We start from the raw sequence: 71,729 nt of genomic DNA, 5'->3' as shown, positions 1-71,729 counted from the left end.
AATCAATTCATGTAGTTTTTGATGATAAGAAGATTCAAGGACTGTCAGATGAAGGATTTCATGATAATCTCAGATTTGAGAATGAAGGTGAAGGTGATCTGTATGATAGTGATGATGATTGTGATGACACTATTCAGAATGCTGGAATTAATCCTGGAATTAATGTTCCAACTGATGATTCTCTGGTGCAAGAAACAACTGCTATTGAAAATTCAACTGAAGCATCAGTTGAAACTACACTGGACGAGGGATCAGTTGAAACACCTCAAGGATCATCAGTTGAAAGAATGTCTCAAAATTTCAATCAGTCTAGAAATAATGAGATGTCAAATTTAGGGGGAGCTTTCCAACATGGAAACCTGAACTTCAACAATGAAGCCACATCATCAAGGCAATCACTTCCACCACAAAGAAAATGGACAAGGGATCATCCTTTTGCGCTAATTATTGGAGATGCAAATGCATCTGTACAAACAAGTAGAGCAACTCAAGATGAGTGTTTGTATAGTGCATTCCTTTCACAGGATGAACCTAAAGTCATAGAAGATGCTCTTAAAGATGCTGATTGGGTCCTTGCTATGCAAGAAGAATTAAATCAATTTGAGAGAAACAATGTATGGAAGCTGGTACCCAAACCTAAAAACAGAACAATTGTAGGCACAAGGTGGGTATTCAGAAACAAGGTGGATGAGAATGGAGTTGTCACCAGAAACAAAGCAAGGCTTGTTGCTAAAGGATACTCTCAATCTGAAGGAATTGATTTTGATGAGACTTTTGCACCAGTTGCAAGATTGGAAGCAATAAGAATCTTCTTGGCCTATGCTGCTCATGCAAACTTTAAAGTTTATCAAATGGATGTCAAGAGTGCTTTTCTAAATGGTGAACTGGAAGAGGAGGTATATGTCAGTCAGCCTCCTGGTTTTGAAGATCCAGAATTTCCAGACTATGTTTACTTTTTATTAAAAGCACTTTATGGACTAAAGCAAGCACCAAGGGCATGGTATGACACTCTATCTCAATTCTTGTTAGATAATCATTTTTCCAGAGGAAAAGTGGATAAAACACTATTTTACAGAAATGTAAATGGTGCATTTATTCTGGTTCAAATTTATGTAGATGATATAATTTTTGGTTCTACAGATGAGAAACTTTGCAAGAAGTTTGCTAATTTTATGAAAAGTCAGTATGAAATGAGCATGATGGGAGAGCTCGCCTACTTTCTTGGTTTACAAGTTAAACAAGTAAAGGAAGGTACATTCATAAATCAAACAAAGTACATCTATGATTTACTTAAAAAGTTTGATTTAATGGATTGCAAAGAAGCTAAGACTCCCATGCCAACAGCCACCAAATTAGAGTTAAGTCCTAATGAGAAATCTGTGGACATCTCTAATTATAGAGGCATGGTTGGTTCTCTTTTATATCTGACAGCTAGTAGACCAGATATTATGTTTTCTACATGCCTTTGTGCTAGATTTCAATCTGATCCTAAAGAATCACATCTTATTGCTATAAAAAGAATATTCAGATATCTTAAGGGAACACCAAATCTTGGTATTTGGTACCCTAAAGACTCTGGATTTGATCTAATTGGATATTCAGATGCTGATTTTGCAAGATGCAAAATTGATAGAAAAAGTACAACAGGTACATGTCAATTTCTTGGTGATAGGCTGATTTCTTGGTTTAGCAAAAAGCAACACTCTGTATCAACCTCTACAGCTGAGGCTGAATACATTGCAGCTGGAAGCTGTTGTGCACAAATATTGTGGATGAGAAATCAATTACTTGATTATGGTTTAAATCTCTCAAAAATCCCAATATTTTGTGACAACACCAGTGCTATTGCTATAACTGAAAATCCAGTACAACACTCAAGAACCAAGCATATTGACATCAAATACCACTTCATAAGAGAACATGTGATGGCTGGTACTGTTGAAATGCATTTTGTTCCTAGTGAAGAATAAATTGCAGATATTTTCACAAAGCCTCTTGATGAATCCACATTCACAAGGTTGGTAAGTAAGTTAGGTGTGTTAAATTACTCCTAATTTATAGTGAAGTTTTCTGTAATTTGGCAGCCAGAATTTAATTAATTTTGATTTATCAAAATTAAGTGAGTTATAATTCTGGATAAAGTCTGTAATATTTCAACTGATGAACTAGTGAAATTGTTTAGACTGATGTTTGAAACAATATCCTCTTGTTTTGTTTTTCATTCAACTGATGACACTAGTTGAAAACACTTTCAACTGATCATCATCAGTTGAACAGGAAGTTTAAAAGGGGCGCTTATTTCATCCGTTGAAAATATTATTGGATCTGAGCCGTTGAAATTTCTTTTGTCTCTCTCCTGCTTTATACACACAATCGTGTGTGTAATTTGTAGAGTTCAATAAGAGTAATTTCTTCTCAACAGTAATTTCTCAGCCAATCACAGCAATTTTCTGAGAAAGTATTTAAGTGTTTTAATTTATTTTCATTTCTTTTCATCTCACTCTTTCGAATTCACAAACCCTCTACTCTCTCTCTGTGCAAACACAAGTTTTCTCTCTTCAAGCTTTTTCTGTAAACTGCAATGGCGCCAATGAAGAAATATACTGCACCAAGTGGGTTCATCTATGAGAAGAACAACTTCGCTTCTTTTGTGGACACAAAAGCTGTGAAAGAGACAGAGTTTCACAGGATGATGGAGTTCATCAAAGTCAGCCAACTCTCTCATGCTATGCTTGCAACTCCTACTATCTATCATGAAGTAGTGGAGGAAATGTGGACTTCTGCAGAGTTCAATAGTGAGGATGAAACTTTAACCTTCTCTATTAAAAATAATATTCATACTGTTAATTCTGATGTTATGAAAGCATGTTTTAGCATTCCTGATGACACTGTTTCTTCTTTGCCTAGTGACATTCAGTTGATTAACTTACTCTATGCCATGAATTATGTTCTACCAACTGATGCCTTAGGTAAAATAGAAAGGAGAGGTCTTAGGAGAGAATGGAGTTATCTTTGTGATGCTTTTATTAAGTCATTCTCTGGTAAAATCAGTAATTTTAATGCTATTACTTCTCAGATTTTACAAATGCTTTACATGTTCTTGACTAATGAATATTTTAATTTTTGTGGTTTGATGATCCAAGAGATTGGGGAGAAACTAGGTGATAAAACTGATAGACCTAGGAATATATATTATGTTAGATTTCTCATGATGCTAGCTAATCATCTTGATGAGAAGCTAGTTATCACTAACCAGGAAGCCAAGCTTCCCAGTTTTGCGCAGGAGAAGAGAGTCTTTAAAGACCTCTTAAGGATGAATCTCTATCCCTCCTTGGAGGTGGTTTATCTGCCAATCATGGAGCCTGAAAAAGAAAAGGAGGTACATGGCTATCCTACTACTCTCTCTCAACCATCATCTTCTTTACTTTCTGCCATCAGGGCTGTTGAAGAGGCTCATCAACAGTCCACACAAGTGGCACAACCCTCTAAATCCAAGTCTACTACACCAACCTCAGGTGCCTCCCAAAAGGCATCTGTTGTAAAATCCAAGAAACAAAAACCAGAGGGGAGTGTGATCGGAGAAGGTGAGGGGGAGGGAAAGGGTGAAAATCAAAGAAGCCCTAAGGATAAAGATGGTGAGAAGAGTGATGCCCTGCCTAAGCCACTCTGCAGTCTCCCAAAAGATTGCAGAGCTTAAAAAGGATTCAAGCTCATCCCTAGCAGCATCCTCCCAAAAGGATGTTGCTATTGAAAACAGTCCCCATCCAGGGACACAGCTAAAAAGGGGGAGGGACACCACTTCTTCACCAATTAAGGCCTATGGGAGAAAGAAGCTGAGAAGTGACAAGGTAAAGCACATTGCACACACTTCTTCTCAAAGTCAGATTGATGTGACTCCAATAAATGTGGAGTCACAGCCCCCTTCTTCCTATCAACAAATTACACATATACATGATCTTACTATATCTACCATTTAAACACAATCCCCAACCTCCTCTGTGGATGTGGAATTAATCCACACCACACTTGTAAATTCTCCATCTTTAGATTTCTTGGAGAAGCCCCATTCTGAGATTGATCATCATCATTTTGATGATTTGTTGGATCAATCTCATCAAATTTATTCTTCTGTGACAATGTGTTCTGTGGACTTACATGCAAAATCAATCACCACAGACTCAACTGTCACAGCCTCTAAACCTATTTCTTCATTTTCTTCAACTGATCTCCTTCATCAGTTTAATAGTGTTTGTCCTTCAACTGATCTGCTTAACAGCTCTCATCGGTTGAATGTATCCACTGCTCATGTTTCAACTGATGTCCCTCATCAGTTGACAACTGCTGCTATTTCAACTACTCTACCTTTCTCTACAGCAGTTGATCACATGGTGGCACAAACACTTTTAGGACTGAGTGAAGTGAGTTCTGGAGTGGAGAGGCAGCCTAGGGAGCTGGCAAAAGGAGAGGGAGTGGAGAGTCTGGCTATTTCTTCAAGCCAGGAAAAAGGAGAGGAAAAGAGTGGCCCTTTAGTAAGGGTAAGTGAGGGAGAGGTAAGGTGTGTGGTGAGCCAAGGGGAGCCCTTGATGCAAGAACAGAGAGAAAATGAGAGAAATGCAGGTGTCAATAAAGGGTTTAGTGAACAAGAATTTCAAGCAGAATACAGATCCATATTGGATAGTGTTTCAATAGACCCTGAGACTTTTACTCATGGGATGTCTTCTATCCAAGCTTTTGCAAGGATGGATAATCAAGCAGCTGAGAGGAGTCTAAATCTGATTCACACTTCATCATCTATGCTTAGAGCTAAGGAGGCACTTACAACTCTGCCTGCCAATGCTGGAGATGATTTTCACTATGATGACAGTGATGAAGACCTCAATGATCCACTTGAGGAATTTCTTGGTGAACAACCTACAACTTCTCTTCCCTCTTGGCTCTCCATTCAGTCTGCCAATGCAGCTGCAGTCAGCATGGAGCTACAAAGGCAAGTCTCCTCCATTCTCCAACCTCAAGCTGGGTCCTCTTCTCCATCCATCTCAGCCACTATTGCCAGTCAGGCTCTGGACAATCTCAAACTGCACAAGTATCAATATCTCCACTTTCAGAAGGAGGTAGAGCATCTCAACTCTCTCATCACTTCTGTCAAGACTGATCTCACCAAACAGATTGATAAAAGACTCCTGCTCAAGTCAAGTCTGCAATATCTGCAACTGAGAAAAAGCAAGTTTAGTTGGAAAAGCAAGTGGAGGCTCTGGAAGAAAATGTCCACATTTTAAATTCTAGGATGGAAGAGATGCTCCAGCATCAAAGAGTGCAAACTGGACTTCTCCAACATCTTCTTCTGTCTTCTGGTATTTCTCTTTCCAGTCCTTCCACTACACTTGCTGCTAACAAAAAGGGGGAGAAAGAACCCTTGCCTACTCCTGCAGAGTTAGTAAGCAGAATTCCTCCTCCTTTCCATACTGAGAAAGAAATGAAAAGACTTGAAAGACTTGCAGTTCTGGATTCTATTGAGAGGAGAGTAGCTCTATTGGGAAAGAACACTTCTGCAACCTCTCAATCTTCATCTGCAGCCACCACTGTTCCAACCACTTTTCCCACAACAACTACAATTCTCAGGGTGATCACACCTGAAATTGTTATTTCTTCCAAGAAAGAAAAGGGTGAGCCATCATTTATGAATGAGTTCAAGGCCATCCTATTCCCAAACAGTTGTGGCAACTCCAGGCCTGGAAAAGACTCAAGCTTAATCTACTTTCCACTAGCCAGGCCTGACAAGAATGAATACAAGCTTTTGGGCCAAGAAATTAAGTCCTACAAAGATTCTACAGATATGGCCCTGAAATCTCACTTTGCCATCATCTACAGAGAAGGCCAAAAGCTGTTTATTGGAACTGGTCATCCTCACTACTCATTTGCAAAAGCTGAAGAGGTGGCCAGAGAATGTGAAAGAAAGGAGTATGAATCTCAACTCTTCTTGAATCAAGAAATAGAGGTTGATGAAAGGTATGCTATTGAGCTAGAAGAGGAGTTGCAGCTGAGCTTCAAACTGAGAAAAGATTGACTCTTGAATCTTCTCCAAAGAAAAAGAGGGTCAAGTCTAGATCAAAGATGCTTGAGGCTGCCAAGAGAAGAGAAGAAGTGCCTGAAAAGCCTATCTCAAAACCTTCTTCTCCAATCAAGGACACCACAGTGGTACATCCAGATGTCAACTTCCATGATAAGCCAATAATGCCAAAGGAGGAGCCAATTGTCTTGGAAGATATCCCAATTCCAGCTTTTCTTGTTCAAGAAACTTCCAAGCCAAAGAAAAAAGGCAAGTCTGTGGCTAAGAGGATGGCTAACCCTCCTAAACCTCCAAAAGAACCTGAAAATCCAGATGACTATCTTGTCATTGCCAATATTGAAGAAATCTTTGAGTTGGAGCTGGGGCTGTATGATCTTCAAGAAGTAAGAGGAATAGAAGCAACTTCCAAATTACCTAAAAGATTGGTATTCTCTTACAAAAACAAGGGTGATGTCATCTGGCCTCTTCACAGAGTTCTGAATTCTGAGGGATTCAGCTCTTTAACAAAGATATATGCTTCCATGAAGAGGACAGGAGGATTTACACCACCTGCAAAGCAAATGGTACTAAAGAGAATCCTTGAAATCAGGAAGGAATGGTCCTCAGATGCTAGTCTGCAAAGAAGGCTGAAAATCCCCTACACTGGAAAGAAAATTCACCATGGACCTACTCGAATCATGGAATTTAGGGACAGTCAAGGTGCTAGGAGATTTTTCAGACCTAAAGATCAACTCAAGGTTGCTAGCTTGAATACTCTGAAGACTCTCCAATCCAAGCTCAACAGGCAAGACAGTGATGAAGAATGGTTCTACAGGATCTTTCAGAAACAGATTGATATTCTTGAAGAAAAAACTTAAGTCCAGAAGAAGATCTTTTAGGAACAAGTAACTGCTCAGTCTAGAGGAGCATAATCATCTGTAAACTTTTCTAACTCTTGTATTTAATTTCTGTATTTTATTTTATTAATGTTTTGTTATCATCAAGTGTAGAATTTATGTTTGCATCTTCTCCAGTCACAAATTGGGGGAGATTGTTAGGAATCAATAATTTTTGATGATAACATAAACATTTTGTAACATGTCTTACTTAGTATCTTTATCAAATTTCAGTTGTAATTGTTATTTTTCTTGTCTTTGGGAATTGTCAACGGATGGGTAGAATAGGATGGCTAATTATAAATATCAAATGCCATGTAATTTTATCTAAGTGAAGGACATTCAACTGATGAGATGTAACTATTCAACTGATGAAGACTGAACTATGTTTCAACTGATGAAAACCAAGCATTCAACTGAAGACAAAGTATTCAACTGATGATGCAAGGGAATTCAACTGATGAGATTGGAACAGCATTCAACTAATGAAGCTTGTAATTCTTTCAACTGATGAAACAAAGAGCAGTTGAAAGCGACCAGAGCTCAAGTCTGACAAATCACATGGATTGAAAATCACATGGATCGAATTACACTAAAATAGACATGGAAGCCTAATTAGGAAAATAAAGAAGAAGTAGAAACATACTTATCTCATGCAATGCAATCTGGATCAAATCAAGATGATGGTCAAAGATGAAGACATCTCAGAAAGCATGCATAAGACAAAGATGTGCAGCATTGTTTTTAGATTAGAGTGCATTTTGTAATCTAGCTAAAAGCTTTGTAAAACTTGATGTATATAACCAAGTTAGAAGCATCAGTTGAACTCGTCTAAATTACTTGAGAGAAAATCTGAGAGTTAGACCTTGTTTTTGAGTGATGAACCAGCAGCTGTGCGAATTGTAAACAATCCACAGATTCTTCTATATAAAATCTCACGGGTGGATCATTCAATCCACCCGTATTTTTAATACTTGGTGTTTTTCTGTTTACTGTATTCTTAGTGTATTGTTCTTGGATCTTTTAAATTTGTAAACGATTGTATTCAACCCCCCCTTCTACAATCTTTCTTATAGTCAGTGTAAAATAACAGTTTGTTTGGATCGTAAAGTTTCTATTATGATGAATAAACGAATTATATGTTCTGGTACATTACAAGACAATTTGTATATAATTAATCCTAGTCAACCTGCACTGCAACTACAACATAGGGTATTGAACAACACATCTTCTACCTCTAATAAAAGAAAGAACCCATCTAGTTTGAACCAAAAATATATTTGGCACTTGAGATTGGGTCATATTAACTTGAGGAAGATTCAAAGACTGGTAGTAGACGGGCCTTTAAGCTCATTGGTAGTGGAGCCATTTCCAGTTTGTGAATCCTGCTTGGAAGGTAAAATGACCAATAGGCCTTTCAAGGCAAAGGGGAATAGAGCCAAAGAAATGTTAGGATTAGTTCACTCTAATTTATGTGAACCCATGAATATCCAAGCAAGAGGTGGTTATGAGTATTTCGTCACTTTCATTGACGATTATTCTAGATATGGGTACGTTTATTTGTTGCGCCGTAAGTCTGAGTGCTTTGATAAGTTCAAAGAGTACAAAGCTAAAACGGAGAAGCGACATAATAAAAGTATCAAGTCACTATGATCTGATCGTGGTGGCGAATACTTGCTTGGGGAATTCAAGGAATATTTATCAGAGAATGGGATAGAATCCCAATTGACTACACCAGGCACACCCCAGCAGAACGGTGTAGCAGAGAGAAGGAACCGGACTCTTTTAGAGAGTGTTAGATCGATGATGAGTTATTCGGATTTACCCAAGTCGTTTTGGGGACATGCCTTAGAAACAGCAGCTTATCTTCTGAACTTTGTATCTTCTAAGTCGGTTCCTAAAACCCCTTTAGAATTGTGGACCGGGGACAAACCGAGTCTAAGACATATTCGGATATGGGGTTGTCCAGCACATGTGCTGAACAAGAACGCGACTAAGCTAGAATCTCGTACTGAAGTAAAGTTGTTTGTAGGCTACTCCATGAGAACAAAAGGTTATTTATTTTATAGTCCTAAGGATCGGGATGTTACTGTTAGCACCAATGCAAGATTCTTAGAGGAAGACTATATAATGAATCACAAACCCATGAGTAGTATCGTTTTAGAGGAACTAGTGGGAGGGATGAATAATGAACCTGTAGTACAAGTTAAACAACCACAGCAGATTGTGCAACCGGTCACTAATACCGCACCAGTTCCTCGTCGTAGTGGGAGGGTTGTTCGACAGCCCGACAGATTCATGTTTTTGGAAGAGTCTTCGGACTTGGTCTCTGGTGAACATGATGATGATCCCCGGACATACGAAGAGGCAATAAAAGACAAAGATGCAAGTCTTTGGCAAAAGGCAATGGATTCTGAGATGGAATCAATGTATTCTAATCAGGTCTGGGAGCTCGTGAAACCACCCAAAGGTGTAAAACCTATTGGATGTAAGTGGGTCTACAAGAAAAAGAGGGGATCAGATAAAAAGGTGAAAGCCTGGAAAGCAAGACTTGTTGCAAAAGGGTATACTCAGAAAGAAGGTATCGATTATGAGGAAACCTTTTCGCCGGTAGTCATGCTTAAGTCAATCCGTATTCTTTTATCTATAGCAGCTCATCTCGATTATGAGATTTGGCAAATGGATGTTAAGACAGCTTTCCCTAATGAAAATCTTGAGGAAACCATCTATATGCAGCAACCAGAGGGATTCATTAAAGAAGGCCAAGAGCATCTTGTATGTAAGCTGAAGAGGTCTATTTATGGACTTAAACAAGCTTCTAGGTATTGGAACATTCGCTTTGATCAGGCAGTCCAGTCGTATGGATTTGATCAATGTCCAAGCGAAGCATGCGTGTATAAGAGATGTGAGGGAAATGCAGTGGTTTTTCTAGTGCTTTATGTTGATGACATTTTACTCATTGGAAACAATGTTAAGATGTTGTCTTCAATAAAGGCATGGTTGTTCTAACAATTTGAAATGAAGGACTTAGGTGAAGCAGCATACATCCTTGGGATCAAACTTATAAGGGATCGCAAGAAAATGATGTTGGCTTTATCTCAGGAGCCCTACATAGATGACGTATTAGCTCGTTTTAACATGCAGGACTCCAAGAAGGGTAATTTACCCTTCAGACATGGAGTTACTCTATCAAAGAGCCAGTGTCCTTCGACACCTAAGGAGATAGAGAACATGAAGGCAGTTCCTTATGCTTCGGCATGTGGAAGCCTAATGTATGCAATGTTATGTACGAGGCCTGATATCTGCTTTGCCGTGGGCATGGTTAGCAGATACCAGTCAAACCCATGACAGGAACATTGGAGTGCTGTAAAAGCAATACTCAAGTACCTGCGAAGGACTAAGGAGTATATGTTGGTTTACAAGTCCTCTGATTTATTTCCTGTGGGATATACCGATTCGGATTTCCAGACAGATAAGGATAAGAGAAAGTCCACCTCGGGATGTGTTTTTACTTTGGGAGGTGGAGCCGTAATATGGAGGAGTGTTAAGCAGAATTGCATCGCAGACTCAACCATGGAAGCCGAATATGTGGCAGCCTCTGAGGCAGCCAAAGAAGCTATATGGTTCCGAAAATTCCTGCTGGATTTGGATGTGGTTCCTAATCTGCCACAACAAATCACGATTTATTGTGATAACACTGGTGCTGTGGCAAATACCAAGGAACCACGGGCCCATAAGGCAGCGAAACACATAGAGCGTAAGTATCACCTCATACGACAATTCGGAAAGCAAGGAGATATCATTGTGGCTGATATAGCATCGAAGGATAACCGGGCAGATCCTTTCACGAAGAGCTTACCAGCTAAGGCTTTTCAGGAACACGTGGAAGCGATAGGAGTCAGATACTTGGTCACATAGTTGTTATAGTTGGTAGTGGATTGCTTGTAATAAACACTGATATACTCAAAGAATATCTTGAGTATAAGTGGGAGATTGTTAGGGTTATACTGAAATATTCGTTTGAAGTATATAACAATTATTTGAGAATCTTGAATGCATGTTTTCACATTGTCTGTATATTATATATTGTAGACAATCTAGTATCAAATGGGATAGCGTCGAACTCCTTATATAATATAATAAAGGTTCACAGTCTAAATGGTGTTAGACAAACCATTGGAACGACTGAAGTATTATTTGGAAATAGTTTATCTTGACTATTGAATAATACTTATATACTTTGTGTATATTGCCGAATTAAATAATTAATTTACGGAATTAGGAAAGGTAGTGCAAATATTAATACTTTAGTGGATTGAATTAATATTTAATGACATTGGGCCTGGCCCGGAATGTCATTGGAAGGCCTGACCTAATGGTCCATGATCCCTATTGTAGCATATATATATTCTCGTTCTCCTAAAGCTGAAAGATACACCAAAAACGAATTCATCCTAGAGTTTGAGAGAGGCGGACGTTTTTCTCAAGGAGACAGCTAGGGTTTTGGGTTTTCGGAGCTTTAAGGAGAGGCACACCTTGGGAGATCGAAGGCCACACTTCGTCCAAGGAGAATCAGGGAATACAGTAGAAGACGTGGATTTGAATCGCTTGCGCCGTAGCGATTAAGGTTAATATTCTGTTCGAACTTTTAATTAGTATCATAAAACGCAGGGCCAAGGTCCGATTGTTCCTACAACTCAAACCCGAAACCCGAAAGTTCGGGTTCGGTAAAACCCAAACGGGTCGGTACAGGTTGGATATCCATCGGATCGGGTTGAATTGCCATTGCTACATATGAGCATGCAACCTCATATGCAACTAAATGCAACTGAAAACTGTATGTTACAACTGATGTATGGGTGCCCTTGGCGGGGCCATTAGATTGCAATAGAATCAACTGAATGCAACCTCATATGCAACTAAATGCAACATCATATGCAACTAAATGCAACTGAAAATTGTAAGTTACAACAGATGTATGGTGTGCCCCTGACGGGGTCATTAGATTGCAATAGAATCAACTGAATGCAACCATATGCAACTGAATACAACCATATGCAACCATATATGCAACTGAATTCCTGATTTCAAGTTTCAGTTTTCAAATGTCATTTTCGACCTCATCTTTGGACTCCAAATATGAGGTCGAAAATGACATTTGAAAATTGGAACTTGAATCAGGAATTGTAGTTGCATATATGGTTGCATATGCAACCACCGTATTTTTGGAAAATATTTTCAAAAAGGTAGTATTTTTAAAAATATTTTAGAGAATGTAGTATTTTTGAAAATAAGATTTGAGAAGGTAGTATTTTTGAAAATAAGATTAAAAAAACAGTATACAAAATAATTCCCCTTAATTGTATTATGTATATGTGTACAAGTACTGTGTGTTTGAAAATTTGTACTCCCTCTGTCCCTCTCATTTCTTTACAGTTACTATTTTGGGATGTCCCTCTCATTTCTTTACGTTACTATAAATGGTAAGTTTTTTCAATCATTACACCCACTATCTTCCCCCACTATCTCATATTTAACAATAAAAACTACTATTACACCCACTATCTTCCTCCACTATCTCAAATCTATTATTAAATATTGATGGGTCCCACCACTTTACCCACTTTTCATCTAACTTTACTCATTTTTCATACATTGTCTTGGTCTCCGTGTCCCCCTCCAATGTAAACAATTGAGGGGGACGGAGGGAGTAACTCTTTAAAAATTTTGAGGTCCTGTAACGAGTGGTTTTTTGCACATGCTATTCACGGTAGGTTATATATGAATGGGTTGAGTTAATAATGAGGCGGGTTGAAAACCAACCGGTCGAGCGCAACGTGACAGACAGAATGCGAAAGTTAACGTTTTCACGTTAAAGTCAAATATAACTTAACTAGCACAAAAAGTTGATTAAAGATTAATATCATGAAGGTGAGTTTTTAAATGTTTAATTATTAAATTGAAAGACTTTTTCAGGTCAATTGAAAGTTGTTACTAATGATATAGGCACACTGTGAGTGCTTTAATAGATGCATTATATAAAAATTTAACGAATTTAGCCTTGCCGCCATGGTTGAGTCACGGGTCTTTGGTAGAAGTGGTACTAGTTGGGCACTTGGACTCCTCTTCGCTTTATTTCAGTTTTTTGATTGTGCATTTCTTATCATAAATTTATATATTTTACCATTAATCAACTCAAATTATTTTGGTCAAATGAAAATTTCGTCTCTAAAATTTATATATTTTACTCATTAATCAACTCAAACCATTTTTGGTTAAATGAAGATTTTGTCTCTAAAGAGCGAATTTTTTGTTTGTGTGTTTTTGCCCCCGCTTAACTAAATTCCTAAATTAAAATTTATAAATTTTACTCATTAATCAACACAAACATTTTTGGTTGAATGAAAATTTTGTCTCTACCGAGCGAATCTTTTTTTTTTTTTGCGTGTTTTTTATCCCCGCTTAACTAAATTTCTAGATCCGTCCCTAGTTTTGATCAGGTACAGTGATAAAATAAACCATTAACTCAGATTACAAATTTACATAGATACAGTGAAATCATGTTATTCCGTTTATTTGTAATATCCTCTTACAACAAGAGATACAGGAAACCGGAAACATCCTTACATATTATAAATAAATAACATAGTAGCTCAAAAAAATACCGACCATAACATAAAATAGTTCAAGATGAAAGAAAATCCCCAGGAGAAGCTCATATGTCACTGACACGAGGTAATGACAATTTGGGACAAGCCGTTTTGAGTGAATTAGGTGGATCGGACAATTCTCCCGTAGAAATCTTGTTAAAAGTAATTTGATCAGCTGCCTGAGTGTAGGTCTGGCCTTCGTAGTTTATGTACTCTGCAGGATTTGGGCAGGGTCCGACTGTTCTTTGAGTCCCGTTGACCGTTATTGTTGACCCGCACAAGCTGAATTCTCCATAATTATATCTTCCTCCAAATCCACAACATGTTTCTAGTGGATGTGTGAATCCTGCACCATTTAGTTGATTAGTAACATGAACACTAGTAAAATAACGGTTACGCTAACTTTTATTCCGCCGTCCCATTTTATATGACTCTTTCGACATGACGTGTATAGGGACCCCTACTTTTGCATCTTAGAGTACTTGATGGAGTAAGGGGATCTCCAATCACTACATCAAACTCTATATTTCTTCACTTTCAATTTTATAAATGAAGTAACCACTCTCCGATCATCCATTATTTTATCTTTAGTGCTCTATGTATGAAGTTGTACTGTACATATAAAGCAGAAGTTTGTACTGTAATCTATGTTTAAAGTAGTATATAAAGTAGCATTTGAAGTAATGGTTGGAGATGGAATCAAGATATCAAATGAAAAAAGGTGAAAAATAAAGATGAAGTTGCTTTATATATAAAATTATGATTACCGTATTTTGCTGGTTCCTGATAAAGGGAATACTTAGCAGTATACACATCAACATAGGTGAAAGCTGCCGAGGGGAGGTCGGCTCGAAGCTGATCAACGCCCTTCTTTAGTTCCGAATTGAAGTATTGAGTTAAATCATTGTAGCGTTTTGCACAACCAGCACTATCAAGCTGATCGTCTGGGACTGGAGCCAGTGTCAAAAGAATTGGAAGACAGCCATTAGGTCCGAGGTTATGGATCCAGAATGATCTACCTCCCAGGCTATACAAAATCTGTAAGATTACATATGTTTAACATTAATATCTATGACAAAAACTGCTCCAACTACTTATCTTTATCCTTCGATATTGACATTAAAGTATGTAGTTCTATATATGGTTCACCTGTATATTTGAGGATAAGCTACTGATCAGGCCTGGTACAACGGCTTTAATTTCATCGTCAGTCTTATTTGTTAAGAACTCTTGGGTGATATCGATTTGTCCTATATCAAGAGTATATAAAGCTTGCGAAAAGTATTCCTGTTTTGGCATGAAATTTGCGAAAGCTTCGCCTGAAAAAAGATGAGCAACATTTATCTAAGAGGAGTATATAATTATATGAGTTCTCCTGACATACGGTTATTACAACATATTATCAGCAGGGTTTTTCAGTTGGATGGCCTCAACTCAAAAACAAATTATGTGATTTTAGGAGGGCTCGTTGTCTTCTAGACCAAAAAATGTAATTTTAGGATTTCTATAGTTCACCAGTATTATGTATTATAGGGCGGTTTGGGTAAACTTTAAAAACGTGTTTCTTGCTTAAAGTAAAATGTGAATTAGAAGTGAGAAGTAAATTAAAACTTATAACCGGATAAACTGTTTGGGAAAGAAAAGAAATCCTTAAACAAAAACTAGCATCCTCAGTTTTTTTATAAATGTTTCTGACTTTTTACACAAACGTTTCAAGAAAAACATAAGCCGATTTTTTATCAGAAAAAGTTAGAAGTGGTCGTTCCCAAACAGGCACTATATACATCAAGATAATAATGTTAAAAAAGGTACATATGAATGTGCTAGCAAACCTTGTGTTTGTGATCTGTTTACGAATTGTGCAAATTGAGCCACCTGAATGTCAAGATTGACAGGATTGAGTCCGCGGGGTGGTCTGACCCCCGGAATGATGTTTGATGTAGGTAATGCAATGGTGGATAAAATGTTTGCAAAGTTTGCACCATGAGAGAAGTTGGCACCCAAGGAATCCATGTATGGATGCAGGAATGGCAAGCCCAAGTCAGTTGCTGAAAAAAATAAAATCATTAGCGATCCGTTTAGGCAAAAATATGGCAAGGGAGCTGGAGTTTAAACGTACCCATGAAATCGATCAATAGGCGTCCATCGGAGACTCTTCCTGCTGATCCATTGAAGTAGGACTGACCAAAGAAAGGTGGATTGCCGAAAAACCAAGCAGCGAATGCACCCGTGTCGGAGTTTGCATCACCGAAGTTGAAGATTGCTGGAAAATCACAAGTCTGTGAAGATGCAGAGACATGTGAATGAGCTACAAGGATGGAAAATAAGAAAACAGAGAATGCAGAGTGTTTTCCCATGCTTAAAGACTTGTTTGGTCTATTATGATAGGTTGGTATTTGATACTACTTGATATGAATCCAAGATGAGGAGTTAGTTGTGTACTTATAGGATTGGCATGTTGAGTCATGTGGGATTGCAAATTTACAATAGATGTAATTTACAATAGATGTAATTTTACTATTCAAGATAAGACTTACCTGTCGATTTTGATTTTTCAAAATGTTGAAAATTTTGTCATGCAACTAGTCAACCACAACACATACATTGTCTTTTTAGTAATTGCACATTTTACATCACATTCGTCTTTTTAGATGAAACCAAATATTGCTTTGGAGTTTAGACTAATTTCTTTTATTGGTATTGGACATTAGGGCTGTCAAAAAAATCCGGAAAATCCGATATCCGTCCGAAAAATCCGTTACCGTATCCGGGAAAAAGCGAATATAATCCGTATTCGAAATAAAACGGATATTATCCGTATTCGAATCCGGAGATTGCGGATACGGACATGGATATAGGCGTATCCGTATCCGAAAATATCCGTATCCGAAAACATTTAAAAAAATATATAAATAAATAATATATATATATATTAATATTATATATATAATAGTACTTATATAAATTTATTATATATATTTTTTGTTTTTTTCATGTAAATTTAAAACAAGAATTAATATTTTAAAATATAAAAATATGAAATTAAAAACAAAAAGAAATACAATCGTCACATAACCATAGTACCAGTGTACCACATTAGTAATTAGTTTACACTTTACAGCTTACACCAGTGGTTCCCCAAACCTAAATACCTAATAGCTCCGCTCCCCTCCTCTTTTCTAACCCTAGAAACAAAATCGAATATCCCACGTCATGCTAGATTTGACGAATTCTTCGACCATCAAGCCCCCAATCAAGTTACACCAGTTTTTAAGTATGCTTATTCCATACAACCTCTGGCCTGGGAAGGAAGTTGTTTCAGTTTTGACATCTGTGTTTTCATCTGAGATCTGCTAACCACCTATTTCCTCATTTCTGGTCAACAAACTTGTTTTAATTAATATTGTTTGTTTACATTTTTTCAGTTCTACAAGTAGAAGACTATTACTGGAGAAAGGGAACTATCTTTTTTTTTTGTGTGTTTGAAAAAACGGATCCGGATATTATCCGTATCCGGATAATATCCGACGGATACGGATACGGATATTTTAATTAAAAAAATTTGCGGATACGGATCCGGATACGAATACGGTTTTCAGTAAGCGGATTCGGATACGGATATGGGCAAATCCGTATCCGTTTTATCCGTTTGACACCCCTATTGGACATGATTATAAATATACCTGGAAGACTTTAATATTACTCACTTGATTACGGGCGACGCTGATCAGCAGAGCACCATGATACAGCATTTCGATTGCTACTCCCTCGGTGTTTATGATTCGGTATAAATTATTTTAATTTTCCTTTTAACAAAAATATAATGCTCAAACTTCAAATTTAGAAAAATAAAATTTCAAAAATAAGTTATAAAATTATATTACTATACATTTTAAAATATGTGTGAAATAATATAAAAAATGTGTTAACAAATAAAAGGGACGGCGAGAGAAGTATTTAATATATTTAATTTAATTATTTATAATCGGGTATGTTATTGTGAAAATTACTCATCAATAAAAATCTTCTTAATATTGTTGACGGAAACCCTCTGTCTATGTCACTTCTGTTTTGAGAGTCGAATTATGTTATAGGATTATAGCCGTCACTATGCATCTTTTGGATTTCCAACCCCTCATCATTTACGTCATCTTCGATCTCCCATCCTATCTTCTATATTTCAGATTTTCAATAAAATTCGAGTTCTAATTTTGTTCAGGTAAGATCTTGTCAAGTATTTTGTTATCAAGTTTCCTGGTCGTGTCATATTTTTGTGATCTTATATTTGAAAGTTTTGTGTGCTTTTGTACGGGTGTCAATAGTTTTTCTAATAAAGATTTATATGATACTTTGAGTGATCTATAAGACTCATGTCCATTCTGAGATGGTGGTGGATACCTATGACAACCCGGGTCAAATCCCGAGCCTTTTTCGAAAATCGGGTCAAGTCCCGAATTCCGAATCCGAAAATAAGCCGAAATAAACTGGCCCAACTGCAGCAACTTGGGTAATCCACAAGCCCACCACAGGCCCCCAAAAGATCATGATTTGTTGGTGCAATTGGTAGTAGTACTTATGCTTATAAACTGAACTAAAGTCTCCACACTTCTCGATGTGGGACTGGGGTGTTACAAACTCCCCCACTTAAATTCCTGACGTCCTCGTCAGGCCGAAACGGATAGCCCATAGGCCCAGATCGAACCCCTCTAGCCATTGTGGGATAATACCGGCTGGCTTCGTGTCCCCGCCTCCGGATATTTGTCCATTGCGGGATAATACCACCAGCCTTCGTGTCCCCACCTCCGGCAACTTGACGAATCAAGCTTTCGAGAACCTGGCTCTGATACCATATATGACAACCCGGGTCAAATCCCGAGCCTTTTTCGAAAATAGGGTCAAGTCCCGAATTCCGAATCCGAAAATAAGCCGAAATAAACTGGCCCAACTGCAGCAACTTGGGTAATCCACAAGCCCACCACAGGCCCCCAAAAGATCATGATTTGTTGGTGCAATTGGTAGTAGTACTTATGCTTATAAACTGAACTAAAGTCTCCACACTTCTCGATGTGGGACTGGGGTGTTACAAACTCCCCCACTTAAATTCCTGACGTCCTCGTCAGGCCGAAACGGATAGCCCATAGGCCCAGATCGAACCCCTCTAGCCATTGTGGGATAATACCGGCTGGCTTCGTGTCCCCGCCTCCGGATATTTGTCCATTGCGGGATAATACCACCAGCCTTCGTGTCCCCACCTCCGGCAACTTGACGAATCAAGCTTTCGAGAACCTGGCTCTGATACCATATATGACAACCCGGGTCAAATCCCGAGCCTTTTTCGAAAATCGGGTCAAGTCCCGAATTCCGAATCGGAAAATAAGCCGAAATAAACTGGCCCAACTGCAGCAACTTGGGTAATCCACAAGCCCACCACAGGCCCCCAAAAGATCATGATTTGTTGGTGCAATTGGTAGTAGTACTTATGCTTATAAACTGAACTAAAGTCTCCACACTTCTCGATGTGGGACTGGGGTGTTACAATACCGCAAGAGTTCACATTTCACAACAAAAATTTGTTCAGATTTTGAGGTATTTGTTACCCCAATATCAGTTAATGTAATTGATATATCTAAACACTGGATTACAAATGGTGTTTACGCGAAGGTTAATTACGATATTCGAAATGTCATTGTAATACTTTTTAGATTATAAATTTTGAATTTTTTATGTGTAAAAAAATCTACACACAAAATGACTATTTATTTATTTCGTTTTTTGTCTTACAATTAGGTTATAATTGATTGTTCGGGGGTTTGTACTAGGGTGTACACGGTTCGGGTTAGACGGGTTGACTGAATCTATTAACCCAACCCGGTTAAATTGGATTTTCAGAATTTTAACCAGACTTGAGCCATATGAATTTTTAACCCAAACCAGTTTGTAATACTTCGTTTTGTTCCGATTTGGATCGATTTGGTTGTGTTAGTAAATTATACAACTAGAACGGAAGTTTAAAGATCTTAAAATTTGAAAATAGTTCAGGAAAATATTATAATAGTTGATGCCAAATAGGTCTTCAGCATCCAATTTTTTATATTAAAAATTACTTTAACAATCTTGTCAAACACTACAAGAAATTGTGTATTTACCTACCAATAACTTACCTACCATTAAGTATTTGTAAGTAAAAAACTATATTTATTTACCAATGTAATATGTGTAGGTACTATTAGTAGGCAAATGGTAAAATTATAAGAACTAACTCAGATCAAGACCCACGTCTGGTCTTTGAAACTTCTTTTGGTTTGGGCGGGACAATTACCTTCCAAACAATTATTTGTTTGCTCCTAAATTTTCTGCGGGCTGCTGACCTGTAATTCAAATTATTGCCACATTATATAATTACTTAAATTGCTAACACAGTAATACTACTGTGTAGACATGTTGAATATGACACTCAAATAAAACTATCATCAGTCCTCGTCACTTCTTTCTTTAAAAAATCTTTTAATTGATAAAATTTATAACTGAAATATGTGAACATATAAACACATTTTTGTCCTGGGATAGTAGAATATCACTGATTCATAAAAATATAAACTATTAAATTGATAAAATTTGAGTTGTGACACTCGTTTAGATATGTAATGGGATGGTTTAAAGTTAGTATAAAATCTGATACTTTTTTTTCTTTTTTGTTTTGAAAAAACAAAATCAGATACTTTTTTTTCGATCAAATAAAATCAGATACTTTTAATCGTATCATGATTTAATTAAAGAAAATATAAAAAAATTATTACAGAGAACACATATCCACGTATATTATTCATTTGAAACGGCAAACATGAAGAAATTGGAGATACAAAGGAGAAAAAAGATTATTTAATTAATTATGTATGCAGAATATAAGTTTGCATTTATATTATGTCAAAAATGTAATAAGAAATAATAAATTAAAAAAATATAGATATAATGTTATTAGAGCAGGCGCAACATAGCCTATATTTAAGGGCAACTGTTAGGATAAGAATATGACATAGTCGCACAATGATAGGAAGGTGCGCAAGGTAACGGATAGACCTCAGTTCATTCCCACTAACATCTCCACGTCTAGCACTATCCCTATTTTACTGCCTAAAAGTGGCAATACAGAGTTATCAACACTTTCTTCTTAATATTTTAAAAAATTGAATGCTCATCTAAAGAACGTCTTCTTTAAAGTCCAAATTTCTTCTCCCGCAGCTTGGTTTGTAAGTACTGATTTTTCAGGATGTTTGATCCTAAATTCAGCAAATAGATCTGCCATTCTCTATAAAATCCTCTATAGAAGGTCTGTCTCATCTATAGATTCCGGTCTCTTGTATAACATTCTTGCGGTCTATTTTACGTTTTTCTTCATCTCTTTCAGTGACAAAAAGATATTCTATTAGTCATATTGATACTGAGATTAACATCTTGTTTCATAAGAATCTTGACAAGTCATCTTGGGCAGAAGACGACACTACTTATTATATATCGAGTAAAATTGGTACTCGATTGACTTTCAAATAATGCTACCAGTTTTGTTAGCAGTCTCAACTCTCAAGTGTCAACGTAAGTTTTTTTTAGATGTATTATGTTCATTCCAATTTTGTAATATAAGCTCAAATCGGAAACTACTTAGATTCTATATTTTGTATTCTCTCCTGGTGGACAGCTTGACTCATGCTATTGCTTATTTGCAGAAAATTAAAGGTGACATGCTCCAGTTTAAGAGGCACATGCTCTACTTTTTTCTTCTTTTACGGTGAGAGCTGCTTTCTGTTTATTTTGGATTATTAAAAATGCAGATGTATTTTATCATTTAATTATAGGAAGTTAATGTATTCTGTACTTGGCAACATACATTAAAGGATTATGTTTCTTTTACTACGGTAGCTACGCTAAGGGTAAGCCATCATATCCTCTCAATCTCTCTGTACGACATCATTTATTTGTATTTATTACTTTTTTATTGTTCTTTTTTATATAAATTTTTTTAACAAAATCATATTGCTATAACTAGTGAGTTTTGTTTAGGTGGAAGTACGGTTATGGAGAGCTGGGACAAGTTCAAGTACCGGGACAAGTTCAAGATTTTGAAGACAATTGCAAATAGTGATAATTTGTAATTTTTATTTTTCAATTAAAAAAAAAAGTCTTATGTAATACAAGTGACGATTTAGTTATTTATTTTTATAATTCTTTGATCAAGACAGTTCTTGTATGAGATGATCTCTTTTGTATTGTAATGATTCTTTTTTTTGCTCATTCAAAACAATTAATAAAATCAGTTTATAATTTATTTGTTTGATATTTTTATATATAAATAAATAAATTAATTGTATAATGCCATGTGGCAAACTTTAGATGGCCATGAGCAACAGTTTTGAATAATTATTTGGACTAAATTTAGAGTGCCACGTGGACCAATCACTAGGTGTAATCTAGACCAATCAAAATGTGCCACGTGGACTAATCACTAGGTGCCATGTGGACCAATTAAAAGATGACGTATGGATGCCAAGTGGACCATCACTGCCATGTAGACTGATGACACGTCAGATGATGACTCAACCATTTTCATTTCATAAAACGGGGTCCACCCAAATTTACCTACTAATATATGTATTTGTAAGTAAAGACTCTTTCTCCACGAACTTTTACTTACCAATCGTTACCAATATAATATTGGTAGGTAAAACTTTTTATCTACACATGTATCATCTTTACCTACACTTAAAAATGGTAGGTAAATGTCAAATTTCTTGTAGTGAAAGACATAAATTGAATTCAATTAAAAAAAATAAGTGGTAACAAATAATGAACAAATATATTCATGAATTTAATCTCACATTCTCATTCATGTTTGTTTGCTACTTAAATAGATAAATTTAAGGTCATTAAAATATTTACGTAACAAATAAACAATATCCATGTTTGTGTGCTCCTAAACAAACATAATAATGAACTAGGCTAATATGTGATGGGATGGATAAATTCAATATGTTCTCATATTTTTCAATCGGGTTGGGTTGGGTTGGGTTGTATCGATTTATAAAATCCGAAACCCATGTTCAACCCAACTAAATCGGGTTAACACTTTTTCGATCTAATTATTTACCACAAGTTAAATATTTTCGGATTGAATCGGACAAATATGATCGGTTTGAATCAGATTGGTCGGTTTCACACCCGTGTGGCGTGTACACCCCTAGTTTGTACCGACTGCTTTCTGATACTTGTTTTGATTATCATTTTGTGGTAATGAAATCATTTTTTTGTAAAAAAAAAATATTGTCGACCGGACAATTGACAGATAGAGATGGAATTTTTCAGAATACCAATATCGTGAAAAAAAATTAAAACAATTTGCTTTGAATCGTGATACTAACAATATTTTAAAGAATTTATTTGTCCCGACAATTTCACAAAAGATTATTAGTTAAACAATTACTATAAAATATGATAAAGCATGAAAGATGACAATGATAATGCATGATGGCAGCGCTAAGTGCACGGACTACTCACTAATTACGGCTCTAATTCGAGTCTGGTAAGTCGAGCCGACTGGTTTAGTTAATCGATTATAAATCTTTGTCTGAACTCGGCTTTTAAACTTTCACGAGTCGAGTCAAATTTGCTCGTTTAACTAAACGAATCGGTTTTAACGAGTCAAGCGAGCCGGCTCGTATAATTTTACACTTAATCAAGCATAAAACTTTACCCAAACTCGACTCGTCTAATTTTACGAGTCGAGTCGAGCCGGCTCGTTTAAACAAGTCGGAACTTTTGTCCAAATTCGACTCGTTTAGCGCGCCGAACTTAGTTAAACAAGGTCGAGACGGACTCGTACCCAACGAAAAGTCACTTTCAACTAGTGTCGTAAAGAGATTAGTTTTATACGACAATTTATTTTATAATCATAAAATTCGGGTGAGCCATATGAATAAAACTTGTTAAAATAATCGAGGTGGCGGAGACCCGTCGGTGTTATTTTGTTAAAGCAGCTAATGTATATGATCTAAAAGTATTTATGAAAATGAAGAACAAACAGATGGAGTTAAACATATATTTTTCGCAAACATGGTATTCATATATTTTTCATACTCATGCACAGGATATAATAAAATATGATATTAATATTATTATAATTATAAAACGAATCTAGAGTCCGTGATTTATGAATATACTACTAAAAAAATATTGCAAGTAGTTGAGAAAGTTGGTACGTGCGTGGAAGTTTCTAAATTAGCCACGTGCCTAAATTTATTAAGCTAATCATTTTTGAACTGAGGCGGCCCGTCAGTATTATTTATTTGCACTATGTTTTTTTCTATAAATTATTGCACTACGTTGATTGTGTACTCATTATTTAAATATCTTAGCCATTTTGTATTATATAATATTTAAAAAATATATAATCTATACTTAAATACTCCATTTTTTTGTACATTCTATAGAACTTGGACCATATATAACTATTATTATTGGATACAGAATTTGGGTAAACTGAAAAAATGCAAAAGAAAAAGTTATAACTGTTTGTTTAAGACTGTAAAACTTATCCTGACAAAAGAAAAGGACGGTAAAACTTATCAACACTGGTACGTGAGATAATTATTATTGTAGGATAAATATAATGGTGTAAATATTCAATTATGACTGATACAAATTGGTTGCTAACTCATAAATGCGTAAACTACAATTTTGCTGGTGCGGTGGCTATAGGCCTCGTTGCAAGTTGCTTGAGCCATGAGACCTAGTCAAAACACGTGTGATATATATAAGAATGGTGTTGTATTGTTATACTCTATCGGTCCCACTTGTATATAGTACTACGATTTAGGAGCCGTTTGGATGAGTTTAAAATAAATGTTTATTGCTTAAAATAAATAAGCGGAGTAGAAGTTAAAAACAAGATAAGACTTATGAGTGATTAAAGTGCTTGGGAATAAGCAGAAGCTCTGAGACAAAAGCTAGTATTCCTAACTTTTTATAAGTGCGTCTTGACTTATTACACAAACGGTACGAATAAGTGCTCATAACTTATAATCCCGAAAACTGAACTTATAACTGTTCACCAAACACCCACTTAGTATATGTATAATAGTGAAAAGAGAAAGAAAAATTGGTAGAGTAATGGGACTTATTAATTTTTAATGTATAAAACGAAACAGTGAACTAAAATTAGTGTGAAAAGAGAAAAATGAGAAAATGATGGGATTATTGATTATTTTTCGTAAATTTTGGAATGCAAAAAATTAGATAGGCCACCCAATAAAGTAACCGTAAAAAAGCGAATGAACATCGGTATAAACTAAAACTATATAATATAAAATCTTAATTCACACCCAAACAGATGTATATATAAACAGTAGCTATAATATAAGAAGTAAAATAAACATATACCGATCCAATTTGATTTTGTTTCGAAAAATGACTATTTCAAAATTGACAGCACTCGTAATTATTATTTAGAGAGCCATTCGGATATTAAGTTTTGTGGTTCATACAAGTATTTAAACTTGAAATTCAGCTATATAATACTACTTTCTTTTGTTATATAAGACACGGGTAAATATTATATACTAATAATTATTATCAAATAATATTTAAAAAAAATACTAAATAAATAATATTATTAACAATACATTAATAATATATGAGTTTGAGTAAGTAGAAACAGATTTTAAAACTCCTATTTGATTATTTTCTTTTATAAAAAAAAACTCCCATTTGATTATGGGCGGAAAGTAGCTCAGTACTAAAGTTATACTTCAGTCGTCCCCAAAGTCTTGGGTTCGATTCACACCTATATCAAATTGAGGTATCGAACAGATATTATGGCTATAATATAGTTTAATAAATAAAAATAAAATAAAAAATTCCCATTTGATTGCTCATATATATTACAGAAAAATTAATAACTCTAAGTACTTGAAGTCAAACCAAATTTGACCAATTTATTATTAAAAAAATTGTTTTTAAATTTGATTACACGAAAAACGAGGATTAACAGGCACTTGGTTCACTACTCGATCGATTTTTAGTCAGTGAAGCCGTTAAAATATATTTTATGATAGTTATATTAAAAAATAATTAGTGAAAGCGTTGTATAACAATTATTTAGGTGTTAAAAATCAATCGGTATATCATCGGATATATTAAACTAATATAATAATACTTAATTTGTTAAAATTAAAATATTAGTTTTAGGAAATTATATAGTTATTAACTATATTTTATCAAATCATTTAATATAATATTTGATGATAACTAATTTATTAAGTTGGTATAGTAATTTTTAAAATTATGAATCTACGATAAATAGTAGACGTTGCTGAACATTTTCTTCTCCGCGTTTCAATTGGCAGAAATCTTATACAACATGAGAGTCTTCATCTCTCTGTGGGTGTTTGTTTCAACAGTTAGGCAGGAACCATCTTCGAAAGTCTTCATTTGCGAGAGTTGTTCTCAGCGCTGTTTGTTTCAACAGTTAGGCAGGAACAATCTTCGAAAATCATCATTTGCAAGTATTGTTGTCCACACCCTGTGTAGCATAAAGATTACAAGAGTTGGCTAGCCCTTCCATACTTTCTCAAATCAATCCCATTTCGATTAAAGGGTTGTCATATATCAAACAGAGGAGGGTGATCTAGTGCTTAAGGAAATCAAGTCTCGTATGATTTAAATCATGGTTACTGCAGAAAGAATACTAACAAATTATATCAATAGAGTCCCCGAACACAAAGAGATTAATTGGTAAAAAAAGCTGAAGTTCTGTAAGTTGTAAATATTTTTCTTTTTGAAATTCCATATGCATTTGTATTTGTATTTTTGACATCATCAACTTGATAACTTGCAGATATTTATTCATGCACAAGTTGTGGGAGATTGTTAAATGCATTTTATGATATCAGATTTTGTTATCGGTAATTTAGCAGGATTTGATGTCAGAGTTTATATGAAGATCACAGTTTATCAGAACATGAGGATATCAGAGTTTACAGATAGAGGATATTCTTCAGAATTTGTCAAAGCTGGTTTTCAGGAGCAGATTGGTTCTGAGTATGAAAGATATATACTATGGAGTATTCATAGCTCGGGATTTTGGTAGATTGATACTGAATCAATTGATATATTTTATTTAGCTAATTTATATAATATCAATTAGATGATTGATTGTAACTGTGCAGTATATAAGCACAGATTGGTCTATAGGACTTCCTTTGGCTGTTGTGGCCTTGATTCTTCTTTAGCAGAGCCTCATACTTCTGCTTTAGCTCATCATAGGATTCTTACTTCTTTGCCAGCTGATTGGGCCTCTTGCACTCAGATGCAAAGTGACCAGGCTCATCACAGTTGTAGCATCGAAACTTACTTCGATCAACCATACCAGTCTTGTAATCCTCTTTGGATGTTGTGGACGAAGATCCCCTTTTCTGGAATTTACTGCCCGAAGATTTGAATTTGTAGGAGGGATTCTTCCTGAATTTCATGTTGCTAAACTTCCTACAAACATAGAAGAGAGTCGTCCTCAAGTTGATCCAACTCTTTTATAGAGTAGAACTCATCATCACCGGTACTTGCTGAAGTATGTCCTGTCTCAGGAACCACATACCCCTGGGCGAGGTACAACAACCTTCTGCTCTGTCACAACAAGTGATTCTACTACTAGAGCAGCAGAAGTGCTGACAGCCGTGGACGTGTTGACCGTCTTTCCCCATCCATATCTCTGTTTCATCTGGGCTTGTTCCAACTCATAGGTTTTCAGCACGCCATAGAGTTTCTCAAGTGAAATCTCTGATAGATCTCTTGTTATTTTACACAAGACTAGTAGAAAGATCGTAGAAAGGGGGTTGAATACAATCTTTTAAAATTTAAAAGATCCACGAACACAAACACTAACAAATATGTATAAAAGAAATAAGACCAAGTATTAAAATACAGGTGGATTGTTTGATCCACCCGTAAAAATATATTAAGAAGAATCTGTGGAATTTACAAACTCACAGCTGCTGGTTCAACACTAGAACTCTCAGATAAACTCTCTAGCTTTGCTAATGTTTTTGAAAAGTTCTAATATTGCTACAGACTTGGTTATATATCCCAAGTTTACAAAGTTAACTATAATACAAATATTGCACTCTATTCTAAACTTTGCTGCACCACATTTGTCTCATGCATGTCTTCTGAATTGTCTTCATCTTTGACTGATCTTCTTCAAATAATCCAGGTTGCATTGCATAAAACAGATGTGCTTCTGTTTTTCGTTAAAAATTGGAAAAAAAACAACCAATACCCATCTCGTCAAACCCCCGCCAACCCGCTACTGGTTACGGTTTAACTTTTTCTGGCACGAGTCCGGCACACCATGGCCCCGCCTGCTTAGCAGTGCCGGTTCCGTACCCAGGTGGAATGAGCAAGGCACGGCTTGAACCGTCCATTTGGCCGGCATTGCCACCACTCGTTAGTTTCATCTAGCGATCTACACGTGTGCAGAATGATGAATATGAAATACAGAGTTCATAGATGGATTTTGTGGGTTGATTAATTGGTTTCGAACTTTGAAGGAAGGGCATTCAAGTATTGGATTCATCGAGTTGCATTATTTAACAACAACTGCCTGCTAGTAGAATATACACAGATACTGCGATTCTTTAATGATACAAGAAACTTGGCTAATCCTGTAGGTTTTGTGCTCGGGAAAGAAGAGCAAGGCCTAATAACATATTAAAAACTAACTAGCTAGATAGAGAAATGAAAACGGTCTTGGATTTATTTATATACCTGATAACTCCAAATCTCGTCTAAGGTTCCAATGCACTGTTCCGGGAAGCTTCAGGCAAGACCTAACCTGCAAAACAACGCTACACGGGGGGTCACATCCCGTGAGGCGCCTCCGGCGTGATAATCAGTGATTTGGATGTGCTTGACAAGTTAGGGAAATCAGAGAGCTTTCACTCTAAATATATGGTGAGAGGTGCTTTCTAGAGAGAGTTTTGGGGAGAAATTTGCACTTACCTTCAACTTCGACTGGGGAGTCTCTTATATAGGCCCCCGACCGCCACTGTTGCTACAGTGGCGGGAGTGGGTCTGTAGGCACTCCCCAGCATGGGTGGCTGCTTTGGTACAACCACTGTCCTTTTTCCTGTCCTTTTGGTATTTGTGCATGCCTATTGTCCTGTTTGCCTTGTACTTAGTAATGATGAGATCTGATTTTGGGACCTCCGAGCCCTGTAGTGGGGGCGGGTACTGTTGAAGGTTACTGTAGCGTGGTACCTTATCATTGCCCCCTACTCCTTCCATCTGCTTTAGCGGGTGGGGGGAGTAAGTAAGACCCCGTCAGTAAGGGTGTAATCCCGGGTTGTGTTGTTGTGAGTTTGTATTTTTGAGTGGTTGGGCTTATGTGGCGGGTTCTTTGCGGGGTGTACCCGGTTTGTTGTTTGTGGCTTGTAAATTTCAAAATTTTCAAAAGATGTGAAACATTTTGCCGCCTGGTCTTGTCGCGCAGTATGGGAAGTGTACGGTTTTTCCACGTGGCTTGCTGTGAGTGGTTGATGTCGTAATTGCATGCAAGATTAATTTGACTGATGGTATTTTGTGCGGATATTTGTTCCAATTAACTACTGGCACAGATATATGTATGAGTCTCTTGACTGGAGGAATGGATGTTTATCTTTGGCGCTTTAATTGCCTGGGGAAGTAACGGCTGAAGTTCAAAGGGCGTGGCTGTATTGTCTATATAAAGGGGGGTCCGTTCGGAGAAGAGTGCTCAGTTCATTGCTTGTCATCGTAAATCTTGTCTCTGTGCTGTAATTAATCTTGGTGAGTGTTCGTGTCCTGTTGTCTGATGCGTAGTGATCGCCGATTACTTCTCTTGTTGGTTGATCGGAACTTTTAACCGTTTGTTTTGTCCTGTTTTGTTCTGTGTAGGTGATATGTCTTCCGATAGCTCTGCCGGAAGTTCCAGTCTGCACTACGACCGGTCGATCGAATGGCGCCGGCGGCAGGATCTGATCAACCGGATTCGCCGGTTGCTGTCCGAGGCCATCACTGTGAAAATCGTGGAGGCGCTGGAGGACGAGGAGCAGTCCTATGAGGCTGCCTTGGAGATTGTTTACCACGAGCTGCTCTTGCCGGGTCGAGCCCGGGACGCCGAGGAGGTGGGTGGTCGGCTGATGGTGCCGATTGATAACCCACCGGTCCCGCCTGGTCCCACGGTGCGGGAGCGGTTGCGGGATGCGGAGGTGGAGAGGGAGGGCCTGCTTGCCAGGCTGGAAGCTGTGGATGACCGCATCGCGGATCTGGAAGCCCAACTTCCCTAGATATTTTCGATGCGGGATTAGCCCGTGTCTGATTGTATATTTATTCCTGCTTTAATGTGGAACTGTTGATTTGATTCTCATATCGCCTTGTGTAGTTCTTGTGTTGTGTTTGTTTCTGCGATAAAGGTTTAAAGAGAACGAGACGCGTAATGAAATTTAGGTTAGTGCGCCCCCCCAAGTACTGGACGCGGCCAATAATGAGGGAAGTAGAAAATTGGAGATAAAATGAAAATGTGCCCCCCAAGTATTGGACGCGGCCAATAATGAGGGAAGTTAAAAAATTTGAATTAAAATGAAAATGTGCCCCCCAAGTATTGGACGCGGCCAATAATGAGGGAAGTTAAAAAATTTGAATTAAAATGAAAATGTGCCCCCCAAGTATTGGACGCGTCCAATAATGAGGGAAGTTAAAAAATTTGAATTAAAATGAAAATGTGCCCCCCAAGTATTGGACGCGGCCAATAATGAGGGAAGTTAAAAAATTTGAATCAAAATGAAAATGTGCCCCCCAAGTATTGGACGCGGCCAATAATGAGGGAAGTTAAAAAATTTGAATTAAAATGAGAATGTGCCCCCCAAGTATTGGACGCGGCCAATAATGAGGGAAGTTAAAAAATTTGAATTAAAATGAAAATGTGCCCCCCAAGTATTGGACGCGGCCAATAATGAGGGAAGTTAAAAAATTTGAATTAAAATGAAAATGTGCCCCCCAAGTATTGGACGCGGCCAATAATGAGGGAAGTTAAAAATTTGAATCAAAATGAAAATGTGCCCCCCAAGTATTGGACGCGGCCAATAATGAGGGAAGTTAAAAAATTTGAATTAAAATGAAAATGTGCCCCCCAAGTATTGGACGCGGCCAATAATGAGGGAAGTTAAAAAATTGGAGATAAAATGAAAATGTGCCCCCCAAGTATTGGACGCGGCCAATAATGAGGGAAGTTAAAAATTGGAGATAAAATGAAAATGTGCCCCCCAAGTATTGGACGCGGCCAATAATGAGGGAAGTTAAAAAATTTGAATTAAAATGAAAATGTGCCCCCCAAGTATTGGACGCGGCCAATAATGAGGGAAGTTAAAAAATTTGAATTAAAATGAAAATGTGCCCCCCAAGTATTGGACGCGGCCAATAATGAGGGAAGTTAAAAAATTTGAATTAAAATGAAAATGTGTCCCCCAAGTATTAGACGCGGCCAATAATGAGGGAAGTTAAAAAATTTGAATTAAAATGAAAATGTGCCCCCCAAGTATTGGACGCGGCCAATAATGAGGGAAGTTAAAAAATTTGAATTAAAATAAAAATGTGCCCCCCAAGTATTGGACGCGGCCAATAATGAGGGAAGTAGAAAATTGGAGATAAAATGAAAATGTGCCCCCCAAGTATTGGACGCGGCCAATAATGAGGGAAGTTAAAAAATTTGAATTAAAATGAAAATGTGCCCCCCAAGTATTGGACGCGGCCAATAATGAGGGAAGTTAAAAAATTTGAATTAAAATGAAAATGTGCCCCCCAAGTATTGGACGCGGCCAATAATGAGGGAAGTTAATAATTGGAGATAAAATGAAAATGTGCCCCCCAAGTATTGGACGCGGCCAATAATGAGGGAAGTTAAAAATTGGAGATAAAATGAAAATGTTGCGGCTGGCGGGATGGTGATGGGAGTGATAGCGGTATGGTCGTGGGTGTTTGACTTGGGTGAACCTGAAGGTTGTGGGTGTCTATTGTGCATTAAATGCCCCGCACAGACATTCACTGAGGAGACTGTTGACCGCTGGTTTTCCAGGTGCGTTTGAACTGTAGCTAGCCTAGGAATCGTCTGTGGGAAGTTTGAACGTCTTGGGAACTGCTGGTTGCTTTTATTGCGGGGGTTGTGGCCTTGGCTATATAAGGGCTGTAGAAGTTTACTTGTGTACTTCATCTGTGCGTTTATTTGCTCTCATTTTTTCTACTTGTCAAATCGTTCTTTTTGTATAAGTGTTGTGAGGATGTCGGACAATTCCTCGGCGTCTGTGAGCAATGGCAGTGATGTGTCCAGTGGCAGTTACAGGACACAGATGCGTTGGATGAGGAGGGTTGAACTCCTTACCCTGTTCAATGATCTGCCGACCGATCCTTTTGCGAGGAGGTTGGCCGATATGTTGGAGGATGGTCACCCATACGATGACCTTCTTGAGGAGGTGTATGAGAGGCTGCTCGTCCCGGGACGCGGGCGAGAAGCGGTGCAGATGAACGGGCGCTGGTATGTGCCCATTGATCGGCCGGAACCGGCGGTGGAGGCTACAGTGGCGGAGCGGCTGGAGGCGGCCCGGGAGGAGAGGGCGGAGCTTTTGGAAAGGCTGGAAGATGTCCGCGCCCGCATTGCGGATTTGGAAGCTCAGCTTTAGATAGGATCTGTTGTCGCGGACTGAGTCCGCATCCGTTTGTAATGAAAATTGCTAATATATATATAAATTAACTGTTTGGCTTCCTGTTGTCTTTTGGCTTGTTTGTATTAATTCTTTTTGTCTTCGACCAATTCATGGCTGGTAATAAAGTGGGTAATAAATGGGGGATAAAATTGAATGCGAGAATGTTGTGGGTGAGATTTGATAAGTAGAGTGGCGTATATGTATTTGTGTATATGGGCAATCGAAGAGACACCGGTTTTCGAAGTTGGGGGCTTTTTGGGGATGAAGTACGGTTTATGCGGCTTTTGAGGAGGGGTGGGTGTAATGGTGCAGTTTCTGAGCCAATCGTGTGTCCGCACGTGGCAATGCAGTTAATGCATCCCTTGGTAATTGTGGGGGTATATATGTATGTCTTAAAAACCAGTTCTAAGTATATTTGTCTGAAGCTTTAATTTTTTCGAAGTGCACTGCTTTTTTATCTGTGAGTTGCGAAAGGTCGATCGGGGAAGTAAAGTGTAGTCGTCTTCTTTGTCATTCCGTTAACAAGTAAGTGTCGCCGGCTAGCCTTCGTGTTTTTGCTCGTCGTGTCTCTTTGTTTTGTTGCTTAGTTGTACCTTGTTGGTGTCTGCATATTTCGCTTTTTCATCTTGTTTGTTGCTTCTCTTACTGTCCTTTAAGCGTTTAGTTGTTTGCCGGTGTGTCTGAGTTTCTTAGCCGTGTTTGCGTGCCGGAGTGTGGTTAGATCGGTGTTTTAGGGCTTGCCCTTTCGTTGTTTCGACTGTCTGAATGTTTGTATTTTCGTCTTTGATTTGTGGTGGTGTTAGTGAAGCTTTTGCCACCGTGGCTGCCGTCTTCGCGGTGGCGTCTGTGGTTTGAGGGCGGTGTAGTGACCTTGGGATTGTCGTCTCGGGTTGTGCACCATTAGGGTTAGGTTGAAGTTTTAAGGTTTGTAATTTGCGGCGGTTGCACGTGTTTGTACTGTAGGTGTTTGATAATATGTTTGTATGGGGGTCGCGGGTTACAAAAGGGGGGGGGGGTTTGTTGTGAAATGTGTTTTTGTTTGTCTGTATTCCGCTAATGTTGACGGGATGAGAATGATGTGTGTAATGGTTTCTTGTTTGTGTGACTATCATGTAGGTAATTGATGACTGCTGCAGCTAAGGAGGTTCGTCTGGAAGCTATTCACTTGGGTACCGAAGAAGAGATGGCTGCCATGCCCGGGGAAGATTATTTTGATCCCGTGACGCGGGAGGCCAGACCGTTGATTAGTTTGTCTGGTCGATGGCGGGACTTTCCGCGGTTTACCATTCCGCTTCCTCCCAAAGACCTGCATTACCGGTTCTTTGAGGATCAGAGTAGCTTCTACCGGGCCGCCAAGATACGCCCGGTGGAGATAAATAACGCCAAGGTGGAGCAAGAATTGGCCGGCTGTGAGCATGTTCAGAGGAGGAGCACGCTCAATGCGGCGGAGTATGGGCCGTACATGTCGAAGCTGTTTAGGTTTGGGGGCGAATACAGCTGGCGGCCTGCCCGTGATGAGGAGAGGCTGCACCATCGTGGTGCTGGCGGGTCCATATGCGTGACCTTGGAGCAGCTGAAGGCGGGCTTGAGGTTCCCGATGCACCGCTTTATGTGGGACCTTGTCTGTGTGCACTTGAAGTGTTCCATTTCGCAGATTACGCCCAACGCGATTCGGGCTATTAACTGGTTTATAGCGAGTTGCATGGCTCTGGCGAAGCAGCCTACTCTGAAGGCCTTTTTCCACTTGTTTAATATAAAAGACTAGCACGGCCAAGCCTTTTGTGGAGCTGCCTTTTGCCAACAAGAGCAGCGTGATTGGCAGAGCACTTGTGGATTACACGCCCTTTGAGTTTCCTAACAGTATGACAGACTGGCAGTACGAGTTTATGGTAGTGACGGGTGGAGAATTGGCGTGGATGCCCAATATGGTTTTGAAGGTAGAGAAGAGCTATCACGCGCCGCGTGATCATTTGTCCGCGTATGATGTGGATATATTGGTCGGTATCACGAAGGCTTTGAAGAGTACCTGGACCAAGAATGATTTCTTTGAGAACGGGAGGCTGCAATTGTACCTGCGTAAGTTACTTTCTTTACTAAGCGTGGGGTGAGTTTGCTTTGTGTTTGTGGGTTTCTGGCTTTGTAATTTTGTGATATGTTGTTTGATTGTGCAGTCCTGGACCCGCGATTGACGGAGTTGCCGGCCTTGGAGGGCATGACTGAGGAGGAAGAGATGACGTTGTTAACAGGGCTGTTGAACAGAAATCCCCCTAGGTATAGGGGTGCTGCTAGGGGTGAAGGCGAAGGTCGGTCGCAGGCAAGGCGACGTGTGCCGGCTCAAAGCCGGGCGGGACGTGCGTCGGCCAGGGCGGCCCGGACCACGGCGGTGCAACCGGTGGCGATGGCCATTGGGGCTTCCACATCGGGGACGGCGTCATGGGGCCGCGTGTTGCTACTGAGGAATGAAGAAGAGCCCGTGACTGAGCAGGCTGAAAACGTGCTAAGTGAGGAGGTGGAAACCCAAGATGTGTTTAGGGATGCAGAGGGTGATGAGGAGGATGCTGAAAAGAGTCCTGAAATTCATGAGATTGCGGACAGCGAGGAAAGAGGAGGTGGCGGTCATACCACCGCGGGTGATTTTGACGAGGGTTTTGACGGGAAGGGTGAAACTGAGGTAAGTGCACAGGCTGGCGGGAAGGTTGTGGAGGCGGGATCGCTCCGCGAAGCTGGAGAGAAGGGGGGTGTTGGGGCCGGTGGCTCTTCAACTGTATTGACGCTGGGAAACCCGGCAACGGAGGGACAGACCCCTGAGGTTTCCAAGCGGAGAAAACGGGTTCGCAGTGCCGGCAGTGGTCGGAAGTTGACCTTGAGTGCCCAGGTTGGGCACCGCGTGAAGCGCCGCGGGAATGTAGATTCGATGGCGGGTGTTAGTGTTGGAGATGCATCCGGGACTGAGGATGAGTTGGGACCTGAGGATGCCCGCCGGGCGGGACGAGGCAATTTGTTTGGAGCTGGACCGCCGGGACAAGTTGGCCTTACTGAAGATGATTTGGAGAAGCTGGATGGGTTGGGGTGGAAAAAGCTGGTGCGTCGCTCCGAACTTCATCACAGGAAGGTATGTGTTGCGTAGTTATCTTTGTACTTAGCGTTTGGTTCTGTGTATATGGGTTGTAATGTGTTGTTTGATAATTGTTGCAGGCTCGAGGGTATGACCTGGCTTTAAGCACCCGAGGAGAAATTTTCCGCCAGGACAACATCGCACTGCGGAAGCTGGTTGCTGATCTTGAAGGTCAAAAGATAACCCTAGTGGAAAACTTTCATGCGGTCGAGGACCAAAAGAAAAAGCTTTCCGAAGAAATGGAAACTCTGAAAGCTGACTGGCAGGTGCTTGCGGACCGAAGGGGTCATGTGGATAAAGAGTTGGAGACCCAGATGCTGTTTTGGGAGGGGAAGGAGGCGGCCTCGGAGCGGACCTTTGCCGAGCTGCGAAAGCGTGCCGAAGAAGCTGAAGCCATGGTTGCATCGCGGCCCACTGAAGAGATGGCCATCCGAAAATATCAGGCCAGCGTTGAATATCGGGCTGTCTTGGCCAAAGCTTTTGAGGAAGGAGTCTCCTCTGTGAAAGAAAGCGCGGAGTATTTGAGCTTAGTTGCGGGTGCGGGTAGTTCTTCTTCCGGTGTTGATGCTTTAGAGAAGCGGGTAGCGGACCTGGAGTCTTCCTTGAACAAAGCGAAATCCAAGGCACACAAGAGAAAGAAGAAGAACAAGAAGCTTGCTGACCGGGTGAAGGAGCTTCAGAGTGCGGGTGCCAGCTCTGGAAGCAGTGCCGGGACAAAGAGTCCAAAAATTCTGGAAACCGTGGATGAGGATCCCGCGGCGGAGGAAGCGGAGGCTTCTCGCTCTGTAGCCGAGGAGAGGGAGAATCCGGACACGGTCATGGCTGATGCAGAGAAGCAAGCTAAGACCGAGGCTGCCACCCCGGAGGGGGATGAAGGGTTCGTTGATGACTCGAGCGAAACCCCCACCATTTAATTCCTTTGTCTTTAAACTGTTGCTTTTAAATTACTTTTAAACTTGGCTGGTTAGACTGTTTGAACCTATTCTTTTGGGTCTGTAATATGCCGTACAATGGCGGGTGACTTGCGTGTTGCTTTTGACTGTGCGTTTAATTTGCCTTTGTTTGCTTTTTTAGTTGCGTGCATGTGTCTGTGCTTTGTGTTGCTTGCTCGAGTTTACAGGTTGGAGCGTTGCCGTTGTCAGGGTATGGTTGCGGATATGCGGCCATGCCTTGCTATATTTTTACTGTTGCGTGTGAATTTGGTCTAGGGGAGGGATGGCGGTAGTCGTCCTTCCTCCTAGTTTATATGCTTGTTGTGTGACAGGTGGTTGCTTGGCACGTGCGCGGGAGTGGTATAAATAGCCTGCTTCTGAGACGAAGGTATTATGCTCTTTCACTCCTCTGTTTTTTTTATCCTTGTGTGCTGCCAAAATTGTGCTAACATGTCCAATCTTGTAGGCTCCCGCTGTTATTGTGATCGTCCCGTTGTGCTGAAGACTATCTGGGGTGGCCGGAATGCTGGGCGGCGTATGGAGGCTTGTGCTGCGGGTGACTGTTACTATGAAGTTTGGATTGACGAGCCGCTTAGCACTCGCGCTCGAGGTGCTATTGAGGAGTTGGTGCAGAAAAACAAAGATTTGCATGAATCTTATCATAAGAAGATGGAGCGTGTTCGTGGCCGCCAGGTGAAGCGTCGTGGTGCGATTTGGGCACAGTTGCAGCTTATTCATAACGAGCTTTCCGCGGGTGACTCGAGCGAGGAGGATGAGGTGTTTTAGACGTTGTTGCCGCCGTACTAGTTGTTGTATTTCCTAAGTATCCCAGTTGTATGTTTCTGGGATCCATTGTCGTTTGTGTTTTCCGTATGTGTATGTTTGCAATATGCTTGGTATGCGTTGATGTGGCCTGACCCGGGTATGTCTGTTCCCGTGGCGGCCGTTAGCAGGTCTTTGTAAGTTGTGGACTATATAATATAAGTTGTCCGTTTGTCTTGTGCGAAAATGTGCTTTTATGTGCTTTTCGTTGAAATGTGCTTTATATATTGTGTTTTTTTTTATGTGCTCTTGTTGGATGAATCATCAGGATGCAAGTTAACGGGAAACATCGTTAATAATATATAGAAGCCCAAAATGATGCCCGTTTACATGCTACGAATCATTAAGCCATGTCTGCTACTGATAATATTTCTTGAGCTTTTCTGCGTGCCAAGTATTGTTGACCTCCGTGCCATCCAAGTGGGAAAGCTTGTAAGAGCCGGGACGGATGACTTGTGCTAATTTATAGGGACCTTCCCACTTGGGCATTAGTTTACCCGTGTGGCGTGGGTCTGATGCTTCGGTTGCTCTGTTGACTAAGTCGCCCACCTGGAATGCCCGCATTCGGACCCGCTTTACGAAGAAGTCCCTTGTCTTTTCTTTGTAAAGCTCCATTTTTTGGACTGCTTCTGCTCGGACTTCATCCAGTAGCTCCAAATTAGTCCGCATCCTCTCGATGCTGTCGTTAATGTTGAAGTTTTGCATGCGGAAGGACGGTGACCCTTTTTCGACTGGTGCCAATGCTTCTGCCCCGAATGCTAACTTGAACGGTGTTTCCCCTGTGCTTGTTTTCTGCGTGGTGTGGTAGGACCATAAGACTTGAGGTAGGTGTTCTGGCCATTTTTTCTTGGATTCTGTAAGGCTTTTCTCTAGCCCATGAAGAATGATGCGATTGGTGACCTCCACCTGCCCGTTGCTTTGTGAGTGGCACACTGATGCTTTTTTGTGCTTGATCCCGTGATCAGAGAGGAAGGTGGTGAACTTCTTACCCACGAATTGTGTCCCGTTGTCAGAAATGGGAGTTGTGGGGATACCGAACCGGGTGATTATTTGGTTGCGGACAAACCGGATTGCGTCTTCTTGTGTGATGGTCCTAAGTGCTTTGGCTTCCGCCCACTTGGTCATATAATCGATAGCCATCATGACGAATTGGAGTTCCCCGCGGGCTTTGGGGAATGGTCCCATAATGTCGATTCCCCACACAGCGAATGGGATAGGGGAGAGTATGGAAACTGGAACCGCGGGGGCTGCGCGCGGAACGTTGCTAAAGAGCTGGCATTGGTGGCATGCTCTGACAAATGCTTTACAATCCTTTGCCATGGTAGGCCAGTAGTATCCTTGGCGCAAGATTTTATGTGTAAGGGCCTTGCCCGCCATGTGGTCCCCGCATATGCCCTCGTGAACTTCCCGCATGCAGTATGTCGCCTCGTCGTCATCGACGCATTTGAGAATGGGGGAGTCGAAGCTTCAACGGTAAAGAACGTCGTCCTGTAGGAAGAATTTGGCTGCGTGTGCCTTGACCTGCCGGGCTTTACTATGCTCCGTTGGTAGGGTTCCGCTTCGGAGGTAGGCGATGAGCGGGGTCATCCAGTTGTCTTCGTTGAGCGTGATGTTGAGCTGTTCCTTGGACTCTATTGAGGGATGCGGGAGAGACAGGAAGTATACGGGACCATCCGCGGTCGTGTATTCCCCCTCTAAGAGTTTGGATAGGCTATCAGCCATGGAATTGTCTTCTCGGTCTATTTGGTGGAGCTGGTAACTCCTGAGTGTAGACAGGCGCGTCTGTACTTGTTGCTGGTATTGAGCTAAAGTCGAATCTTTGACCGCGTAGTCGCCCGTTGTCTGGCGGACTACCAACTGGGAGTCGCTGTATATGATGAGATTCTGCAGTTGTAGAGTGATGGCGAGGTCTAAACCTGAAAGTAGGGCCTCATACTCCGCCTGGTTGTTGGTGGCCTTGAAGTTGAGCTGGAGGGCTTGCTTTATACAGAATCCATCCGGGCTAATGAGTATGGCTCCGGCTCCGCACCTGGTGCTGGTGGCGGAGCCGTCTACGTAAAGCTTCCACCCTTCTACAACCGGGATAGGTTTTTGGTTGTCCGGTGCTGCTTCGTCTGGTTTAGTAAAGTTACATTCCACGACGAAATCTGCCAGGGCCTGTGCTTTGATCGCGGTTCTCGGGACATAGGTGAGGTGAAATTGGCTGAGCTCGATCGCCCCGACAGCTCAGGCTTGTGGAGAATTTTACGCAAGGGTTGATTCGTGACGACCCGGATCTCTCGTCCTTGGAAATAGTGGCGAAGTTTCCTGCTCGCCATGACAAGGGCCAGGGCTGTTTTCTCTGTATTGGGGTAGCAGGTTTCTGCGTCCTTGAGCGTTTGGCTAATGTAGTAAACCGGCCTTTGCACCATTTCCGCCTCTTTAATAAGCACTGCGCCCACCGTTTTGTCAGAAACTGCCAAGTACAGTGACAATGGTTCGCTCGGGGACGCGGTTGTCAGGAGCGGCGCGGACGCCAGGTATTTCTTGAGGTCCTCAAAGGCCTTTTGGCATTCCTCTGTCCATGTGAGTTTTTTGGTTTTGAGCGCTCCTTTGAGGGTGTCAAAAAACGGAAGGCATCGTTCCGCCAGCTTTGATATGAACCGTCGCAATGCTGCGAGGCGCCCAGTGAGGCGTTGAACGTCCTTGATGGTTCTTGGGGGCTGCATGTCAATGACGGCTTGGATTTTCTCCGGGTTGGCCTCGATCCCGCGTTGGCTCACTAGGAAGCCTAAAAATTTTCCTGCCCCCAAGGCGAAAGTGCATTTGTCGGGGTTAAGTTTCATGTTGTGCTTTCTGAGGTTTGCGAAGCATTCTCGCAGGTCGGTCAAGTGTGTCTCCTCGAGCATAGATTTGACGATCATGTCATCGACGTAGACTTCCATGTTGCGCCCTAATTGTGGTGCGAAGATCTTATTCATCATGCGCTGGTAGGTAGCGCCCGCGTTGATGAGGCCGAAAGGCATGACCTTATAGCAGTATACCCCTCTATGAGTGATGAAGGCAGTTTTTTCACAGTCTTCCGGTGCCATTTTAATCTGGTTGTATCCTGAGAATGCGTCCATGAAGCTGAGCATAAGGTGCCCGGCCGTTGCGTCTATGAGTTGGTCGATGCTTGGCAGCGGGTATGGGTCCTTAGGGCATGCTGCATTAAGGTCTGTGTAATTGACGCACATGCGCCACTTCCCGTTAGCTTTCTTTACGAGCACAACGTTTGCCACCTAATCCGGGTATGAGACTTCGCAGATTAGATCCGCCTCTAACAATTTATCTATTTCTGCATCGATTGCTTTCTAGCGGTCAGGCGCGAAGTTGCGCCGCTTCTGTTTTTTCGGTGCCTTTTTAGGGTCTACGCTTAGCCTGTGCATGGCCACGGATTCATCGAGGCCGGGCATGTCTTTTGGGCTCCATGCAAAGACGTCCGCGTATTCACGCAACAAGTCTGTAAGCTCCTTTTTCAACACTGACTCCAAACCGGCCCCAATGCTGATTTTTCGCGTAAGGTCGGTACTCGTAGTGTAGGGCCAGCTGGTTAAAGTAGCTGAGGTGTTCTTCGGGGTCTCCCATCCCGTCGAAGGAATTCAGGTTAAGGTGCTTGATGTGCCTTTGCTTCGGTTCGTCCTCCAGCCTTTTTGTAAAAGGGGATTCTCCAACCTCACCACTGGTGCCGTCCTCAAGGCGCTTCTTTAGGGCCATGAGCGTGTTGAGCATGTCCGCGTTGGAGGGATTGACGCTTCCTGTGTCATTGCGGGCCTCAGGGGCTTCCGTGCGACGGTTTTCGAGACGAGCGCGGGCCTTTTCGTATTCTGCTTGCTTGGCTTCGAGCTCTTTCTTCAGATCCCGGATTCTCCTATTTTCCTTCCAGGTTGAGGAACGGTGCTGTTGGCCACCGTGGTTTTTGTGGTTGGTGTTCTGTGACGGTCCAAGGTGCGACGCTGTGGATTTCTTCGGGTGAGGCTGGCTATAGGCCTCACTTCGCTCCTCCTCGTCTTGGGGCTCATGGTTTCCGCGCACTTCCCCTCTAGGTTGAGGGAAGGCAGATGCTACCTTTAGCATTATGTCGATCTGTTGCTGTGTGAACCGCGTCAGATCGATGGGCCCCCCTTGAGTGATCGGGGGAGGTACGGCGTTGGTGTTTTGTCCCGCGTTCGGGATGGAGTTCCCGGACGGGGATAAGTCTTGGAGGAGTACGTCTTCGCCGACTATTTGAAAATTAGGGTTGGCAGGGTCAGGGTTCTGTATGTTGGTGTTTTGCGTGTTTGGGCGAGGGTTTGCCATGTTGCCGGTCTGACTTACTATAAGTCCGAATCGAGTTTGCATAAATTTGCCCGATTCCTGAGGGATGCGATTAGGTTTCTCTCAGGGAGATAATCCCCCTTCCTGGCGCGCCAAATGATAACTCCAAATCTCGCCTAAGGTTCCAATGCACTGTTCCGGGAAGCTTCAGGCAAGACCTAACCTGCAAAACAACGCTACACGGGGGGTGACATCCCGTGAGGCGCCTCCGGCGTGATAATCAGTGATTTGGATGTGCTTGACAAGTTAGGGAAATTAGAGAGCTTTCACTCTAAATATATGGTGAGAGGTGCTTTCTAGAGAGAGTTTTGGGGAGAAATTTGCACTTACCTTCAACTTCGACTGGGGAGTCTCTTATATAGGCCCCCGACCGCCACTGTTGCTACAGTGGCGGGAGTGGGTCTGTAGGCACTCCCCAGCATGGGTGGCTGCTTTGGTACAACCACTGTCCTTTTTCCTGTCCTTTTGGGATTTGTGCATGCCTATTGTCCTGTTTGCCTTGTACTTAGTAATGATGAGATCTGACTTTGGGACCTCCGAGCCCTGTAGCGGGGGCGGGTACTGTTGAAGGTTACTGTAGCGTAGTACCTTATCAATACCAAAGCTCATGTATATGTCATCACACAAATATAATATTTTCGAATCGTAGAGTTGGTATCAACCCAAGTCTAACATCGTAAAAATAAAGAAAATTTGTAGTGAACAACTTCACCGGTATGAGGTTTTTTGGAGGAGTCCAGGAACATGCCTTTTGGAGGAGTCGAAAAACAAATCCGTGCTAATCATCTTCTCCAAGAATTGGACATGCCCCTCTACTGAATCTTGCATATCGTATAAATGTACAAGACAAGAACTTTTTTGGAAACTGTAGTCTACATGCAGCACAATTTGAGAACCAGTAAAAGGACTATTTAGCAGAATGCATATCTACAGATTACATATGTGAAAGCTGCCAAGAGGTGGTCTTTCAGAATTGTTGAAGTATTGGGCTAAAACATTATAACTTGATGTTCTTGTAGTTAAGTGATTGTTTATCGACACCCTTCTTCAACAAGTAATGAAAGTTTTGGGCTAGATAAATTACAGCGTGTTGCAAAGCCAGCACTATCAAGTTGAACTAGCAGAGCCGCTGTCAAAATAATTGATAGGCAACCAACAGCGGTTTAGCTCTGTGAATCTATTATGTACTACCCCAAAAACTTCCAAACCATATGAAACCAGAAAATTTATGTATTGAACATCAATGACACAAATCTGTTGAATATAGGATATAGAATACAGTGGCTAAACACAAGGTCAACCAATTGAAAGACTAGTTATAAGTGGAAGTTCTGGAAATCATCAAAATGGACGTGTAGTAACAGACTGGCACTTCAGCTTAGACGGTGTTTATTAAGGTATATATGAAACGGTTTTTCTATTGTGTGCCAATTGACACATGCTAAACTCGAAAAATTTTGTGTTTAGATCATTTTGATTGGCTCCTACTTAATAACGAGGGACCTCCTACAAATAAACCAACCACACCAATCAAAATGATCTAGATGTAAAAATTCCACGCTTAGCATGTGTCATGAACACAAACTAGACAAACCCTATATGAAATTCACGGTGTTGAAGATCAGATCAACTAGAAAGTACCACATAATTAAATACTAGTCCATCAGTTGAGATGAATCACTACAAGACAAGCATACGATTGAACTTGAACACTTTGTTTTGCATCTAGCCCTAGGAATAGATGGAAGCTCTCTTATTTACACACACTGAGATCATAAACCAAAAAACAAATTTGGGGCATATTTAATTGTAAACCAGTACCATAACCATATATCACTTGCCTCCTGCATTAATAGATAGATCGTCACCAGAATACATCTATTTTTGAAAACTACATCTAGCTAAAAGCTCAGCTAATCTAGTCCATGCAGCTCTCTTAATTCTTTCTTGTTGAGATCAGCCCTCTTTCAAGAACTAAAACAGAAGAAACTACCCTTCCTTGCTGATATGCGAAGAACACCATCATCCACATCTATTCTTCTACTTCCTAGTGTGCTTTTTAATTCTAGTTTGCAACTGCCAGTACCTGCCAGATATAAAAGAGAAGACACTGTTAACATCCTGGAACAATAATTTAAATCACGGAATATAATACTACACAATTTAATTACTAAAATATCCTGAATAAAAAAATAAATATTATGGTGACTTGTTAAGCACCATTGCTGTGAAAGGCTGCAATAGCTTTCCAAAGAAAGAAGCAAAAATAAAAAACAAGCACAGAAGATCCCTAATTTTCAATACTCCTTACAAATTTGTGTTTGACCATAACTTGAGAGTTAGTTTTTGTTAAGGTATCTACTTACAATGCCCGATTATTATTGTATTATGCCGTTTCCCTGTGTCCAAAAAATAGAACAGTGTCCCGTGTCCCCAATTTTAAGATTTTTCAAGTCGGACACTCAGATATGTGTCGTGTCTAAGATTTTGTACCCAAATCAGAGTAACATAGCTTTTCAGTCTCCCCATTTATACGAAGTATTAATCCAGGAGTGAAAAAGAGAGAGAGACTTGCAATTGCAAGAACAAATTACAGTTAAATAAATAAGAGCAGAGATACAAAAAATTGCAAAAAGATTTGAACTGCATTGAAAGGTGACCTGATAGCTAGCACTACCACTGGTGGCCCCAAAGCACACAAGAAACAAGATGCATACTAGTTCTACGCTTCAAAACAAAACCAGTTCGGGGTTTTCACACTAGTACATAGATCATGATCAAAAGATATGATATAATACGAACATTCTTGTATAATGTATAGTGCTTTCGATTATCTTAGTATGTATAATAAATATATTTGCCATTTAATTATAATACAGAAACATAAAACTTATATTATAGAAGAGTTGCCTTGGATGATGCATGGTAAAAAGTAGTATTATATCCAGCAGGACTAAACTTCAAAAAAGAAAAAGAAGAAGAAGAATCCAGCACGAGCAAAAGCCTCGACCTGTATAGATATACAATATCACACACATTTATCTTCAACAAAATTGTAAAACTAATTACCATTTTATATATTGCACAAAGTGGAGCAACAAGTAAATGTACATAAATAACATATATTTCCCGAAATTCAATGTTTAAAGCATCCAAAATCAGCACTCCAAACAACTGTATCCAGGGGACCAACTCAGAAAATAAACACAAAAAGTTATGATATTAAGAGAAGACTTACATGTTCACCTAAATCTGGCCCTCTTCGAGAAACTTGTGCCACCAGATGGTCTCCTCTCAGGTGCCCTAGACTTGCCAAGAGCCTTCGTCTTTCTTCTATTCCTCTCCTCCTCGCTGTCTGATTCAGCTCCTCTCTCTCTGTCAGCATTGGTTGCTTCCTTCTCCAGTTCATCCCATGTTTTTCCTTCTTCCTCTTCTGATAACTCTTCAGACTCCTCTTCCTCATCCTCCTCCGACTCCACCAGTGATGCACTCTCATCATCATCATCTTCCGACTCCGAGTCAGATTGCACATCAGAAGGCTCGTAACCCTGGTCCGACTCCTGTGATTTCTCTGAATCTGAATCACTGACCTCTAAGTTCAAAAATTCCCACCCTCCCTCATCAATAAATTGCTGTGGATCATCAGTAATAGTTTTCAATATTGTTTTCCAGTTCATATTTAGCCTGCTCTCGTAGTATTTAATGTCTGTTGTATCAAGCCACTCCTTGATGCCATCCAATGATGAAGATGGGATTGAATCAATACGAAAGACATCCCGCTTAAAGTCTTTAAAAACAATCGCCATGTCAAAGTTTTTCTGTCCCAACCCAACTCTTTCCAGATTAACAATTTCAATCTCACTCAATGAAATTACCACAAATGGTGTCTCAATAAGCTCAACTAAGCAGCTTGAAGTAGGAACAATGAAGGCAGAGGATTTGTTAGGTACCCCGTGGAAGCCAAGCTCTCTCAATGGCTGATCAAACTCCAAAACAAGTGATTTGAACTGAGGCTGACCCCATAAATCATTCACACGGTTTACGAAATTCTGGAAGTCCAGATTAATTTTATTTTTCCGAGCTCTCTCTCGCTGTTCTTCCTCAATTTCGTCTGGGTCATAGGCAGATCGCTTTCCACCACCTATTGTCTGGGCCACATCCATCACTTCACAATAAAATTGAACATCCTTTGTTTTTTTATTACCCACCATTATGTGGTTGTGCAGATGAAAGTGAAGCAGAGTGATCATTTCCTTCTCAGCTGGCTGGAAGAATGCATGCTTGATGTTAGCATACATAACATCAACACGCTCATCAGCACGTGATGTTGAATAGCGAAATCCGTTTGTGTGCGCTTCAAGTGAACCTGACAGCTTTCTTGCACGGCCACCAAACACTGGACGGATCCATAGATCAGATAACCTTATTGGCTTGAATTTTGCTCCTGCAAGTTGAAGTCTTTCCTGACTAACTAGGGTGGCTCTCTCAGCTCGTTCTGATTCCCGAGAAGCAACTTGTCTGCGCAGGGTTTTAATAAGTTGCACCACTTCACTACTGTGCCTCGGGTCCCTTGATCGAAAGGAAAGTTCCTTAACATAGATGGATCCTTGGTATTTCAAAGTGTTTGAATCATGTGGATTGAAAGGAGTACCCGGTACATTAAATATGATTCGTATATAACATGTACGACTGGTATCCTGTTGGCTAGTAACACTTTTGACTGTGGCAACATGAAAAGGGACCAAGCTACCATATATAGGCAGGAGGATGGCCTCATTCTTCTGATCTATTTGAATCACTAGGCCCCTTGAAGGAGGCAAATCATTGACATTCTTGTAGGCAACCATATCACCAGAGGATTTCACGGAACCACGGTTATCTACTGTCCCAGGGCCACCACCGGTAAGCCTTCTAGCTGTTTCTTCATTTTTTTGGCGAGCAAGCTCTGCTTGATGCTGCCTCCGAAGCTCCTCCTTTGTGCTCTCTTGATTTAAAGACCTGAGTGATGTCTTAAAGGAATTAGGGTCAGCACCATTAGCTTCAGATTTAACTTTTGGCCGTTCCTTCTCTTCTTCTTCATCCTCCTCATCACCCAAAGAGTATAATACATCCTTTGCCGCTTTAGAGCTCATAGAAGTCAATACTTCAGGACCTTTCTCACCAATAACTACAGTATCAGCAAGCATCATTGAGACTTTTTGGGTCTTTGGATGTTCAGTCCCTGTCTGCAAGTTCTGGAAACCAAGTGACACATTAAACACCATTCCTGCTTTCAGTATTCTATCACTTTTCCCATTGAGGTTGAGGCCTGACTCACGAAACTCAAGGCCAATTCCTGTTCCTGCTGTTCTGGTCAGGTTTGCAGCCAATTCAGGTGCCTCCTTCTCAACTATGGAAACGGCTGCTTGGTATGCACCAGCAGCTGTTCTCCCTGGTTTCAAAGCATTTATGACTGCTTCTTGTGCTTTAAGAAGAACTCCATAGGCCTTGCTCTGTAATGGATTTGCATCGATTAGAAATGTCCTGGCAACATTAGAGCAGTAACTACTGTAACGAGATCCAATTGCGCACAAAATCACACTGGTAGATTCATAGAAGAGGTTATGATCATTGCTTGTTGCACTTGGTCTGAGATCAAATTCACCTCCACTTTGAAATATTGGAGGATAGCAGATATCAACATTTTCTGCTTTCAGCTTTACCTTTATCTTAGCAGGTTCAGTAATCACCTTTTCTGTGTCATCCATTAAAGATGAATGTGAAACCTTTTTCTCCTCATCAATGACTTGTTCCAGCTTTGGGACCACAAAAAGTTTCATCACTGCTGAAGTCAAGTATGCAGCTTTTTTCACATTCGTGATCTCAGCAATATCCTTCACCGCAAACAAATCAGAAAAGCCATTTGATATATCAGCGACCATATATCTCTCATTTTGCAGCTTCTCAGCCCATTTCTCCAGCAGATTTCCTTCCGGAGCCTCTTTTGCTAAGTGTCCAACTACAGGTGCATCACCATCTAAACCAGACTGAGCCTTTACAGCTCGGAATATGCCATCCATCAGTGCCCCTCCATCATCACCCTTGGCCTTCACATGTACAACAACTTCAGCACCCACAGCCTCCTTAGCAGCTCCTTTCACAACTCCAAGTAAAGATGCCTTCTTCTGGCTACACAAGAAATGAATCTGCTTCTTCATAAACACCATGATTGTATCCGGAAACTCATACCCAAACAACCAAATATTTAAAGCAGATGATTTTAAATATCGCAAATCCTCTGACTGTGGAGGAGTAGCTACAGTGAGAACTTCTGCAGAACCCCACATATTATCTCTGTGTTCATTCCAGTGTGAATACAACATTTTCAATCTCTTTTTAAAGATTTCAAGATTGATACTATAAGCCCCCACAGAACCATTAGTATTTCGTTGTTCACTCATTATATAATACTTGCTCCAACAGTCCAGATATTTGCAACTGTAACAACAAAATATAATAATCATTATAGCATTCCTCATCTACCATTAAAACATTTTCGTAATTGTAACACAAATATTACATTCCAGTATGCTATTTCTTTTCTATTGTCAATACAATACTGCGTAAATAAAACTCTCAAGCGTTACATTCAACAAACATTGCCTACAAATTGCACACAAATACTATCACTGAAGATTAAAACAATAATCCACCAATCAACAACATGGCATCCAAAACATTATAAAAGACATCAAACAATTAAAGTTTAACAACATCTAAGGCGGGATTAACCTCACATACATACATATACATGTGTGTGTAAGTGTGTGAAGCGTTATTTCAAGTGAACATGAACAGGCCCCGTGATTAAGGTTTCAAATAGGCAAAACAAGCAAACACAATCCGAAAATCCCTTCAATTCAAAAAAAAAAAAAATAATTCATGAAATTAAAAAATTTCTCAAAAAAATCCCAAAATAAATAACTTTTAGCAAAATTAGGGTTTCGACGAGTTGAGGAAGCAAAAGGGGCATTAAAACAAAGCCAGGAATCAAGAAAAAACCTTACATTCGTAGAGTGACAGAGTGTTCCTCGAATCAAAATCAGCGAATTCCAAAAGCTAATTAGCGTTCTGTTACGACACGAGACGAGAAATAAGCTTAAAAGGAACGTAATTAGGGCTTCAAACGCAACGAAGAACACCGAAACCAACACTAATTAGAGCAGAACACGGAGAAATTGAAGACAAATTACAGCGAAAAACAGTGTGTTTTCATTGATTAGAGGCGAGAATGGAGAGAATTTGGTGAACACGGGAGAGATTTTCGAGAGAGACGAGAGAGAGAAACACACATAGCAATGAGAGCCCAGAGGGGGTATACAGAATGAACTCGTATGAGTACGAATGGTCTGGGGATTTTGGTTATATATTATGGGCGGTTCATATATGGGCTTGGTTTTCAATTTATTTACGGGAGTGGCATGGTTGAAATGACGGGAATGCCCCTGTGTGGGGATTGTGTGCGTTTTGTTGAAGTTTGTGGCTGAGGGTGACTGGTGAAATGTGAAATTGTGGGCGTGAGGGTGAAGGGCAGTTTCGGAAAGTGAGGGTGAGATAAGACGGTGTCGTTTTCTGGTGATGAGTTGCGTTGAGTTGAAACGGCGTCGTTGCATTTAGTGAAGATTTTTAGGTTTTGCTGGCGGGAAATAGATTTTATGCTTTACTCTTCTTTTGACTGTAATAGAACTCCAATAAAATCAAATATATTCAACTCAGAAATATGCTGATAATTTAATTTTCTCGACAAGAAATACCAGCCCAATCTTCATGCAAAAAAATAATATCTGCGTGTGAATCTGGATAAATAGCTACCAGAAATATTTATTATATTGATGTGTAAATCAAAGATTACTATGAGCTTCTGAATTGTGAGCTTCACAACATTAAAATAGGCATACAAATCTAGTATTTAGTACTTCTTGACATTTTACGCAAGAACTAGCACGAACAAGTGTTTGTAATTTATAAATCCAAAAGCAGGGCTTTTATGCCCGGCCAAACACCCCCTTTGAGGTAGCTCCTGCTGTGGAATTTGGTTCCAACTTGCATTTATTCATGTGCTCAAGACCAGGAAACATACAGCATGACTGGATCTTACGTCGCTTGTAGATGATTGTGCAGCAATAGCATCTGCAGTACACAATTTACAGGAGGTATAAAGTTTTTATAAACATCGCCAATTTGAGGAAGCCAAAATTCATAAGCAAATCTGAATACAGTTGTAATGATTCTATCATTTTTTTTATTCAAAATGATTTAGGGTGGTCTCTGAAGCAAAGAAAATTTCAAAAAATATTAACAATTTGACACCTTAAATGCACATAGAGTAACATACATTAATGAAAGAAGCGGTGAGGACAAAGGAAATTGCAGAAAATGGTCGAGGAAACTCTGTGTGCCCTGGAAATTGCTGCCATTTCGCTACTACTAAAGCTTTTACCAAAGAAAATTATAAAACACAAGACGAAATCAAATGACAGATATATAACGGCTCAGCTGAGGATTGGCCCTAAAATCAATATAGTTTGTTGTGGTTTAGGGACCTGTGTACTGTCCTCTCTAAATGTAGTCTCGTTAGAGAAGTTATGTATAAACTTCTCTAAGAACTTCATTGAATTTCTCTGCATCTTCATCAAGCTTCATATTCAAGTAATCATTCTGTTTCATATGAATGTCCCTACATTTGCTTAAAGAATTATGTTTCTTATCAGAACAGGAGTCGTAGAGCATAGCAATATGCAAAAATTAAAGTAGGACTTTCTAAATGAATAATAGACGACTAAGTTCAATGAATAATTGTTGCTTTCATGTAAACATGGCTACCTATCACTGGTAACTGTAAGCTAAAGATCTTGCAATTTTTGTACAAATTCTAAGACCTATACAGTTATATGGAAGAGTATGGACTCCGACACACAAGATCTTACTCAGCTAACTTTATTGCTAGATAAAGAATAACCCAAAAGCTATGCTAGAACCTCTACGGTACAAGCAGATTCAATAGTATTACTACTCACTCTCTCAACATGAATGAATAGTACTAGTTCTCCAAAAATCTTGAGGTGATAGCGATCGGACTTACCAAGATCATTCTATATCTTCAATGCTTTCTAACATGTTATGAAATGTGATCGTAATTATGAAAAAGAATTTCATTTATTGTTTTTCTGTTCCTGTTTATGGAGGCATTCAAAATGTTGAAGATTTGGTTTCAGTTTATGATTATATTCATTTTTAAGAAAACAGGAATTACAATAATTCATTTCTTGTGTAGCCAGAAGAAGGCATCTTTACTTGGAGTTGTGAAAGGAGCTGCTAAGGAGGCTGTGGGTCCTGAAGTTGTAGTACATGTGAAGGCCAAGAGCGATGATGGAGGGGCACTGATGGATGGCATATTCCGAGCTGTAAATGATCAGTCTGGTTTATATGGTGATGCACCTGTAGTTGGACACTTAGCAAAAGAGGCTCCTGAAGGAAATCTGCTGGAGAAATGGGCTGAGAAGCTGCAAATTGAGAGATTTATGGTCGCTGGTATATCAAATGGCTTTTCTGATTTGTTTTGCGGTGAAGGATATTGCTGAGATCACTAACGTGAAAAAAGCTGCATACTTGACTTCAGCAGTGATGAAACTTTTTGTAGTCCCAAAGCTGGAACAAGTCATTGATGAGGAGAAAAAGGTTTCACAATTCACATTCATCATTAATGGATGACACGGAAAAGGTGATTACTGAACCTGCTAAGATAAAGGTCCTCCAATATTTCAAAGTGGAGGTGAATTTGATCTCAGACCGAGTGCAACAAGCAATGATCATAACCTCTTCTATGAAACTACCAGTGTGATTTTGTGCGCAATTGGATCTCGTTACAGTAGTTACTGCTCTAACGTTGCCAGGACATTTCTAATCGATGCAAATCCATTACAGAGCAAGGCCTATGGGGTTCTTCTTAAAGCACAAGAAGCAGTCATAAATGCTTTGAAACCAGGGAGAACAGCTGCTGGTGCATACCAAGCAGCCGTTTCCATAGTTGAGAAGGAGGCACCTGAATTGGCTGCAAACCTGACCAGAACAGCAGGAACAAGAATTGGCCTCGAGTTTCGTGAGTCCGGCCTTAACCTCAATGGGAAAAGTGATAAAATACTGAAAGCAGGAATGGTGTTTAATGGGTCACTTGGTTTCCAGAACTTGCAGACAGGGACCGAACATCCAAAGACCCAAAAGGTTTCAGTGATGCTTGCTGATACTGTAGTTATTGGTGAGAATGGTCCTGAAGTATTGCCTCCTTCAAGGGGCCTAGTGATTCAAATAGACTAGAAGAATGAGGCCATCCTACTGCCTAGTGAAATTCCTGTTTTCTGAAAAAAGTATATAATCAAAAACTGAAACCAAATCTTCAACATTTTTAATGCCTCCATAAACAGGAACAGAAAAACAATAAATCAAATTCTTTTTCCTAATTTCGATCACATGACAGCAAAACTTGATCTGCAGGCTCTCTATAAAAGTGAATAAAGTTCGGAAGTCTCTATCATTCTTGCACAGTCAGTCTGTCACAAAGCCTCGTTGCTTGCTCCAAAATATTTGTCCCACAGATGAAAAGGAAGGGGTTATTCCTTTCAATTTTCTTTATTTTACTTATGTTCATATATTATTTCTTTTATCAATGTTTGTTCAATTTTATTTTACTTGTGTTAAATTTTATTTGATCTCAGTTTTTGATGTATCAGTTTGTTTTCTTATGAATGTTGGTTAAATTACAGCCTTGCAACTTTATCAAACAAAATTGTAATGCTAAAAGCTTTTGCCTTGTACAACCAGACTTGTAAGTAATCAAATTATAGTTTTGTTCAAAAGAATGGGGGATTTCTAAAGAGTGGCATTGATAGATTTATCCACTAAGACACCTTCACAAGTTCTCAGAAGAACGGCAAAAACTGCAAGACACCATAAGTTCAATCCAGAAAGGGATAGCGTCGCAGTTTGCTTTTTTAGCCTGCCGTTTATCTGGGTGTAATCATTCAACTATGAATTCTATCATCATTTGCTGTTAAAATGCGCCCACATTTAGCCTTTGAGCCTAGTTCGGTTGTTCAGAAATGAAAAGCTACAGTCCATGTTGCTAAAAAGCTTAAACATGGTACGTGAGAGCTTTCCCATTGGAAACGGGCCTTGTTGATCCAAAGGGTCACGGGTTTGAACCTCACGGCGTCTTTTTTCAAAAATTGTTTTTTATTTCTAGAAAGAAAAATTAATTTCTTAGTTAGAAAGCATATAAGACAATTATTTATTGTGCAGATCGATATTGATGGCTTTCCAAATTATGTTCCAATTTCCCATGGATATTTCTTATGTCTGCAATCTTCAAGTACTTAACAATGTCTCTATAAATCTTATTTAATAATCACATTTAATGGCTCGTAGTTGCCGTGTAAGAAGAATCAGTATATCATTGATCTGCACGATATTCACTTTGTTTCTGCCACCATCTAGCCTTATAAGACTTGTGAAAAAACAATAAGAAGAACCATCCTGGCACCCTCTCCCACTAGTTGTTTCCAAACCACAAAATAGCTATAAACTACATTGCTGTTCTGTATGTTTCTGCATGACATTGGTCTTAACTCTACCCTAAGGACTCCTAAATACATATTATCAAAGTAAGTTAAGTTAATAAATATTATTCAGTGGCCAAGTCAAATATGGTACATGCTACATTGTAATCTGTTATGCAGTTATACTGACAATGACAAGATTCTGATTTACAATAATCATTAGCCGAACATCTCTCGATGAAAACGAGTAGAGACAAGCAGAGTGTCCTAGAACAAGGTCTATTTAATTCTGCTCAACTGAAATATGTAAACATTCAGCGCGCGTGTTACATTATAGATACCTGTACTTTTGCATGCTTGTGTCTTCCTATCTTGCTAGTTTGAGGCTCTACAAGGTAATTCAATATGGCTGCATTAGATGGTAGCAATGAAAAAGAGTCATTAAGAACAGGATCAGATGTTGGCAGAAGCCTGAGATCAAATTTCGGGCATCTTAGTTCTAGTTTCCGAAATATTATTACATTAAGTTCTCTAGATGACAATGGTGATGATCAGAAATCACAAGAATGTGCTGAGTTTTCTAAATTATCTTCTTCAAAATGCTCGAGGTCATCATCATTTGACGAGGACAATAAAAACACACCGGATGCTAAAATGAAGCAAGGAGTTGATGTGACTAAGCTTGATGCTTTAGAGCGTCATATGTTGATTGAGAAGCTCATCAAGGATGCCAAAAATGACAACCTTCAGTTGTTGCAGAAAATTAGGAAAAGAATGGACAAGTAGGCACTCTTTTCTCTTTGTGCATTAATATGTCAGTATAGTGCAAACAAGCATGTAAACAGCAATCTTGGTTTAACATTTTAACAAATTATTGCAGAGTTGGTGTGAAGTTACCTACAGTTGAGGTGAAATATACAAATTTGCATGTGGAAGCGGAGTGCGAGGTAGTTCATGGCAAGCCCCTCCCAACTCTATGGAATTCTCTGCAAAGCATGGTTTCTGTAAGTCCTTAATTTTACTTACAAATAAAAGGCTTCAACTTCACAGCCCCACATCCCTTACATTGAGGAGCGTTCATCTTATAAGCACAAGTACTATTATCAAGTGTAGCAACAAATCATGATCTTTTGCCTTTGTTTAATGGACCGAGGATTTAACCCGGGTTGTCACATTAATATTCTGTTTTCATCATTCAATACCAAACTTCTACATATTTTTTTGGATGAGGAGATAAAATTTATGGATACATGGTTGTTTTTGCTATAGTATATTCTTTCCCCTCTACTTGACATCCAGGCCAAAATTCCACAGCAAGGAAGAGAGATCCCGTTTTAAGTTTTACGTGCATGCTTAGAAAACAAGAACATTAGTAGTGAGAAGCATAGTGACCACTTTGTCGTGTTTTGATGACTATACACCATCACCATGAGTCCATAACAAAATCGGAATCCTGATGGTTTCTGCCGGGGTACTGAAAAAAGTGTTTCTTGTTTTGTTTCCGATTTGTTCTCTTCTGACCTGTGCAAGTAATCTGATTATCCTGCGGCTATGTATGCATTATTACTGCTTATTTAATATTATAGTTTCACAGGATTTTGCTAAGCTACCTCGATTGAAACCAAAGGCGGCCAAGATAGATATCATTGATGACATTAGTGGGATTATTAAGCCTGGAAGGTACACATATGAGCTTATGATATTAGTTAGACTCATTTGAACCTGCAAAGTCTTGCAAATAAGTATTCTTTTGATCTCAGGAAGGAGCAAAGCATTAGTTTCATTATTTGAAACTGCCTTTTGTACTTGATTCTGATGAGTTTGTATTAGACTATTATCTTATTCAGATTTGCAAAAACTGCTCCTTGTCAAGTATGCATAAACTAGATAACTGGCACTTAAGTATTTGCATATGTATCTTCTTCTACTTAAACCTGCATACCACTGCATAAATTTCTATGTGCTCCTTTTTTGGCGTACTCAGTAAATGCTGACTACTATCAATATATACGTAGCCTAATTGGTTTGAGGGCCATCTCATCAAACTTTTATCTAGTCGATCGATGATAGTTACTCAGTTCTTGCATGGAAAGATGTCCTGTATGAATTTTAATAGTACTCTAATGAGAGGCATCAACTGTTCATGGTTTGGTTGAAACTTGTCTCTATCATTATACTTGGACTGATAACTTTCTGGAACACTGACACTTTTAAGTAAAACAAACGATACTCTTATTTAGTTTATAAATACAACTAGCAAGGTTTAGTGACAGAGACCCTCAACTGACCTAATTCCGTAATCTTTGTTGCAGAATAACTTTATTGCTAGGACCTCCTGGATGCGGGAAGACCTCCTTCTTGAAAGCACTTTCAGGAAATCTAGACAAGTCTTTAAAGGTTCCTCAACTTTATTTATACCATGAGAATATGAAAACTTGTAGTAGAAGTACGTAGAGATCTTATTACATGAACTATGTTGGGACAGATTTCTATTGCTTCTGGGATACAACCTGTTGTCACAGGCTTAGCTATAAGACAAGGTCACTGAAAGCAAGCCTATATATGTATTAGTTTAAAGTTTTATTTGAATGGATCAATGTATCTCAAAAGATAGGCGTTAAAACATCATATCCATCACTTCCCAAACGATGACAGAGTATGTCATTTAAAAAACAAGGTTTTAATTATGTAAGAGTGTCTTGATCATATTTTCTTCTGGTTGTTTTTAATGTATAAGGCAATTAGTAGAATTTACAGCATAACGTTTCAACCAAGTGTAGGGATGTTGAGCTCAAACTTTGTACACTTATTGTGTTATATTTGTTTCAACTGGATTTCTTATATAGGAAAGATGAGATTTTACACACCTTCATTCAGCTCTACACTTTTACTCAGTGTAGGACTGTAGGTATATGTCTACCTTTATATGGACTTGGAGTTATTATTTTCTTATCTGATTTTCTCTTACAGATGACTGGAAATATTTCCTACAATGGTTACAACCTTAAAGATATTGTTCCACAAAAAACTTCTGCTTATGTCAGCCAAAATGATCTTCATATACCAGAAATGACTGTTAGGGAAACACTTGACTTCTCAGCCTGTTGTCAGGGTACTGGAAATCGAGCAGGTAAGGAGGCAAAATGATCTTCATATACCTAATTAATCACAGAGAAACATCTAATTCAGACTCATCATTAGTAATATATAGCAATACTAATAATATTTCTTGTACTTGTTTCCATTCCTAGAAATAATGAATGAGATCAGTAGAAAGGAAAAGGAGGCGGGAGTTTTTCCAGATCCAGATATAGATGTTTTTATGAAGGTCATATCTATACTATTTTCAGTCCATTGTTACTCAGTCACTATCCTCTGTAAACATATTACTATCATACTGTGTTTTTTTAACTTGAAGTGGACAGTTAACATTGATATTACTGATAATGGTTTTAACTCTTGCCACATTGTGGAGTCCATCCTTATGTACTTTTGCAGTGCATTCATTTGCATGATTCCTCATGGGACAGACCAAAAAATATATATAAACTTCCGTTGCACTTGTCAATCTTATGACTAGAGCTGGGTTACATTGTTTCAGGCAATTTCTGTTGAAGGGCAAAAGGAAACTCTTCAGACCGACTACATTTTAAAAGTAGTTATTTTTCAGAAGGACTTGATTTCTAGATTGTCCAATGCAATTGAACTGATTGTATAATTCCTCTGTTCATGGTTCCGCAGATCCTTGGTCTTGACACATGCGCTGATGTACTGGTTGGGAATGCAATGAAAAGAGGCATATCTGGTGGTGAGAAGAAAAGACTGACCACAGGTATAATGCACGCAGTGCTTTGCTTTCAGATTAGAAGTGTTCTTCCATATATTACTTCAGGAAGTAACTACAAGTGCATTTTAGTTTATAGGTCATGGTTACAGAAAGACATAACTTGAATTTTGTAGGGGAGATGATTGTTGGCCCATCAAAAGCTTCGTTTATGGATGAAATATCTAATGGTTTAGATAGCTCGACGACCTATCAGATAACCTCTTGTCTTCAACAACTGGCTCACATCACAGATGCTACTATACTCGTGTCACTTCTTCAGCCAGCACCAGAAACCTTTGATATTTTTGATGATATTATTTTGATGGCTGAAGGTAAGATTGTGTATCATGGACCCTGTAGTCGTATTTTGGAATTCTTTGAGGGTTGTGGCTTTAGATGCCCTGAAAGGAAAGGAGTAGCTGACTTCCTTCAGGAGGTAACTACTTCATAGCTCATTGATATATTTTTCATCAAACTGTGGAAATTACCTAACCTCGACTCTGTGACAGGTTATCTCAAGAAAAGACCAAGCACAGTACTGGCACCAATCTGCACATAGTCATAGTTACGTTTCTGTCAGAACATTTTCTGAAAAGTTCAAGCAATCTCCATTTGGGAAGAAATTGGATAAGGATATTTTGGAAAAGAATGTAATGTCAGAGAACCATGACAATTCCATCTCATTTCGTTTATTCTCCCTCTCAAAATGGACTCTCTTCAAAGCATGCATGTCAAGAGAATTTCTTCTAATGAGGAGGAACTCTTTCGTTTACATCTTTAAATCAGCCCAGGTTGTCCTCTAACAATTTTTAATATCTCAATTAGACTTCTTAATTGGTTTTCTTGTGATGTCAGATCCTGACATGGTTATGTTAGTGTTTGTAGAGTACTAAAGAATATATATGATTTCTTTCTTGCAGCTTATAATTATCGCATCTGTTACCATGACTGTATTTATACGCTCTAGGATAAAAATTAATGCTTTAGATGCCGACAAATATTTGGGTGCACTCTTCTACTCCCTTGTGATCATCCTGGTTGATGGATTCCCAGAGGTTTCTATGACTGTGGCAAGACTTGCAGTTTTCTACAAACAAAGAGAATTGTGTTTTTATCCAGCTTGGGGATACGCAATTTCAGCTGCAATTCTGAAGGTTCCTCTATCACTTTTGGAAGCTTTTATATGGGTTTGTCTAACTTACTATGTCATAGGGTACAGCCCTGAGCCAGAGAGGTGAGTTCAAATGATGTAGTTTATGTATTTCATATGTAGTCACCTAATTGCTGTAAAATTAGTTTTGTAAAAAGTTTCCTTATATGTAACCTTTATTTATAGGTTTTTCCGACATTTAATTCTGCTATTTGCTGTTCACTGGACTTCAATCTCCATGTTTCGTTTCATTGCATCACTCCTTCGGACAGTGGTTGCTTCAACAACCACTGCTAGTTTGTCAATATTAGTCGTACTGTTATTTGGCGGTTTCATCATCCCAAAGTGTAAGTTTCTGCATTCTCTTTTGTCACTGGAAAGATAAATGTCTGAACTTAATTCTTTTTCTCCAGCCTCTATGCCATTTTGGTTGGAGTGGGCGTTTTGGTTATCTCCACTGTCATACGGTGAAATAGGCCTTGCTATAAATGAATTTCATGCTCCAAGATGGCAAAAGGTTAGTTTTATTATTGACTCAGCTAAATCAGATTAGCTCTTGGCAGAATATTTTAACAGCTTCATGTTTAAATTTTATGAATCGATGCTTCATATATACTATATAAACAACATATTACTTATTAATTCCCTGATTACTAATATTTCTTCTGTAGCTTGGTTCCACAAATACAACAATAGGAATAACAACCCTGGAAAACCGCAGCTTAAACTTTGATGGACACTTCTTTTGGATATCAATTAGTGTTTTATTTGGCTTTATATTATTCTTCAACGTCGGATTCCTCTTGGCCTTGAGTTTCTTAAACCGTAAGTTTGTCTTCTTAATTATCATGAACATGAGTGTCATCAGCAGGAGAACTGACACTTGATGCACTTCTTAATTTGGTTCAGCTCCTGGTTCTCGGGCTATTGTGTCTAGTGTAAAGCTGTCACAAATACAACGAAGTGAAGAGTCCACCAACACTGATTACCATGATGAAGAAAAATGTAGCAACAGAGGTTACATATCCATTATTCTGTCTCAACCAGGGGTCTTTTGATTAGATTGTTTGTTAATATAACAAGGGTGCCTCTTGTAACTCTACAGGAAAAGCAGTTCTACCTTTTGAACCCACTAGTTTAGTGTTCCAAGACGTGCAATACTATGTGGACGCCCCTACGGTAATTACTGAACTGAGTTTCATCTCTGTAAGTTGCTATTGATCAGGCTGGGAACTTCAAAATTTATTACTTCTGTTCTGTCTATCAATTTTAGGAAATGAGAGAGCGTGGATTTAGCCAGAAAAAGCTTCAAATTCTTCATGATATAACTGGTGCACTCAGACCAGGTGTTCTGACAGCATTAATGGGTGTCACTGGAGCTGGCAAAACAACACTTCTTGATGTTCTTGCTGGAAGAAAAACCTGTGGGACGATCAAAGGAGAGATTAAGGTTGGAGGGTACCCTAAAATCCAGGAGACATTTGCTAGGATTTCAGGGTACTGTGAGCAAACTGACATTCATTCTCCACAAGTCACTGTTGAAGAATCAATAATTTTCTCTGCTTGGATGCGTCTTCATCCTCAGATTAATGCACAAACTAAATACGTACAGATCCTTGTCCATAAATCTCCAGAAACTATTGTTTTCTGTGTTCTTTGCAGTCTCTAATTTGTGGCTCAAATGTATTTGCAGAATTTTGTGAAAGATGTTCTTCAGACTGTGGAGCTTGATGGTCTAAAGGATGCTTTGGTTGGAATTCCTAGCGTTAGTGGTTTATCAACTGAGCAACGCAAGCGCCTCACCATAGCTGTGGAGCTTGTGGCAAACCCTTCCATATTGTTCATGGATGAACCTACAACTGGATTGGATGCAAGGGCAGCTGCTATTGTCATGAGGGCAGTAAAAAATGTGGCTGATACCGGAAGAACAATTGTCTGCACCATTCATCAGCCAAGTATTGACATATTTGAAGCATTTGATGAGGTACGTAGAAACTAATATATAGTTTTATAATTATGACCACTGATGTGAAGATAGTAATATCATGAAATGGAATTTAATTCTTGTGGTACTATACTTGTAATCATTGTTGTTTACCTGCGACGCTTTCCTATATTTCAGTTATAGGTTTGAAACATTAACATTGTATCACAAAAACCTTGTATGATCCTAGTAGCCTAATGCAACCAGGCTTGCAAAAAGGGGTAAGGATGTAGATTTTACCAGTATCCAGTAGGCTATTATTTGATCCCTCTAGTACAAGCCTCTGAATATGCACTTTAGTTCTACTTCTCAGTAACATCTTTCCTGTGCAGCTAATTCTTTTGAAATCTGGTGGCCGTGTGATCTACTCTGGATCATTGGGTCAAAACTCAAGTAATGTTATTGAGTACTTTGAGGCAAGTTTTCCACGCAAAATGATCAAGTCTTTTTTCCATTATCTGACACAATACGTCTCAACTTTGTTTTATAATTTTACATTCATTTAAACAACACAGAGGATCCCAGGAGTAGCAAGCATAAATAAGAACTATAATCCAGCGACGTGGATGTTAGAGGTTACTTCAAAGTCGGCAGAAGCTGAACTTGGTCTAGATTTTGCGCAAGTTTACCAAAGTTCAGCTTTGCACGAGTGAGTTCAACTTCCAGTAATCCTTCAATTTGTTATCTAAACAACGACATACACATACTATCAACTGTGTTCTGGGCACATTCTTGGTCTAGTTAACACGGAGTGGTTAACAAATGTCCAAAATTTTATTTTTATGCATGCACACATGGGAATTGGCCTGATTTACTGATTGTTAATACTATTTCAGGAGAAATAAGGAAATGGTGAAAAGCTTAAGTATTCCACCTTCAGGTTCCGTGGATTTGCTTTTTCCAACTCGGTTTTCACAAAACAGTTGGGGACAGTTCAAATCTTGCTTGTGGAAACAACACTTATCTTACTGGAGAAGCCCTTCCTATAATTTAATGCGGTTAATGTTTATGATTTTTTCGTCTTTCCTTTTTGGCCTAGTCTTCTGGGATCAAGGGAAGAAAATGTAAGTTGAACACAAGTGAGTTTATGTTGGCTTATGTCTGCAAAGTTTTTGTTTATTCTTTACTTGAAGGAGTTGATTCAGAAATTCAGTACCCTCATATCTATTTATTCTTTAATTCATTTTCCGTATAACAGAAACAATCAACAGAGTTTGTTCAATATGCTCGGGTTGATCTTCAGTGCTACAATATTCTGTGGCATTAACAATTCTTCTTCAGTAATTCCATACATCACCACAGAAAGAAATGTTCTATATCGCGAAAGATTTGCTGGGATGTATGCTCCTTGGGCTTATGGACTTGCACAGGTAACTTCCGCTTACATAAAATTTCAACAGATAAATATTAAGACAATTCCAATTCCAATAAAATGTGGATGAATTTTTTAGGTGACCATCGAAGTTCCATACATCTTTGTCCTATCTTTTGTATATGTGATTATCACGTATCCAATGATAGGATATTATTGGTCAGCCTACAAAGTACTGTGGTACTTGTACTCCATCTTCTGCACATTGATGTACTTCACATATATGGGAATGATGCTGGTTTCACTGACACCGAGCTATCCGCTGGCTGCCATTATAAGTTCCTCCTCCTACACAATGCTCAACTTATTCTCTGGATTTATAATACCCCAACCGGTAAGAATTTGTAACCTGCGAATTTTGTTTATTTTGCGTGCAAAAGTAACTTATTTGTTTCCAATTATGATTGATTGCAGCAAATTCCAAAGTGGTGGTTATGGTTGTATTATCTGATGCCAACATCTTGGACACTAAATGGCATGCTCTCCTCTCAGTATGGCGATTTAGAGGACGAGATAATAGTGTTCGGGGAAACCAAGACAGTTGCTGCATTCCTAGAGGATTATTTTAGATTTCACCGTCATCGTCTGCCTTTAGTTGGAGCAATGTTGATTCTTTATCCTATTGTTTTTGCTTCTATTTTTGCCTATGCTATTGGGAGGTTTAACTTTCAGAAGAGGTGAATTGTTTCAACTTACCAGTTACAACCTTACTTAATCCTATATTTGTCACAAGCTCAGTGCATTCGGAGCTTCAGATTATTTGTTACTCTATTGGACAGGAATATTGCATACACACGCGAGAGCAACTTCAATGGGGGTGCCAAAAAAATGCTAAAGTGAAATGTGTCATGACGTGGCATGACACTCTTGTTGGCTCTCCGTGAAAGGAGTGCCAAGCAAAGTTGCCAACTTTTGGCACCCTCCTAATATTCGTTCGTTATGTTTTCCTACAGTTTTTATTAAAAATATTTAAACTCACTCATATTTAGTCACCATTATCTCATACTTTCTTCTTTCTGCATAATATTTTACAAAAAAAATAAAAATTTAACTCACTCATATTTAGTCACCATTATCTCATACTTTCTTCTTTCTACATAATTTTTTACAATTTTTCATTCCATTCTCTTCTCTTTCCATTTCATCCAAGTGAACGCAACATTTGTGGTGTGGCTCAACTTATTTTTCAAAAATAAGAGTTTATTTATGAAGAAAACTACATAAAACTTCACCTTTTTCAAGAATAAGCTCTTATTTTTCTGTCAAATAACGAATATACACTTCTTTAACATTTCTATCAATAAAATATAAAACATACAATGTTTTGAAAAAAGAACTTGTAATATAAATTAGTTTGTTACCAAACATGCACTTGTGTTTGTTAAATCAACAGAGACAGTTCCAGCTGCCATTCTAGAAGGTTCATCTTTCACTCTGGGATGCATTATATGGTGTCTCTTATATAGTCTTACTTACTACTCCCTCCGTCCCAGTCATTTCTATACAGTTTCCTTTTTGGGATGTCCCATCATTTCTATACATTCCTAAAATAGTAAGTTTTAATAATATAAAACACTATCACACCAACTACTTTCTTCCACTATCTTCATTTTATAATAATATAAATACTATTACACACATTACTTTCCTCCACTATCATAAATCTATAATTAAATACAAATGGGTCCCACCACTTTATCCACTTTTCATCTAACTTTACTCATTTTTTACACTTTTTTTTGGTCTCCGTGTCTACACCAAATGTATATAATCTATTGGGACAGAGGGAGTAAGAGCTGCTTCGCCGGACTTTTAAAGATACGGAATTTTTCTTTTGAAAAGTAAGATAATATCATTGATAAGGGAGGGTACAAAATGTACATATTTAGACAAGATATGTATGCAGAGACAGTGATTAAACAAAATAGACCCAGCCCTACTTCAAAAGCTACCCATCCAAAAGAAGCTATCTCCATACCATGCCCTGACTTAATATCCAGTCACACAATAATAGTAATAATAAAATAACTACGTAAGCAGATAAACTAAAACAACCGACTCTTTAACTTCTTCTTACCCTAGCAAGCTGCACCAACTAGTCAAGAATTTCTATGATTTCATGCTGCTCTTTACCAGCCAGAACAATCCCACCCGCACCAGCAGCAGGCATTTCTTCATCCTCGGCAGCTTCATGAATCTCACCATCATTGACAACTTCAGGGCCCAAGTCAGCTTCATTCACGGCCATGAACTGTGGCTCCACAGGTCCCAACCCCATGTCCAGACTCCAAAGCTCGAAGACACGCCCAAAAGGTTGCGCTATAACAACCATCACCTTGTAGTTGTGAGCTCCGTGGTTGGCCAGATAAGAAGAGAGCTCATTCGCGTTATGGTCGCACTCGCACAGGGTAATCTCCATTTCAAAGTTGATATCAGCCTTCCTCTGATTTAGTTGTTGAACCACGAAAGCATGCTCCGGATTAACTCCTTCCAGTGCAGAGTTACGCCACTCCCAAAAGGATTCAAAATGATCAGACTTTAGGATGTAATGCTCCCAATCCTCAACATAGGCTCTCTTGCAGCCTTCAAGCATGGCATGATATTCATTTACACACCTATTCTGGATTGCCAGAGACCCAGACAGCATCCTTAGAATCTTACCCCTACTATTCCGAATGACAACTCCAATACCGGAGACATTGCCGTTTGGAAGGGCTTCAGCAAAGAAACAACCGTGGACGTTGATCTTCACCATGCACCTCCTAGGCATTCTCCACCTTGAAACTGCATCAACTGGCTCGACTTCTGCCATTTGTGGTGATTGTTTGGAAGAGTGTTGAAGCTAACTATGCTGAGAAGTGGTTTATATAGCAGGGCTGGGGGAGGTGTATTGCTGCCCAAGGAGCAATAACCAATCGCCATGCAGGAGAGAATTAACTTTCCAAGAAAGTTTTTGATAGGGAAGCTAAAAGATCCAGGCTAAGAGATTACCCATGCCAAGATACAATAATTATATTTTCTCCACCCAATAGCTATAAACCTGCTGTCGTTTGGTGCCTGATTTAGCTAGAAAATCAGCTTTACTATTCAAATGAATCTCCAGATGCTTGAATTTTATTTTTGCAAACTGAATAAATCTTGGAAAATTTAAATGCTTTCCTGCAGTATTTTTTAGCTGAAAGTCCCATATTTGACGAATTAATTCCATGCTATCCGAGTAAACCGGTAATGATGTATGCTTCGAGGAGGATTTTCCAAAAGATTCAAGTAAAAATCTGACAGCTGCACACTCTGCTTCCAATGGGCTATTAGCTATTATAGGTCCTGCAAAAGAAAAAATAGCTTCACCCTTTTGGTTAAAAATTAGCAAATCCATTCCAGACAAGCAGCCACCTCCTCGATTTTTCCAAGATCCATCCACAAAACCAATTAGCTCCGAGTCTGTTTTTAGAATATCTGCACATTGAAAATTTTCTGAACTTGTAATCACTCCCATTGGATTATTGAACCACCAGTCTTTAGAGCTCTCATGGATAAGATTGAATGTTAAGCACCATTCAAGAGCCAGGTTTTGGGCATAAGAAAGGAGCACATTCTTTGATGACCTGGATTTGTCAAAAACTTTTTGATTCCTACTAAGCCACAGCGACCATAAGGAAGCACTGACAACTACCTTCCAGATTGCCTTGGCCTTTTTTTGTGACAACTGCTTCACTCTGTCCCAACATTGAGACGAAGAAAATGTTCCATGGCAATTATAACCAAAATGCCACCATGCATAAATGCTAATCCATAGTTGTTTTGATTTTACACATGAAAAAAATAAGTGACAGCATGTTTCCTCTTCCTTCTGGCACACGGGACAGCACCCCCCCCCCCTTCCTGTAAAAGCATACCCCTGCTATGGAGAAAAGTTCTAGTGGGAAGAATGTCTAAATGTAGCTTCTACAAGAAAACTCTGATTTTGTGTGGTATTTTTAGTCGCCAGATAAAATTCCATGGAACATTATAATTTGCTTGCAAAAGACTTGTGATCTTGCTAACTGAATAAGATTGCCCTGAGTATGACCAAATTAGACAATCCTTGCCTGGTAAGAAATGAATTCTTGAAACAACCATGTTCAGAGCTTCAGCCTCTTCCACCTCCCATTCCCTTAGCCTTCTCTTCCACAAGTCCTCTTGAGTATTACTCCATCCATCCCAAATTAGATGAGCTCGTTAACTTCGGGCACACATTTTAAAGTCCATTGACCGCATAGCTACATTACTTTTTTTTGAATTTTTATTTTTCCAAATAAAAATTTAAATATGAAATTTTCATTTACAAAAGAAAAATTAAAAAAAAATAAATTTCAGAACTATACGGTCAATGCACCTTAAGTTACGTGCCCAAAGTCAACTAGCTCACCTAATTTGGGATGGAGGGAGTATTAGGATTCAACCAGACCCTTGTAAATTTCAGAACTGAGGAGAACGTCAAATTTGATATACTGTATAATTTCCTAAATCTATCCTTTGGAGGTTTGTTACCAGTCCAGATATCCTCCCAGAACAAGATACCCTCTCCTGATTTCAAACTCCACCTAAAGTTTGAGGGCTTTACTGCCTCTTTCATGCCCCGGTGTTCTAGTACTCTGATTATATCTTTGATGTTGTCTGATAAATGAGTGGATTGAATTCCTAGACAAAGATTATCTGCATCAGCCAAATTGTATTTCCCTATAATCCACATATTCCAATTTCTCCCTCTTTCATTGATCCACCTGAAATGCCACTTTCCTATTGAGCCAGGTTCCTAACCTTAATTGGGACCAGTCCAAGACCTCCTGATTGCTTAGACCTACAAACTTGCTCCCATGATGCTAGATGAAGCTTTTTGGATCCAAATTGAGAATTTGAGACATGGCCCCAGAAGAAATTTCTTCTTATTTTCTCAAGCTCATTTACCACAATAGCTGGCATAATGTGCATATTCAGTCAGTATATTGGCATGCTATCAATCACTGACTTGATTAGAGTTAGTCTTCCTGCCTGATTTAAAGAATCTAACTTCCACTTAGCTAGCTTGCCCCATACTTTCCTGATCAATGGCTCTCAGAAAACTCTCCTCCTCGATGAAGCACCTACAGGCATGCCTAAATACTTCATTGGCCATACACCCACTCTGCATCCAAATAGTGAAGATGCTTCCAATGCCTCAGCTTTACATGATTTTGAGGAGAACAACTCACTCTTTTCATAGTTTATTTTGAGTCCTGATAATAGCTGGAAACACTGTAAAACTCTTTTGATGCCTATAACTGACTCTAATGACCCGTTAATGAACATAATCGTGTCGTCTGCAAATTGAAGGTGCGTGAAACAATCTTGACCCTTGCTCAGAGAGATACCTTTAAAGAGGCCTTTACTAGCTGCAGTTTTAAATAGAGTACTCAGCACTTTCCCTACTAAATTGAATAAAAGAGGTGAAATTGGATTGCCTTGTCTAAGTCCACGCGACGGGGAGAACTTTTTTGTGGGGATGCCATTCACTAAGATTGATATCCTGATTGACTCCAAAATTGCTTTAATCCATGCGCACCATTGGTTGTCGAAATTCATTCTTAAGAGAGTACTGTCTAAAAACTTCCAATTTACAGAATCGAACGCTTTTTCAAAATCCAGCTTTAGAATGAAACCTCTGTTTTTTTTTTTGGAAAGTATTGAGTGGGCAACTTATTTTGCTACCAAAATACTCTCCGCAGCCTTCCTGCCTTTAAAGAACCCTGTTTGATTATCAGCCACTAAAGTGGACATTTGAGTAGCTAACCTTGAAGTCAGAATTTTCAAAAGAACTTTAATGGATGAGTTAATAAGACTGATTGGCCTGAAATCTTTGATGGTAACTGGATTAGGAATTTTTGGAACTAGAGCGATGAAGAATGAGTTGACACCAGGAGGCAAAGTGCACGAGTTGCAGAAATTTCCTATGAAACCTGACATCTTATCTTTAATGAAAGGCCAAAGAAACTTAAGGCTTTTAATGTTCATGCCATCAGGGCCAGGAGCCTTGTTATCCGAGAGATCATGTAATGCAATTTCCATTTCTTGCTCAGAAATGTAGCTCACCAAGAAGCTCTTGCTACTCGAAGATAAGGATGACAGTACTAAACTACCCAATCCCAACAATTCAGAATGATTATTCTTGAAAAACTGCAAATAATATATGTAGAAGGCTTCCCTAATTTCATTTGAGTCTGATATCCATCTACCTTCAAATAATTTTTTTTGATACTGCTTTTGAAAATCCTTCTCTGAATTGCCTGATGGAAGAATTTTGTGTTCCCGTCACTAAGATCAATCCAATCCATTCTTGACTTTTGCCTAAACATGGAGTCCTTTTTCTTGTATAGCTCTTTGAGATGGTTATTAACCTTCTGGTATCTATCCAAGTCTGTACCAGCATCTTCTAACTTATTCATGAGATGTTCCAACACTACTATTTTCAAATCAAGCTGATTTTTAAACCCTGCAGCTCTGTTTTTATAAGAGTTTTCACCAGCTGCATAACGTGGTGAATGCTCTTACCTTCCCATCGTAATGACAAGTTGAAGACTTTTTGTACCTCCTCCGAGAGCTCCTTGTTAAGATGGCAATTAAAAACCTTGAAGGGTTTCTTAGAGTTTTCCTCTAGAATAGAACCATTCAAGAAAAGAGGTTTATGATCTGACTGCTTCTTAGCTAGTGCTGTGAGCTTCCATCCCCTGAGTTGAGACCAATGCGTGTTTATGAAAGCTCTGTCCAACCTACTTTTCTTCAAATCCCCTCCAAACCACGTGAATTTTGCATTCAATAAATCCAATTCCAATAGATTACAATCAGATACCAAATCATTAAACATTTCTGTAGCTTTGTTCTGGTAGTTGCAATTCAGCCTCTCAGATGCTGATCTGACCCAATTAAAATCTCCAATGAAACAAACAGGCTCCTCTTCTAAACACTTCAGAATTACCTTCGTATCTTCCCATAGCTTTTGCTTTTGTTCCAACATCTGCAGAATATATACATTAACAATATGGATCCTTTTACCACTTTACAAAGCTAGAAGAGTAACCCAAATCCAATGTGTAGCTTGTGCCAACGCTACACACTTAAAATGACTTAATCTCCAAAATGTAGCCAACCCTCCTGATATTCCAATCGAGGGCTGAAAAGCTAACCCAAATTGACCTGAGTCTAACACTGAATCTCTACAATAAACCGTCCATGATTCTATTTTTGTTTCCTGCAGACAAATCACCTCCACTTTGTACTTGTAAATTAATTCTCTAAGGTTTCTTTTTGACAAGCTATTATTTAAACCTCTAATATTCCAAGATAATAATCTGAGATTCACCATTGACGTGTCTACCTATCAACACAACTTATTAAAAACTAACAACTTACAACACACCTGCTTCCAACTTCTTAGCTATTTCTTGAACCACTATCTCCCTGTCCCCAACAATGGATAATCCCATATTTTCTGCAGTTGCTATAATTTCCAAAGCCTCCTTGACCGAGCTGCCTACCACTTTTTTGGGAATGATTTGGAGACAATTCTTGTGAGCATTTCTTTTCTTTGCACGCTAAACGTTTCTACCTCCCCCATTATTAAACTTCTTGATTTTGAATTTGACACCTATGTCAAATGGATTTCTTAGATGAAGCTTATTTTTTTAGGCCTCCCCCTTCTGCTTTTGACCCTCAGTTTCCTAACAACGCCAGTACATAGTGTGGACTGGGAACTATATATTATTCATATTTGTGGCACATAATTCTAACTTATGCCAATCCTCAGGCTTGAAAGACCCCACCGATAGAACATCCGAGCTTAAAGAATTTTGTCTGAACTCTTCATGAGTCACAAGTTTTGGAGAAGCCTTGTCTAATACCTTGGGCTTACTACTACTGTTTGACTGGAAATTTCCATCATTATTATTGCTATGTTCCTTATTATCTAAACGAAGCTTCTTCGACTGCGGATTTTTGCTGCAAACCCGTGTTTTATCTACCCCATCACAAACTGAGCCATTCTCACTATCTTCTTTACTGATTTGATCTTCTGAAAATTCCATTGAGACATTTTACCCACTAGATAGCTCTCTTCCAAGATTTCCGTAAAGCTAATTCTTCTCTAGCTTCCTTTATATAATATTGTCATTTCTTCCTCCACCTTGTGTGGATTGTCAGTATCAATGCATATCAGGGGATTGAAAAATCTAACAAGACTGTCACTTTGGTATGACCAGCTGACCCATTTTCCTAATCTGTCTGTAAAAGCCTTCAAATTCTCTTCCTTCCATGCTGGCATGGGGAGTCCTTTGCACTCAATCCATACAACCCTAGACATGACATGATCAAACTCTTCGAATTTTCTAATCTTAAACCATACAGACAAATCTGATCTCTAGATCTTTCCAACTTTCTTTATTATCCTCGCTTATTAGAAATTTTCTCTTGGACAGTGCTATGACTCTGTATTTTCCAAGACCCATTGCACGGAATCTATCCTTAATGTTTTGAACATCCTCTTCAAACCACGAGTATCCTATCTTGCTCCCAAGTAGAGCATGCTCTACTTCTTCATCTATTTCCACTTCAGTATAACTTCATCCTATAGCTTCATCCGGTATGTTGTGAAGGAAAATCGAGTATATATTTTCCCCTATCGAAGTCTTGCTCGCATTAGCCTTCTTCTTGTATGTGACTTTAGTCAATTCCTCTGGGTTATTATCTGATTTTACGATCCCCATATTTGAGCCCTGAAAGTTCTTTAGGGCATCTTGGTACGATCGTCCTTCCGAGACATTGCTATAAAATGATGCTTGATTGTTGCCCAAACTTCTTGTGTGAATCTGCTCTAAAGCTTCTCCGATTGCAAGTTCGTCCCCTACGTTTAGTCTTGCTAGTATCTCCCTGTTGACCCATTCCCTATGAGCCCAAATGAATCTATTAAGTTGTCTGTCGTTGTCCTGCAATCGCCGCTCCGTGTCGGAAGGAAACTGCCGAGTCGCCGGAAATCGATTTGAATTCTGAAAACGGCCACCTAAATCGCCCTGGCGTTGGAGAGAAGCCATGATGTATGAGAAGTTGAAATTTTACGCTCCAGATACAGAAATTAATTTCTGAACTTCAAATCAAAATATTGTTTTGTGTGATACGTGGACTTAGATTTAATAAAAATTAAGATTAAGTCCTAAGTTGATAAGAGGTCATTCTGTAAGAACCTATTTTCATTTTAATAATTAAATATGATAATAATTAATATATTTTTTGAAATATTATAATTATCAAGTTGATTTATATTATTTTATTTGATAACCCGTAAGTTACTTATTATACAAATTATGTGAACAAATAATAGCTTCAAGTATCTCTCTCCCAAAAAAAACCCCAATTCTCTCTAGCTTCTCTCTTGTCGTAGCCGCCTGGGGCTTCCATCGGTTTTCACCGGTGGAAAGCCCCGAATCAGTTAACTACTTTGTTTTATTCGTAGTTTTTGAATAATACTTCTTCTCAGGAAAGTTAGATCCAGAGCCATCGGAGATTTCGTTGTCTCTCTTCCAAGCGGGTGAGTTACAGTTCGATTTTTCTTGTTTTTGTGGTTCTACTTCAGATCTATTCTCGAGGGATTCTTAGCTCTAAAACCATCGGAGATTTCGCTGTCTTTCTCCTCCAGTCGGATTTCTCTTGTTTTTATGGTTTCATCTAAGGTTGTTTTCTCTCCCTGGTGAGAGCTTTGTTTTTCGCTTCTTAATTGTAAGCGGGGTTTGATTTGGTATGAAAGCTTGTATGGAATCGCAGTTCTGGTCGATAGCTCAAACGATAGCTCTATCGGGGCATGATGAAGAGGGTACCAGTAATTCAACGAGAATGCATGAAGCGGGTACTTGTATTTGTACATACATTTTCTTCAAAATATCGTTTAACTGTCTCATTGTGAGATCAGGCGATTGCAATTTACTGTTTGTTCGACTCGATCATTGGTGTAGATGTCGTATGGCCTTTTATTATTAGATTAACACCTTTGTTTCAAAAAAAAAAAAAATAATAGCTTCAAGTTTTCACTTCCCGCTTATCAACAAATTATTTATTTTTTTATTAATTCTAAATTATTAGCAATACAATAAAATTACTTGATAGATATTAATGTAAAACTTTTATCACCATCTTATCGTGTTTAGTCAATTTTTATTACCATCATGTCATCTTCAGTTACTTTTACATTACTGTT

The 71,729-nt window shown here is 39.2% G+C and overlaps 4 protein-coding genes and 1 long non-coding RNA gene across 6 annotated transcripts; 2 read left to right on the top strand and 3 right to left on the bottom strand.

Moving 5' to 3' along the window:
- Positions 1-13,488: 13,488 nt before the first annotated feature.
- LOC108205668 (esterase) lies at positions 13,489-16,059 on the bottom strand. Its single transcript, XM_017375672.2, has 5 exons — positions 15,712-16,059; positions 15,425-15,640; positions 14,742-14,911; positions 14,360-14,630; positions 13,489-13,938 (listed from the first exon to the last, which is right to left on the bottom strand). Exons 1-5 carry the CDS (start codon positions 15,947-15,949, stop codon positions 13,658-13,660), a joined length of 1,176 nt encoding a protein of 391 aa, XP_017231161.1. The 5' UTR covers positions 15,950-16,059; the 3' UTR covers positions 13,489-13,657.
- Positions 16,060-20,710: 4,651 nt separating this feature from the next.
- LOC135150143 (uncharacterized) lies at positions 20,711-22,018 on the top strand. Its single transcript, XR_010288442.1, has 3 exons — positions 20,711-21,182; positions 21,314-21,375; positions 21,648-22,018. It is a non-coding gene; the product is annotated as an uncharacterized LOC135150143 (long non-coding RNA).
- Positions 22,019-43,326: 21,308 nt separating this feature from the next.
- On the bottom strand, positions 43,327-48,934 carry LOC108209320 (FACT complex subunit SPT16). 2 transcript variants are annotated; one of them, XM_064087037.1, is made up of 3 exons: positions 48,593-48,934; positions 44,790-48,028; positions 43,327-43,637 (listed from the first exon to the last, which is right to left on the bottom strand). In XM_064087037.1, exon 2 carries the CDS (start codon positions 47,989-47,991, stop codon positions 44,794-44,796), a length of 3,198 nt encoding a protein of 1,065 aa, XP_063943107.1. In that variant the 5' UTR covers positions 47,992-48,028; positions 48,593-48,934; the 3' UTR covers positions 43,327-43,637; positions 44,790-44,793. The 2 variants fall into 2 exon arrangements, with proteins under 2 accessions (XP_063943107.1, XP_017235648.1); XM_017380159.2 differs by having other exon boundaries at positions 48,598-48,933.
- Positions 48,935-53,473: 4,539 nt separating this feature from the next.
- LOC108208515 (pleiotropic drug resistance protein 3) lies at positions 53,474-62,228 on the top strand. Its single transcript, XM_064087036.1, has 24 exons — positions 53,474-53,924; positions 54,023-54,146; positions 54,737-54,822; positions 55,455-55,539; positions 56,113-56,272; positions 56,394-56,470; positions 56,744-56,797; positions 56,884-56,974; positions 57,103-57,404; positions 57,478-57,759; positions 57,889-58,202; positions 58,305-58,465; positions 58,532-58,635; positions 58,790-58,943; positions 59,028-59,135; positions 59,224-59,297; positions 59,392-59,724; positions 59,812-60,102; positions 60,435-60,518; positions 60,618-60,751; positions 60,939-61,166; positions 61,301-61,472; positions 61,554-61,808; positions 61,889-62,228. Exons 1-24 carry the CDS (start codon positions 53,548-53,550, stop codon positions 62,153-62,155), a joined length of 4,317 nt encoding a protein of 1,438 aa, XP_063943106.1. The 5' UTR covers positions 53,474-53,547; the 3' UTR covers positions 62,156-62,228.
- Positions 62,229-66,253: 4,025 nt separating this feature from the next.
- LOC108207258 (uncharacterized) lies at positions 66,254-69,570 on the bottom strand. The gene is made up of 6 exons (XM_017377719.2): positions 69,310-69,570; positions 68,042-68,504; positions 67,777-67,982; positions 67,202-67,666; positions 66,551-66,638; positions 66,254-66,429 (listed from the first exon to the last, which is right to left on the bottom strand). The coding sequence occupies exons 1-6, from the start codon at positions 69,568-69,570 to the stop codon at positions 66,254-66,256; spliced, it is 1,659 nt and encodes a 552-aa protein (XP_017233208.2).
- Positions 69,571-71,729: the final 2,159 nt, after the last annotated feature.

The sequence above is a fragment of the Daucus carota genome, chromosome 2 (genome assembly GCF_001625215.2).
Source record: "Daucus carota subsp. sativus chromosome 2, DH1 v3.0, whole genome shotgun sequence".
Taxonomy (NCBI): domain Eukaryota; kingdom Viridiplantae; phylum Streptophyta; class Magnoliopsida; order Apiales; family Apiaceae; genus Daucus; species Daucus carota.
This window is presented reverse-complemented; position numbering and strand designations above follow the sequence as displayed.

Coding starts and splice junctions, on each gene's coding strand:
- LOC108208515 (XM_064087036.1), top strand. CDS start 53,548: ATGGCTGCATTAGATGGTAGCAATGAAAAAGAGTCATTAAGAACAGGA. Junction 61,167..61,300: donor TGGGATCAAGGGAAGAAAAT/GTAAGTTGAACA, acceptor TCCGTATAACAG/AAACAATCAACAGAGTTTGT. Junction 61,473..61,553: donor GGGCTTATGGACTTGCACAG/GTAACTTCCGCT, acceptor TGAATTTTTTAG/GTGACCATCGAAGTTCCATA.
- LOC108205668 (XM_017375672.2), bottom strand. CDS start 15,949: ATGGGAAAACACTCTGCATTCTCTGTTTTCTTATTTTCCATCCTTGTA. Junction 15,641..15,711: donor CCTATTGATCGATTTCATGG/GTACGTTTAAAC, acceptor TATTTTTTTCAG/CAACTGACTTGGGCTTGCCA. Junction 14,631..14,741: donor GCTTATCCTCAAATATACAG/GTGAACCATATA, acceptor GTAATCTTACAG/ATTTTGTATAGCCTGGGAGG.
- LOC108207258 (XM_017377719.2), bottom strand. CDS start 69,570: ATGGAATTTTCAGAAGATCAAATCAGTAAAGAAGATAGTGAGAATGGC. Junction 67,983..68,041: donor CTTGTCATTACGATGGGAAG/GTAAGAGCATTC, acceptor ACAGAGCTGCAG/GGTTTAAAAATCAGCTTGAT. Junction 67,667..67,776: donor ACACAAAATTCTTCCATCAG/GCAATTCAGAGA, acceptor TATTATTTGCAG/TTTTTCAAGAATAATCATTC.
- LOC108209320 (XM_064087037.1), bottom strand. CDS start 47,991: ATGAGTGAACAACGAAATACTAATGGTTCTGTGGGGGCTTATAGTATC.